The following is a 72,089-nucleotide window of genomic DNA, read 5'->3' as shown; positions in this document are numbered from 1 at the left end:
CCTTAACCCAGCCCAGACTCCCACTGCCCACCTTAACCCAGCCCACACTCCCACTGCCCACCTTAACCCAGCCCACACTCCCACTGCCCACCTTAACCCAGCCCACACTCCCACTGCCCACCTTAACCCAGCCCACACTCCCACTGCCCACCTTAACCCAGCCCACACTCCCACTGCCCACCTTAACCCAGCCCACACTCCCACTGCCCACCTTAACCCAGCCCACACTCCCACTGCCCGCCTTAACCCAGCCCGCACTCCCACTGCCCACCTTAACCCAGCCCACACTCCCACTGCCCACCTTAACCCAGCCCGCACTCCCACTGCCCACCTTAACCCAGCCCACACTCCCACTGCCCACCTTAACCCAGCCCGCACTCCCACTGCCCACCTTAACCCAGCCCACACTCCCACTGCCCACCTTAACCCAGCCCACACTCCCACTGCCCACCTTAACCCAGCCCACACTCCCACTGCCCACCTTAACCCAGCCCGCATTCCCACTGCCCACCTTAACCCAGCCCACGCTCCCACTGCCCACCTTAACCCAGCCCGCACTCCCACTGCCCACCTTAACCCAGCCCACGCTCCCACTGCCCACCTTAACCCAGCCCGCACTCCCACTGCCCACCTTAACCCAGCCCGCATTCCCACTGCCCACCTTAACCCAGCCTGCACTCCCACTGCCCACCTTAACCCAGCCCGCATTCCCACTGCCCACCTTAACCCAGCCCACACTCCCACTGCCCACCTTAACCCAGCCCGCATTCCCACTGCCCACCTTAACCCAGCCCACGCTCCCACTGCCCACCTTAACCCAGCCCGCACTCCCACTGCCCACCTTAACCCAGCCCACACTCCCACTGCCCACCTTAACCCAGCCCACACTCCCACTGCCCACCTTAACCCAGCCCACACTCCCACTGCCCACCTTAACCCAGCCCACACTCCCACTGCCCACCTTAACCCAGCCCGCACTCCCACTGCCCACCTTAACCCAGCCCACGCTCCCACTGCCCACCTTAACCCAGCCCACACTCCCACTGCCCACCTTAACCCAGCCCAGACTCCCACTGCCCACCTTAACCCAGCCCATGCTCCCACTGCCCACCTTAACCCAGCCCACGCTCCCACTGCCCACCTTAACCCAGCCCACGCTCCCACTGCCCACCTTAACCCAGCCCGCACTCCCTCTGCCCACCTTAGCCCAGCCCACACTCCCACTGCCCACCTTAACCCAGCCCGCACTCCCACTGCCCACCTTAACCCAGCCCGCGCTCCCACTGCCCACCTTAACCCAGCCCACACTCCCACTGCCCACCTTAACCCAGCCCGCACTCCCACTGCCCACCTTAACCCAGCCCACACTCCCACTGCCCACCTTAACCCAGCCCGCGCTCCCACTGCCCACCTTAACCCAGCCAACATTCCCTCTGCCATCCCATAAAACCTCTATTCTATCTGTCATCCCAGGCCAGCCCTATCTCTCTCAAATCCAGCCCATTCACCCAGGGCAATCCCAGACTAACCTCAGCTATCATTCCCAAGAGCCCTGACTGCTATCACTGATTCTCATCACCTGTGAACACTTGTGCCGTGTGTAACTCTGTGTAGCTTGAACCAACATTTTCCAGGGAAGTCCCTCATCATGAAGCTCTACTTAAATTTTACGTGTGTTGTATGGGTCTTGTGGGGAGGGGTTCTGGAAAGCCGGCAGAGAGAAGGAAGCAGGAATTGCCAAGTCCAGACGAGAAACAGAAGTGTGCAGCCAATCCCTTCCTTCTGTCCCTCCTGCTGCAATCAGTGGTCTCTTCCCTCACCCCCCCCCATCTGCATCCCCCCCAACTCCCCACCCCCCCACATTGCTCCCCTCACCCTTCCCAACAGCCTCACTTGCCCCCCTTCCATAGTCCAAGGATGTGCAGCTTAGGTGGATTGGTCGTGTTAAATTGCCCCTGTGCCCAAAGATGTGCAGGTTCAGTGGACTGGCCAGGTTAAATTGTCCCTTAATGTCCAAAGATGTGTGGGTTAGGTGGATCGGCCATGCTCAATAGCCCCTTAGTGCCCCAAGATGTGCAGGCTAGGTGGATTGGCCAGGCTAAATTGCCCCTTAGTGTCCAAAGATGTGCAGGTCAGAGGGATTGACCATGGCAAATGCACAGGGTTATGGGGCTTAGGTCAGGAGGGCAGTGCCTTTCACCAACTCTCAAAGATTTGGTGCAGACTCGATGGGCTGATTGGCCTCCTTCTGCAATGTAGGGAATCTATGATACCATCCTTGCTGTTTGTTGCTGCCCTCTTCGATATTTGAGATCAGTTTAAACATTTCATTTTCCTTGTCGTGTCAAAAGCTCACAATGTTACAGAGCATTTCGAGATTTGCATATGACAGCTCTTCTTCACTGTTGGATGGGGTTGAAAGCTCGATGTAAGCCATTCTTAAATAGATTGGCAGCTGTGGTGCCTTTTCCCTTTGTTTATTTTCCTATTAGATATCAGTGGGAACCACAGGGTGAGATGTTATCATCCTCTCAGGTATCGAACATGTTCTTTGTTACTGTTCCTGGCAGATCAAGAAAAGCTTCAAATTACACCAGGATGCATCGTCCTGGGACTGAATAGAACTGCTATCATCTGCCTTGTTTCTACACAGTTCCATCTGCCTCTAGCCAGCCATAATTATCCTATGCATCACAGAATCAAAGAATCCTATGGTGCAGATGGAGGCCATTTGGCCCATTGAGTCTGCACTGACCACAATCCCACCATGAACTTAGGCTAGCCAGTCCCCCTGGCACTAAGGGACAATTTGGCGTGGCGAATCCACCTAACCCCCATGACTTTGGACCGCAGGGGGAAACCGGAGCTCCCGGAGGAAACCGGGGAGAACATGCAGACTCCACACAGACAGTGACCCGAGTTTGGGATTGAACCCAGCTCCGTGTTGCTGTGAGGCAGCAGTTCGGACTACCGTTCCACCCCGAAGTCCACCTCCTGGGGGTCAGGCTTTCCCATTCCGCCCGCCACGGGAATCGTAGCAGACGAGTGGTGGACTATGGAAAAGTGCATGGACCTCTGGTGGGATTTTCCGGTTTCGGGACACAGCTGAAAAACCCCGCCCCACATCGCTGTTTAAAAGCGAGGGATCACTCATTTAAGACAGAGACGAGTTTGAAAGTTTTAAAGCTTATTATAAGTCGGCTTACGCTGCAATGAAGTCACTGTGAAAATCCCCTAATCGCCACACTCCGGCTCCTGTTCGGGGACACTGAGGGAGAATTTAGCACAGCCAATGCACCTAACCATGGCTTCAACATTTCCCTCAGATCCGAGCAAAGGGGACAAGTGTGTGAAGCTTAAAGGGTTGATTCTAACCGAATTCGACCACCTGATGGAAGGGCTTACATCGGATGAGAGGTGGGGGGGGGGGGGTTGAGTCTTGTTGAGACTGGTTAGGCAATAGTTGGAACGTTTGTCGAAACCTTGTGCTAGTGCCGATCGTGTGGCATTGAGCTAATGCAAGTTGGCAGGTCAAACTTTATGGCAAAGTTGGAGTGAGCCTGAGTATGAGAGTTGTTAACAACATGTGGCTGTGTACCCTGCTCTGGGAACTAAGAGTGATAAATTGTAGCTGTCAAAGGCAGAAGAAAAGCATGCTTACAGTGCTACGCTAAGAAAAGAAAATCAAGTTTTGGTGTTTTATTTTCCCCTTGTGCTTTGCAGGAATTATAAAGAGGATTTATTACAACTCAATGTATTTTCCAATATCCCAATAAGCGTTGTTCCCCACCTCGGGGAGAAACTTCTCTCAATTCGAAGTATATTTATATTGCACCTTGTCATGTCTCAGAAACATCCCTCTGGTGACCTTGGGATGCAGAGCCTGTTGTACAGCCGTATTTTCACTGTCATTTTGTGTACTTGACCCCAGAAATTGTAGTGCGATGATTGGTCAGATAACCTGCTTTTGTTGGGATTGGATCAGTGGATCCAACCTCTCTCGGCCTCCAACCGCAGGCAGGCATTCAGTTCCCAGCCCCTGGAACTCCTTCCTTAGAAATCCCTACCCCTTCACTTGCATTAGAATCCCAATAGAACACCCACCACCCTTGTTGCATGGATGAGATCATTGACTATTTTGCAGCACTGTTTCACGACAACTTCCTCCCAGGCTGCCTTTTTAGTAGCCCGCCCCGGGTCTGCATCCTCCTGGAGGGAAGAGGGTGTCCCGCCTGGCCTCTGCTGCGTCCAGCAGTCTCAACAGGTCATCCTCATTAAAACATGCCGTTAGTGTGCACTTAAACTGGACCAACTGACGGGCAACACGGCAGCTCAGTGACTATCACTGTTTGCTGTGCAGTTACAGGGACCTGGGTCGGATCTCCGGCTTGGGTCGGTGCCTGTGGGAGTTTGCACATTCTCCCCGTGTCTGCGTGGGTTTTCTCCGGGTGCTCTGGTTTCCTCCCACACCCCAAAAATGTGCTTTTAGGCAGATTGGTGTTAACAAATTGTCCCTAAGTTAGACCTTCCTCAATCTGGCACACGCATGTAATTCTCTAAATTTGCGCCCCGTTATTGTGGAGTCCAAGAGGCATAGACAAAAGTCGTAGGTAGAAGGAGGATTGGAATGAGGCACTCACTGAGTGTTAAAATGGCGGCGTGGGTTTGGAGGGCTGAAGGGCCTGTTTCCTGCGCTGTGTTGTTCTTTGTTCTAAATCGGGGGGGCTGGTCGTGGCCACATTTTGTCCAAACTTGTCTCCTTAATGGAGCTGCCCCTCATCAGGGCAGATCACCTATAGACAGTTTGGCAGAACATTCCAGCAAGTTCCATGCAATTTGCTTGTTAGCATTGAGGGGAAGGCAAGTGAGAAGTTGCAGTTGTGCTGATGCCTGTATGATTGGGGACAGGGAAGAGAAAGGGAGGTGTCACACAGCCATGGGAGTCCGGAGGAGATGGGAGCCTTGTGCAGGAGGGTCCGGGGTGGGGCTGAGGGGGATCACCATGCCTGATTGATATCTGTAGGGTGGAGGGGCAGGCGGGGTAAGTGGATCACTCTGCCTGAGATTGGTGTGGGGGGAAGGGAGGGTCCGCTGCCACTCTGCCTGAGATCAGTGGGGGGAAAGTGGGGAGCGTCCCAAGATCGATCTGGGTGACGTGTGGGTGGGGGGATAACGGGGTCAGTAATGTTGTGGGGGACAGGCAATGTGTGTGGAGGCCAAGGGAGAGGCATTATCCGGCCCAGGAGTGAAGTGGTAGGGGAAACCATTCTATCGTTGTTTTTCTGCACATGCGCAGTTGGAGGTGTCGATCGGAGCTTCAGGGTTCTGGGCGTGTTAAGCCCAGCCCGCAGGCTTGTGCAGCGCGATGTGGGCTCACTGATTTTTTTTGGGCAGAGTGCGTATGGGGGTGCCTCAGAACAGGTCCAAAAGTCGGATCTGAAACACTCCCAATTTCAAGTCTGTCCAGCATTTTGAATCAAAATGGTAGGATAGGGCCTGATGACTCTACGAGAAGTGACAAATAGCCTTCACGTCATGCGTGTACCAAGCAATGACCATCTCCAACAAAAGGGAATCTAACCATCTCCCCTTGACATTCAATGGCAAATGTAAATCTAAATTGTGTCGATACTGTGCCTTTAACACATATATTTTGATAATGTTTCTCTGCATAATTTTCTAGCAATCCCTGGCATTTTATTTGTTTCTATAACCAGTACCCTCTATTGCGACTAAAGCAGTTTAATTGCTCCCATATAAAAACAGAAAATGCTGGAAAATCTCAGCAGGCCTGACAGTATCTGTGGAGAGAGAATAGAGCCAACGTTTTGAGTCCAAATGACCCTTAGTCAGAGCTGATGAAATCAAATTGTTGGCTCTGTTCTCTCTCCACAGATGATGTCAGACCCACTGAGATTTTCCAGCATTTTCTGTTTTTGTTTCTGATTCCAGCATCCAAATTTTGCTTTTATCTAAACTGATGCCATGCTTGTTTTCAACTGGACTAAGTAAGAAGTCTCACAACACCAGATTAAAGTCCAACAAGTTTATTTTGTAGCAAAAGCCACTAGCTTTCAGGCCTCTGACCCTTTGTCAGGTGAGTGGAGAGTTCTAATCACAAACAGGGGATGTAAATACACACACTCAGTTTATAGAATACTGATTAGATCAAAATTACTAATCAAATCTTAAAGGTGCAGACACTCAGGTGAGTGCAGAACTCTCCATTCACCTGACGAAGGGTCAGAGACCTGAAAGCTAGTGGCTTTTGCTACCAAATAAACCTGTTGGAATTTAACCTGGTGTTTTGAGACTTTTTACTGTGTTTACCCCAGTTCAACGTGGGCATCTCCAAATTAATCTGAACTAATGCAGTGTTTTTCTGCGTTGGTGGTCCCCTGGGATTGCAGAGTAGAGCTTTATTGGGAAGACTGACAGGTCAGCTCATATGACTGGGGACAGCTAGGCTTTCACAGAGGCTACCAGTTTAGTTACTGTTTTCAGATGCTGTTTGGAGTTGAGAGAAAGAGAGAGAGTAGTATCTCTCTTGTTCCCCTCCTGGCATTGGAGATTCTGTTATCTGAGTGTTGCTGTTTTGGTATCCTGTCTCTGAAGTCTAAAGACTGGAAGCTGTGAGAGAATAGATTCACTTCTCTGTTTTGCTGTCTTGGGGATATATCCTTCTATGAAAACTGCTATTTTTGTTTATGTCCTTTGGTGTTAAAAGTTGGAAATCACGCGCACAAACTTGTTTTACTGCTAACTAATTCTGAAGAAGAGTGTATGCCTGTGGGATATTACTTTAAATTGGAACAACAGAGGTAGCTAGCTGTTAAGAATTATACAGTGTCATGTCTAAGTCTTGTAATTGGTAAAACTTATGCTAATGTTTTTTATTACATTTCCACTCTGTTTTTAAATAAACTTTGTTTGATGAAAGCTTCCTAGTGAATCACTTGAATCATAACTCGAGTGAAACATCTTATATTCACCCTAAAATCATACCAGGGTAGCTCTAGGGTAACCTCACAAAACACCTTGGCATTTCTGACCTGGGTGTTAACAAAATGAATGTAAATGTGTTGAATTCCATGCTATCAATATCTTGGGGGTTCCCATTGACCAGAAACTGAATTGGGCTCGCTATATAATTACTGTGGCTACAAAAATGGATCAGAGGCTGGGAGTTCCGTGACAAATAACTCGCTCCCTGACTCCCCAAAGATGCCCATCAACTACAATGCGCAAGTCAGGAGTGTGAAGGAATGCATTCCAATTGCTTGGATGAGTGTGGTTCCAATACTCAAGAAGCTCAACACCATCCAGGACTATAAGACCATAAAACATAGGAGCAGAATTAGGCCACTCGGCCCATCGGGTCTGCTCCGCCATCCAATCATGGCTGATTAAGTCAAAGGAACTTGCTTGATTGATACACCACCTTAAACATTCATTCCCTCCACCATTGATGTACAATAGCAGCCATGCACACCATGTACAAAATTCACTGCAGAAACTCATCAAGCCTCCTTTGACAGCACCTTCCAAACCCGTGACTTGTACCAACCAGAATGTCAAGGGCAGCTGGCACATGGCAACACCACTTCCTATCCCTCCTCCAAGTCATTCACCATCCTGACTTGGACATATGTTACAGTCCCTTCACTATCGTTGGGTCAAAATCTTGGAACTCCCTCCCTAACAGCGCTGTGGGTGGACCTACACTATGCGGGCTGCAATGATTCACCATCACCTTCTCAAGGGCAATTAGGGATGGGCAAACGACCGATGCAACTTGTTGTTAAGGTTATTTATTTATCACAAGTCAGCTTACTGCAATGAAGTTACTGTGAAAATCCCCCAGTCTCCACACTCCAGCGCCTGTTCAGATACACTGAGGAAGAATTTACCACGGCCAATCCACCTAACCTGCATATTTTTTGCACTGTGGGAGGAAACCGGAGCACACGCGTGCAGATACAGGGAGAACGTGCAGACTCCACAAAGACAGTGGCCCATGCTGGGAATTGAACCCGGATCCCTGGCATTGTGAGGCAGCGGTGCTACCCACTGTGCTACCATGCCATCATTGTAGATCCTGGGTATGCTTTGCTTCATTTAAGCATTGACATCATTTTAAGATATCCCTGCCTATGAAGTTACATTTAAATGATAAGCTTTTGAAGTTAACTTGACCACATATTAAACTCAGCAAGCATGTTGGGATTATCTTGAGAAATTGACTGCAATTTTTTGAAATTACAATGCGGTCGGAACAAGCTTTCTCATAAGATTTTCATGACAATAGCTGCAAATTGTTTGTGAGAGTTAGAGACAGCTTGTATCAAACAATTTCAATGCAAGGAGCTTTATAGCTCTGTATTCAGCCATATCTTCTCAGTTTGGGCCAAGACTGTTCCAATACTCATTTTTCACCAGTACCTCTCTCTCTGCCAGTTCTTTTCGCACTCTGTAATAAGTTAATTTGCTCAATTAAAGAAACTCAACCTTTCAGTGCTGTCTCCTTCAATTCTGAGGAACGAATGGACCCTTAACAGTTTAATACTTTAAGGAAAGGTGTTGGATTTTCTGTGTCTCTTTCTTGTAATTGAACAGAATATTACATTGAGTTAAATTGAACTGTTGGCTCAGAAATACGACATTCAGCCCACTGTGCCAGTTTAGGTTCAACACAAACCTTCTCCTCCTTTATTTTACTAGCATCCTTTCCCCTCTATCGTCTACCTCGCTTCCACTTAAGTGAATTTATGTTACTTAATTATTCCTTGCACTTTCTGAGTTTTTGACAGGAGCCACTTCTGCAAGCCAATAAAAGTCCTTGTGAATAGAGCACTTGTCATCACACATACAGCAGCGAGATATGGGGTGAGATTCTCCGGCCTCCCAGCCGTGTGTTTCCTGCCGCCAGTAGGTGGCGCTTTGTTTGCGGCGGGATTGTCTAGTCCCGCCACTCTCAATGGGAATTCCCATTAATCTCCCCCCAGGCCAGCGGGAAACCCGCGGGCGGGGGGAGGGCGCGCTGCCGGCAGGACTGGAAAATCCCATCGGCGTGAATGGACGGAGAGGTCCAGTCATGGACGGTGATTTTTTAAACATTGGTTCATGGGGTGGATGCCGGTAGCTCCGGCTAGACCAACATTTATTCCGATTCCGATTCTCTTCCCGCGCTTAGTGGTTGCACCAAGGCAGACTTTCGTCCGTAGATAGTAATTCCCGGAACAGCTCGCTAGTCTGTTGCCAGGCGGGTGTAGCTTGAGGGGCGCCATTCCACATCAAACATGGCTGACCAGGAGTCTCTCCCGCTCTTACCACCAGCCATTGGGGTGGTTGGAAGGATTTTGCAAGTTGACACTCAACCTGTTTGGCCGCTTCATGGACGCACCTTCCTTGGCTGTCAAGTCCTGGAATGGGACTCGAACCCAGATCTTCTGGTTCAGAGGCTGGGACACTAACCCCACTGTGCCTCCCCAGCATTTATTACCCCCCCCCCCTTAATAACTCCTTGAGGAGATGAGCCACTTCTTGAACCGCTGCAGTGACCATGTTGTAGGAACACCCACAGTGCTGTTAGGGAGGAAGATACAGGATTGTGACCAAGCAACAGTAAAGGAACGGTGATTGAGTTCCAATTCAGGATGGTGAGCGCGTTGGGGAGGGAATGAGCAGATGATGGGACGCCCATGTATCTAATGCCCTAGGTGGTTGAAGTCGTGTGTTGGGAAAGTATAGTTGAAGAAGCCTTGAGGAGGAAAATGGGGATTATTTTAAGGCAGAGTTTTGGCAGTGCCATCGAGAGTTGGTTCCTTTCATTGAAAAATGAAACCGTCCATGATAAAGGGGTTGGCATGGCTACAACTGTTGACCTCCTCATTGCTGGATAGCCCAACAGGCCAAGGGACGAATTTTCCCTCTGCCACAATGTGGGCTTTGCCCCGCTGTACTATTGTTCCCCTCAGGCACCTATCACCCTGGGAATAACAGAGGTGGGATCGGGGTGAATTCCAAAGGATGGCATCATTTCTGCCCTACTTCCTGACATTGTAAGCAATGGGCACTAGATGGCACTGTCTGAGGAAAGCACAACACCCATCAAATAGGGCAGGGGAACCAGAATCTTCCTCATAATCCCTCCCAAAGTTATGCCTTGCGCAGAGTAAAAGGAGATTTTTATTCCTTGAATTCTTACCTCAGCTTTGAAATGGGGTTGCAATTGGCAGGGAACTCACATTATTCAGTAAATAGCAGAACCTTTAAGAGTATTGATTGGCAGAGGGATCTGGGTGTGCAGGTACAAAGGTCACTGAAAGTGGCAGCCTAGGTGGAGAAGGTAGTCAAGAAGGCATACGGCATGCTTGCCTTCATCGACCAGGGCATTGAGTTTAAAAATTGGCAAGTCATGTTACAATTTTATAGATCCTTAGTTCAACCGCATTTGGAATATAGTGTTCAATTCTGGTCGCCACACTACTCGAGGGATGTGGAGGCTTTGGACAGGGTACAGAAAAGATCTACCAGGATGCTGCCTGGGATGGAGGACGTCAGCTATGAGGAGAGGTTGGAGAAACTTGGTTTGTTCTCATTGGAGAGATGGAGGGGCGACCTGTTAGGAGTTTACAAGATTACGAGGGACATGGACAGAATGGATAGTCAGTAGCTTTTTCCCAGGGTGGAAGAGTCAATTACTAGGGGGAATAGGTTTAAAGTATGAGGGGCAATGTTTAAAGGAGATGTACGAGGCAAGTTTTTTTACGCAGAGGGTGGTGGGTGCCTGGAACTCGCTGCCGGGGGAGATAGTGGAAGCAGATACGACGGTGACTTTTAAGGGGTGTCTGAACAAATGTACGAATAGGATGGGAATAGAGGGATATGGTCCCCGGAAGGGTAGAGGGCTTTAGTTCAGTCAGGCAGCGTGGCCGGTGTGGGCTGGAGGGCCTGTTCCTGTGCTGTAATCTTCTTTTTTCTTTGATCTATTATGAAGTGGGCAGTAAGAGTATCAGTAACTGGAAAAGGTGCCTGGTTTTCAGAGTGTGGATGTCCAGTGTTGAGACACTATTGGACAAGTGACAGTGGATTGTCTGTACTGTGCTACGCTGAAGCTTGAGCATGAGATGAGAGACACTTCAGAGCAGTTTGTTTGCATTTACACTGGAAAAAAACATTGACAGGAACTGTAACGCATTGAATATATCAAACCTTCCTTTCCTTTGTCACTCATTTTCTGTTGACTTGATCCGTTAACGTGTGGGTATTTTTTTCTCATTACGCATCTCGTGTTCGCTACTCAATGATACATTTTAATGCCTCAATCCCAGCTAGAAGTAAGAGATCCTCCCCCCCACCCCCCATGGTGTCATTTAGAGGGAGAGCAAAGGAGTTCTCCCCAGTCTCTTGGCTAATATTGAACCAAAAGCAGATAATCCACCATCGTCGCATTTATGGGGTCTTACTGTGCGCAAGTTGGCTGTTGCGTGTCCAACATTACAACACATCTGGCATTTTCTGGCCATTCTCGCTGGCGGGACCTTCCAGCCCCCTGTCCCTGTTGGCAAACCACCACCATGGAGTTCCTGGCAATGTTTAAAAGTCTATTTATAAGTGTCACAAGTAGGTTTACATTAACACCGCAATGAAGTTGCTGTGAAAGCCCCCACTCCAGCGCCTGTTTGGGTACACTGAGGGAGAATTTAGCACCTAACCAACACACCTTTCAGACTGTGGGAGGAAACCAGAGCAAACACACGCAGACACGGGGAGAACGTTCAAACATCATAGAGACAATGACCCAAGTGGGAATCGAACCCAGGTCTCTGGCGCTGTGAGGCAGCAATGCTAACCACTGTGCCACCATGCTGCACAGTTTTGTAAAAATGTAAAAGTCTGCAAAGGTTTAGCAAGTCAGACAGCATCTGTGGAGGGAGAAAACAGAATTATCGTTGCAGATCTATCTTCCGAACTGGTCACCAAACTGAAAGTATGGGCGGCACGGCGGTTAACGCTGCTGTCTCACAGCGCCAGGGACGCAGGTTCGATTCCCGGCTTGGGTCACTGTCTGTGTGGGGTCTACAGTGGTGGCATAGTGGCACAGTTGGTAGCGCTGCTGCCTCACAGCGCCAGGGACCCGGGTTCGATTCCTGGCTTGGGTCATTGCCTGCGTGGAGTTCACACATTCTCCCCGTGTCTGCATGGGTTTCCTCCGGGTGCACCGGTTTCATCCCACAACCTGAAAGGTGTGCTGGTTAGGGTGCGTTGGCCCGAACAGGGGCTGGGCTGTGGTGACTAGGGGAACTTCACAGCAATTTCATTGTAGTGAAAATGTAAGACTTACATGTGACTGACAAACTTTAAAACTTTACTTTCCAATGGGGCAGGCACCGTGGCACAGTGGTTAGCGCAGCGGTCTCGCAACACCAGGGACCCGGGTTCAATTCCTGGCTCAGGTCACTGGCTGTGTGGAGTTTGCACATTCTCCCCATGTCTGCATGGATTTCCTCCAGGTGTTCCAGTCAAAGTTTATTAGTCACAAGTAAGGTTTGCATTAACACTGCAATGAAGTTACTGTGAAATTGCCACAGTCCACCCTTTGTTTGGGTCAACGCACCTAACCAGCACGTCTTTCAGAATGTGAGAGGAAATCGGAGCACCCGGAGGGAACCCACGCAGACACAAGGAGAATGTGCAGATTCCACACAGACAGTGACCCAAGGCTGGGAATCGAACCCGGGTCCCTGTTGTTGTGAAGTAGCACTGCTAACCACTGTGCTACTGTGCCCTTGCCTCCCACACTCCAAAGATGCGCAGGTTAGGTTGATTGGCCATGCTAAATCGACCCTTAGTGTCAGAGGATTAGCAGGGTAAACAAGTACAATTATGGGGATAGGGTCTGGCTGGGATTGCGGTCAGTGCAGGCTCAATGGGCCGAATGGCCTCCTTCTGCGCTACGATTTTCCAGTCCTATCTGTTGACGGGATCTTCTAGCCCTGGCAAGGAAGGTCCGCTGTGACGGGTTCCCCGACAGAGTGACAGACAAGTGACCCCAAATGCCATCGACACCGGCGGGACTGGAAGATCCCGCTGGCAGTCAATGCTGCAGGGGGGTAGAAAGACTCGCCCGTTAACTCTCCGCAGATGCGGCAGGATTGCTTCTGGAACTTTCTGTTTTTATCTCCAGCAGTCACGTTGCCCCTGTGTACATCATTTGCTTGCACACTGCATGATCTGCATAAACGCATGGGTTCCCTCCTGGCAACATAACTTCAAACAAAGAAAGGAAAAAGACATGATTCAGAAAGATTTTTAATCATTTTCTGATATCAAGCTGTCAAGTAAAATGTTGAGTCGGAAATTGGTTCCAGCGCCATGGCCTACAGAAATGTCAAACCTCTGTTTAGGATTTGTCTTGCTTCTTTTTAATGCTCTCCCCCTCCCCCAAAATCTAATCGAATATCTGTGCTGTTAAACAAACTTATTGTATACCTTCCAGGAGACGCCTGTTCCTCAGCCAACACTAAAGATGAAGTATTTATGGTCTCTGAAACAGAGACGTCAGTTCACCAGCCCGGATACAAGATAGCGACAAATTCTTCTCTGTGTATGTGATTCCAAACTCAATGGCGAGAATTTTACCCCCCTAACCGCCATGGGAATCGGAGCAGGCAAGGACCATGGGAAGGTCCGTCGATCTTGGGCGGGGTTTTACGGTTTTGGGCTGAGCGAGGCCATAAATTCCTATCCATAGTGTGCGATTCTTAAAGTTTAAGGTTTATTTATTTGCATCGCATGTAGACTTACATTAACACCGCAATGAAAATCCCCGAGTCGCCACCTTGTTCGGGTACACTGAGGGAGAATTTAGCATCTAACCGGCATGTCTTTCGGGAGGTGGGAGGAAACCAAAGAACTCAGAGGAAACCCACACAGACACGGGGAGAATGTGCAGACTCTGCACAGACAATGACCCAAGCCAGGACTCAAACCTGAGCCCCTGGTGCTGTGAGGCAGCAGTGCTAACCACTGTGCCACCCACTCCAGGACGTGAGCACAAGGATCAGTGCTGACACTCTAGTGCAGTTGAGGAAATATTCACTGTCAAGGGAGTCACCTTTTGGATGGAATCCTAAATTGGTCCTATCAGCTGGATGTTAAATATCTAATGGTACTACTTCAGTGAAGACAGGAGATTTATCCTTGATGCCCCTTTATCCCTTAATAAACACCAGGAATAAAAAAGGTTTTTGCCCCATTGTATGGTATTGGGAGTTTGCTGCGTGCAAATTGGCTGCCACATTTCTTACACTACAATAATGACTACTTTTCATTGGCTGAAAAGTGCTTTGGGACTTCCTGAAGTTGGCAAATTTGCCTCTAAGTGTAAGGTTTTCTCATATTTTAACATTCAAGATCTTCAATCCCATCTCACAGAAAGTGAATTTCACCCATTGCCTGTTTCATTGTACCACTCTGGGGAGGCGATGGCCGAGTGGTATTATCGCTAGACTATTAATCTAGAAACTCAGCTCATGTTCTGGGGGACCTGGGTTCGAATCCCGCCACTGCAGCTGGTGGAATTTGAATTCAATAAAAAAAAATCTGAAATTAAGAATCTGTTGATGACCATGAAACCATTGTCAACTGTCGGAAAAACCCATCTGTTTCACTAATGTCTTTTAGGGAAGGAAATCTGCTGTCCTTACCCTGTCTGGCCTATGTGTGACTCCAGAGCCACAGCAATGTGGGTGACTCTCAACTGGCCTTGGGTAACTAGGAATGGGCAATAAATGCTGGCCAGCCAGCGACTCCCATGTCCCACAAATAAATAAAAAATATAATAATATAGGAAATGTGGCAGCCAATGGATAACACAGTAGCACAACAGTTAGCACTGCTGCCTCACAGCAGTAGAGACCCAGGTTCGATTCTGGCCTAAGTCACTGTTTGTGTGAAGTTTGTACATTCTCCCCGTGCCTGGGTGGGTTTCCTCCAGGTGCTCTGGTTTCCAAATGATGTGCAGCTTAGGGGGATTGGCCATGCTAAATTGCTCCTTAGTGTCAAAGGGATCAGCGGGTAAATACGTAGGGCTAGGGTCTGTTTGGGATTGTTGTTGGCGCAGGCTCGATGGACCAAATGGCCTCATTCTGTATTGTAGGGATTCTATGATGCAAGCTCCCAGAACAATGCAATGGGATAACAACCAAAAAAAACCCTGTTTTCCTGATGTTTACTTGACTCAGTAAAGAAAATAAATACCCATCGAATGTTACACAGATACGTTCTCTGAGAATGCACAATGCAAAATGTCGGTCAGTGACTGCCCTTTTGTGATATGAGCTTGGACAAGGAGCAAATGTTGGCAGATGATTGAATCGTTGAGACAGAGACACAATAAATCAACATGCTTTCAAAAATAAAATGCATTAACTTCTTAGTCACTTGACTGACAGCACCTATATGTCCTTACCTTACCAAGGTGTTGTGATGAATGGAATGCTGGCTTTTTGTGATAAATGTCCAGGAATTACACTAAAATTCAAAAGGCGGCATGTCGGAACAGACATCCTACAGCCCATCAATCAACCTGTTGATAATACAGGATAGATCAATCAATAGGTTGGGGAAGGCCTATATTTAACACTGGTTATTTAACCCACCAGAAAATATGGGCAGCACAGTGGCACAGTGGTTAGCACTGCTGCCTCACAGCGCCAGGGATCCGGGCTCGATTCCCGGCTTAGGTCACTGTCTGCGCAGAGTCCGCACATTCTCCCCCTGTCTGCGTGGGTTTCCTCCGGGTGTTCCAGTTTCCTCCCACACTCCAAAGGTGTATGTGGGGTAGGTTGATTGGCCATGATGAACTGACGCCTCCAATGAAATCACCACAGTGGATAGCATTGTTGCCTCACAGCGCCAGGGACCCCAGTTCGATTCCCAGCGTGGGTCACTGTCTACACGTTCTCCCCTTTGTCTGCGTTGGTTTCCTCCGGGTGCTCCGGTTTCCTCCCACAGGCCGAGAGACGTGTGGGTCGGGGGACGTTGGCCATGTGTGCAAGCTCCACACAGACAGTGACCCGAGGCCGGAACCGAACCCGGGTCCCTGGCACTGTGAGGCAGCAGTGCTAACCACTGTGCCACCGTGCTGCCCTGTGACGGTTTCACTGGAAACCGTGAAAACGTGAAGCTACTGGAAAAGCATCCATTGCTCTTGGATATATCGCAGCCATGAAAAGAACAAGCAAAGAAAGTCAGGACAATTTTGGCCAATTTGCTTTGAGGGCCATTGTCCGTGCAGCTCATGTGCTCGGCAGCGACGCTGCTGGCCAAGAGAGGAACTGCAGTGGGAACTCCAGTTGTAATTCTATATGTGACCAGGAATGTTGCTATAGATTGGCCATTGAAACATGGATGGGCTTTGACAATAAGAGATGAATCAAAACAAGCAAGGAGGAAATCATAAGAGAAGTAAAAATAGGGCTGTGGGGAGACTTACTTAAAACTGAAAAAATAAGTGACCAGGGTTTTACCAGCTGTGGAGACAGCTTGTGGAATCTTCCAGTCCCGCTGGAGTCAATGGCCCTTTGCGTTGCCAGGGGCCCATCATGGCGGTGGGGGGGGGTCACTTCAGCAGGACTGGCATATCCGCCAGCAGGAAGGCTGTAAAATTCCACCCAGCCAGTTAAAATAGGAGCCATTCAACAGGGCATTGAATTATTATACGAAGAGTAACTCTGGGTGGGATTCTTCAGCTGTTCCCGCCAGTGGGATTTTCCAGTCCCGTCGCAGTGAATGGAGATTTGGCTGAGCGCCGAATTCTCCGTCCTCTCTGGCAGCGAATTCCGGCCAATGTGTAAGGGTATAGGGGGGGTGGCGGGAAGGAATTGTGGGGAAAGCAGGAGAACAACGTGCGATCATTCGGAGAGCTGGTGCAAATGTAATGGGCCGAATGGCCTCCTTCTGCACAGTAACAATTCTGTGACTCGTCCACATGCCATCTCATTTCCACGATCACCACCCCCCTCCTTGCCCAAAAGCTCTATTTCAATCTTCCTGCTCTTTGAATCCAGTTACAAAATGCTTCCCATTTTCAGCAGTTTGTTTACTGATGTAGCATCATACATTTTACCTCATTTTCAGTCCTGTTCTTTTTAATCTCTTCGTCTACCATTCCTTCCAGCACCAATCCTGTATTCTCCCAATTGGATTGTGGGATTTTCACAGTAGTTTCATTGCAGTGTTAATATAAACCCACTTGTGACACTAATAAATAAACATAAAAACTTAAGAAAATCTCAGTAGATTGGCCATGCTAAACTACTCTTTAGCATCCAAAGATGTGCAGATTAAGTGGATTGGCCATGCTAAATTGCCCCTTAGTGGTCAAAGATGTGCAGGTTAGGTGGATTGGCCATACTAAATTGCCCCTTATATTTAAGACACGGGTAGATAGGTTTTTGGTAGGCAAGGGAATTAAGGGTAATGGGGAGAAAGCGGGAAAGTGGAACTGAGCCACTTCAGATCAGCCATGATCTTATTGAATGGCGGGGCAGGCTCGAAGGGCTAGATGGCCTACTCCTGCTCCTATTTCTTATGTTCTTATGTTCTAACTGTCCAAAGATGTGCAGATTAAGAGGATTGGCCATGCTAAATTGCCCCTAAGTGTCCAAAGATGTGCAGGTTAGGTGGATTGGCCATGCTAAATTGCCCCTTTGTGTGGGAAAATGTGCAGCTTAAGTGGATTGCCCATGCTACATTGCCCCTTAGTGTCAAATATGTTCAGGTTAGATGGATTGGCCATGCTAAATTGTCCCAGCCTCAACTGCTTCACTGGGCAAGGAATTCTACAGATTCACAACCCTTTGTGTGAAGAAGTTCCTCCTCAACTCAGTCCTAAATCTGCTCTCCCTTATTTTGAGGCCATGTTCCCTAGTTCTAGTTTCACCTGCCAGTGGAAACAACTTCCCTGCTTCTATCTTATCTATTCCTTTCATAATCTTACATGCTTCTATAAGATCTCCCCTCATTCTTCTGAAATCCAATGAGTATAGCCCCAGTCTACTCAGTCTGTCCTCATAAGCCAACTCTCTCAATTTCAGAATCAACCTCATGAATCTCCTCAGCGCCCCCTCCAGTGCCAGTATATCCTCTCTCAAGTAAGGAGACCAAAACTGTACACAGTACTCCAGGTGTGGCCTCACCAGCACCTTATACAGCTGCAACATAACCTCGCTGTTTTTAAACTCCATCCCTCCAACAATGAAGGACAAAATTCCATTTGCCTTCTTAATTACCTGCTGCACCTGCAAACCAATTCCTTGAGATTCCTGCACAAGGACATCCAGGTCCCTTTACACAGCAAACAGCATGCTGCAATTTTTTACCATTTAACTTATAGCCCATTTTGCTGTTATTCCTACCAAAATGGATGACCTCACGTTTACCAACCTTGTTCTCCATCTGCCAGACTCTTGCCTACTCACTAAGACTATCTATATCCCTTTACAGACTTTCAGCATCCTCTGCACACTTTGCTCTTCCACCCATCTTAGTGTCATCTGTGAATTTTGACACACTGCACTTGGTCTCCAACTCCAAATCATCTATGTAAATCGTAAACGATTGCGGTCCCAACACTGATCCCTGAGGCACACCAGTCGTCACTGATCGCCAACCAGAAAAACACCCATTTACCCCCCACTCTTTGCTTTCTGTTAGTTAACCAATCCTCTATCCATGCTAATACATTACCCATAACACAGTGCACCTTTATCTTATGTAGCAATCTTTGGTGCGGCACCTTGTCAAATGCCTTCTGGAAATCCAGATACACCACATCCACAGGTTCCCCATCGTCCACTGCACATGTAATGTTTTCAAAGAATTCCACCAAATTAGTCAACATGACCTGCCCTTCATGAACCCAGTAAATGGAAGGAGAAGTTAGCATAGCCAAAACACGTCACCAACATGTCTTTCCTATTACATGCCGCACTCTCTCCTTTCTTTCTCTATGAACAGTATGCTTCGTCTATGTAGCGTGCAAGAAACAATACTTTTCACTGTATATCGGTACATGTGACAATAATAAATCAAATCAAATCATCACTTTGCCAGCAAGATCTGGGCCAATATTTCCCTTTAATTTTCCCAATGCTACACATCACTGCAGAGCACTGTGCGCAAAACTGGTCAGGGTTAAAGTATCGGTGCTAACTTGACATTGCATCAATGTCACTGTTCTTGCCTTCACAGTACTCTGCATGTGGATAGGGGAAGGAGCGGAGAGTAGTCTGGAAGCATTTAACTGCACCTCAAGCTGAACCGGGTGAATTACGTCTCGCCTCACATCTCTATATACGCGAATATCCAGCTGTCCAGTAAAGAAATGCAAAATGTAACGTGAAGCCTCAGATTTGCTGCTTGGTATTTTCTACGCAATCAGCGGCAGCAGTTGGAGAATAAAAGGCAAATTATTGGCTACGCATTTAGTAATCTAGAAAAACTAAATTCAAATCCCACCACGGCAGTTTGAGAACTTCAATCAATTTATAAAATTCCCGGTAATAAATGGTCAGTATCAGTCATAGGATCCCTACAGAGCAGGAGGCCACTTGGCCCATTGAGTCTGCATCAATAAAATATCTGACCCAGGCCCTAACTCCATTATTCCACACATTTATCATAGTTAATCCCTCACACACGGTGATTAGCATTGCTGCCTCGCAGCGCCAGGGACCCGTGTTCGATTCCTGGCTTGGGTCACTGACGGTGTGGAGTCTGTACATCCTCCCCATGTCTGTGTGGGTATCCTCTGGGTGCTCCGTTTCCTCCCCACACTCCGAAAGATGTGCTGGTTAGATGCATTGGCCGTGCTAAATTCTCCCTCAGTGTCCCCAGACAAGTGAAGGGGATGTGCAGGCCAGGTTGATTGGCCATGCTAAATTGCCCCTTTGTGTCAAGGGGTAAATATGTGGTGCTATGGGGTTAGGGGCTGAGCGAGATCGTGGTCGGTATGATGGGCCGAATAGCCTCCTTCTGCACTGCAGGGATTTGATAATCTCTACATGGCCAGTCCCCCGAACCTACACATGTTTGGACACTAGGGGGCAATTTAGCATGGCTAATCCACCTAACCTAAAGTTTTTAAAGTCTACTTATTAGCATTACAAGTCGGCTTACATTAACGCTGCAATGCAGTCACTGGGAAAATCCCCTAGCTGCCAAACCCAGGTGCCTGTTCGGGTACACTGAGGGAGAATTTAGCACGGCCAATGCACCCTAACCAGCACATCTTTCGGACTGTGGAGGAGCACCCGGAGGAAACCCACGCAGACACGGGGAGAACGCACAGACTCCGCACAGACAGGGACCCAAGCCGGGAATCGAACCCGGGTCCCTGGCGCTGTGAGGCAGCAGTGCTAACCCACTGTGCAGGAATGTCATTGAATGTGTGCCGAGATTATCACACGTACCACAACCTGGAGCGACTCAAGAGTGCAATGTGTTAGACGTGGAGAACTTAAATACCAATGCACCTTTATGATGACCATTACGAAATGTTTGTAACATTTCTTTGCCTGTATTGAAGCATCTCAGAGTGTAATATGCATGCAGAGAATATTAGTGCACCTCGCCTGAAATGTTTGTAACTTTCTTTCCGATATCTTTTGAATAAAGTATAGTTTTGCAAAGAAAATATATTTGGCCAATAAAAGCTGGCCTTATCAGTGATGCCTACATTCCGAGAATGAATAAGAAGTGGCTGTCAGCGTGCACTGGCATCTAATGCCAAGAGCTGTGGACTTATTTACACTCAGTGGGTCACTTTGGCTCCCATCACTTCATACATTAATTTACAACCAGTATCCTTGAGTCAATATTCATTTATCAAATATGTATAAACATACTTCAACCTTAGAAAACTGCAAACTGGATAACAAGAGTGAACAGGAATTGGAGTCCAACGGACTGTAGATTCACCGCCTCCTGACTCAGAAGCATTAATCATTGGTAGGGACGCACTCCAAGACTGAAGTGCACTAATTCTCATGGTCTGACAGCTCACCCTTGATGCCTGACACCACGCCATGCTAGGTAATTCTACCTTCGCACAGGCTGCATTGTGATGCCAGGGGTGGCACAGTGGTTAGCACCGCTGTCTCACAGTGCCAGCGACCCGGGTTCAATTGGGGTCGCTGTCTGTGTGGAGTCTGCATGTTCTTCCCACGTCTGTGTGGATTTCCTCCTGGAGCTCCGGTTTCATGGAAACAGTATAGCACAGTGCAGGCCCTTCGATGGTGTGCCGAGCTATGTCCAAACCCCAGATCAAGCCATCCCACTCCCTAACATTCTGGTTTCCTCCCACAGTCCGGAAGATGTGCAGGTTAGGATGATTGGCCATGCTAAATTGCCCCTTAGTGTTCCAGGGTGTGTAGGTTATGGGGTTTAGCAGGGTAAATATAGGGATAGGACTTCAGTAAGATGCTCTGTTGGAGAGATGATGCAGACTGGGTAGTCAATATCTTTTCCCAAAGGTAGGGGAGTCTAAAACTAGAGGGCATAGGTTTAAGGTGAGAGGGGAGAGATACAAAAGGGCCCAGAGAAGCAATTTTTTCACACAGAGGGTGGTGAGTGTCTGGAACAAGCTACCAGAAGTAGTAGTAGGGGTGGATACAATTTTATCTTTTAAAAAGCATTTAGACTATTACATGGGTAAGATGGGTCTAGAGGGATATGAGCCAAATGCAGGCAATTGGGACAAGTTTAGGAGCTTAAAAAATAGGCAGCATGGGCAAGTTGGGCCGAAGGGCCTGTTTCCATGCTGTAAACCTCTATGACTCAAAGACTCGAAAGGCTTCCTTTTCTTTTAGTCATTCGTGGGACCTGGGCATCACCGGCTAACCAGTCTTTATTGCCTATCCTTGAGGACAATTGAGAATCAATCACATTGCTGTGGCTCTGGAGTCACATGTAGGCCAGACCAGGTAAGGACGGCAGATTCCCTTCCCTAAAGGACATGAGTGAATCAAATGGGTTTTTCCGACAATCGACAATGGTTTTATGGTCACCACGGCTAAATGGTGGTTCCTTGTGTTCCTGCCCCATTTCAGTAGCCCATGCTGCTTTTTTAAGTGCTTCCTGACATGGATGGTATGGTGGCACAGTGCCTCACAGCATGGCCAATCCATCTGACCTGCACATCTTTGGACACTAAGGGGAAATTTAAAATGGCTAATGCACCTAAACTACACATCTTTGGACACTAGGGGACACTTTAACTTGGTTAATCCACCGAACATCACAATGCCGGATCTGGGTTCAATGCCAGCCTTAGGTGACTTTCTGTGTGGAGTTTGCACATTCTCACCATGTCTGCCTGGGTTTCACCCGGGTGCTCCAGTTTCCTTCCACAGTCCAAAGACATGTAGGTTATGTGGATTGGCCATGCTAAATTGCCCCTTAGTGTCCAAAAATGAGCAGGTCAGGTGGATTGGCCATGCTAAATTGCCCCTAATTGTCCAAAGATGTGTAAGTTAGGTGGATTGGTTATGCTAAATTGCCCCTCAGTGTCCAAAGATGTGCAGGTTACGTGGATTGGCCAAGCTAAATTGCCTCTAAATGTCCAAAGATGCGCAGATTAGGGGGATTAGCCATGTTACACCCACACACCTACACACACACATAAATGTACATACACATATATACACAGCCACAACTATAGAACACACCGATAATATTCATTTGTACAAATGTACTCAAAAATGACACATGCATGCATAAACAAACACAGACAAAACAGCTACACTCACACACACACCACCTCTAAGTGGAGAAATAAGGCTGGATTCAGAAGGACTCACTGGGGTTCCTTTGTGTCCTGCAAGCACTTAGGAAGCTGTGTTAACAGGGCTTTTATTAAATATTCCATTTCTGAGGAAATAAAGGGCTGTTGTCACATTTATGAATGGAAATGTATTGAAAAAGCATCATTAAAAATCAACAGTTAATATGCTTGCAAAATGGAAGGGTTGAGAGATGCAGAATGAGAGGGATGTGGGGTGGTGGGAAGGGGGGGGTTTGTGAGTATGAATGTGATAGCCAGACAAGGAAGTATCGTGGCAATGTTCTGAAGCCGTCAATTATGAAGTGATTGTGAATGGTAAGTGATGTGCTAATGGCACTGTTGGTAAGTGTATTACAGCTCTGTCGTCTTCTCTTAACCTTTTCTGATTCTGAGTATGGGATTCTGCGCATGACACGGACAGTACAACAAAGCAGGTTAGCCCACGTTGGGTATTCAGAAGGGTAAGCAGCGGTGAGGTGATTGACACTTTATGATTTGTGACCTGGGCCTGACTTCCCCCCGATATTAATTCCACCTGCAATGAAAAATGTTGCAGGGTTATCTCTATTCATGGCCAGTGACAGATCCTGCTGCAGAGGGAACAGATGTGCTTCCCTTGGGGTATGGATCCACACTATGGCTGGACAGGAAATGGGCACAATAAGCAGGAAAAATCCAACATCTGTTTCTTTCAGTGTCTCATTGTGGGTGAATCAAAGTTGCCTGTGACCATTGCATGGCTGGATGGGGCAGGTCGGGTTTTGGGGTGGCACAGTGGTTAGCACTGCTGCCTCACAGTGTCAGGGACACGGGTTCGAGTCCAGTCTCTGAGTAGTATTTGCACATCCTCCGCATGTCTGCATGGGCTTCCTTCGGGTGCTCCAGTTTCCTCCTACAGTCTGAAAGACGTGCAAGGTTAGGTGCATTGGCCAAGCAAACAGTGCAGAAGGAGACCATTCAGCCCATTGAGTCTGCACCAACAACAATCCCATCCAATCCTAGCCCGCTAACTCCACCTATTTACCCTGCTAATCCCCCAATACTAAAGGGTAATTTGGCATGGCCAATCCACCTAACCTGCACATCTTAGGACACTAAAGAGCAATTTAGCATGGCCAATCCAACTACGTCACACATCTTAGAACAATAAGGGGCAATTTAACACAGCCAATCCACCTAACTTACACATCTTTGGGCACTAAGGGGCAATTTAGCATGGCCAATCCAACTACCTCACACATGTTAGGACACTAAGAGGCAATTTAGCATGGCAAATCCACTTACCCTACACATCTCTGGAATGTGTTTTTTAAAGATTATGTATTAGAGTCACTAGTAGGCTTATATTAACACTGCAATTAAATTACTTTGAAAATCCTCTAGTCGCCACACTCTGGCGCCTGTTCGGGTACACTGAGGGAGAATTTTGCTTGGCCAATGAACCTAACCCTGCAAGTCTTTCAGACTGTAGGAGGAAACCGGAGCACCCAAAAGAAACCCTTGCAGACGTGGGGAGGACGTGCAAATACTACTCAGAGGCTGGATTCGTATCCATGTCCCTGACACTGTGAGGCAGCAGTGCTAACCACTATGCCACCTTGCTGCTCAAAACCCGAACTGCCCCATCCAGCCATGCAATGGCCACAGGCAACTTTGATTCACCCACAATGAGACACTGAAAGAAACAGATGTTGGAAATTGGCTGGATTTTTCCTGCTTATTGTGCTCTTTTCCTGGGCAGACGTAGCATGGATCCATACTCCGAGGGAAGCACATGTCCTGCCCTGCTGCTCAACTCCAACCCTCCATTTGGAGTGTTGTCAGCAGTTTTGGGCCCTGTATTTAAGGAAGGATGTGCCGGTCTTGGAAATGGTCCAGAGGAGCTTCATAAGAACGATCCCTGGAATGAAGAGCTTGTTGTATAAGGAATGGTTGAAGTTTAGAAGGATGAGGGAGGATCTTATTGAAACTTACAGGATACTGCGAGGCCTGGATAGAGTGGACATGGAGAGGATGTTCCCAGTAGTAGGAAAAACTAGAGCCAGAGGGCACAACCTCAGGATGAAAGGACGATCCTTTAAAACAGAAATGAGGAGGAATTTCTTCAGCCAGAGGGTGGGGAATCTATGGAACTCTTTGCCACAGAAGGCTGTGGAGGCCAGGTCATTGAGTGTCCTTAAGACAGAAATAGTTAGGTTCTTGATTAATAAGGGGATCAGGGGTTATGGGGAAAAGGCAGGAGAATGGGGATGAGAAAAATATCAGCCATGACTGAATGGTGGAGCAGACTCGATGGGCCGAGTGGCCTAATTCTGCTCCTATGTCTTATGGTCTTATAGAGGATCTTCCCTTTCAACACCTGACCGTGTGTCGATGTTAGTCTCATCACTGATGATATTCACCGCCCTGTTAATGATTGCGTTTTCAGCTCCCTCTCTCCCCACCTCCCTTCCTTTAAGGTGCTCCTTCCGCTAGGGGCTGGGTTAGCGAGTTAGGCGGATGGGATTCTCCAGCCGCCAGGGATGCCCGGCTGAAGGCAGCCCCCTACAGCAGGTCCCCCCGGAGCAGAACGGGCTAGCTGCACATAACAGGGGTCCTATCAATGACTAAGAGCAACTCAAATCCAGTGGCAGAAAGTACACCATGAGGGAGAGGCAGAAGGGGCATGGTGCATAAAGTCCCACTGTAAATGTTAGGCCACATAGACCTAATATCTCCCATTGATTCATAGTCAAATGTCCTATACAATGCTTTGCAACGCTTAACTGTATTAAAGTCAGTATATAAATAACAAGCCATTGTTGCTTCTCTCTATTCATCTGTGGAACATGGGCATTCTTGCCTGGCCAGCATTTATTGCCCATTCCTGTTTGCCCTTGAGAAGGTGGTGGTGAGCTGCCTTCTTGAATCACGGCAGTATTAATTTCAGTAGTGGCTTGCTAGGACATTTCAGAGGGCAGTTGAGAGTCAACCACATTGCTGTGGGTCTGGAGTCACACGTAAGCCAGGCTGGGTAAGGATGGCAGAATTCCTTCCCTGAAGGATATCAGTGAATCAGACGGGTTTTTCCAACAATCAACACTGGCTTTCACCGTCATCAGTAGATTCGTAATTCCAGATTTTTTTTATTGAATTCAAGTCCCACCATCTGTCCTGGTGGGATTCGAACCCAGGTCCCAGGAACATTAGCTGAGTTTCTGAATTAATTGTCTAGTGATAATACCACTCAGCCATCGCCAATCCACCTTGTAGCCTCTTGTAGCGCTTACCCAACTCATTAACATTAACTTTCAACATGCTGTATTAATTGATTTGCAACCAGTAGATTATAATTGCGTTCAAAAGCAAAGAATAGTGTTAGCTGAGTGTTTTTACTTGATGCTCCCTATTGATATAGATCTTAATAAATGCATTGCCTATCCTTCCTGTGGAAGATCGTACTTGGCCTTGGAAAGAGGCAACCATAACTAAAAATGGGTTCACATATCATCGAATCATTGGATACTAAGAGGCAATTTACATGACCAATCCATCTAACCATCCTTGGACATGAAGGGGCAATTTAGCATGGCCAATCTACCTAGCCTGCACATCATTGGACACTAAGGGGAATTTAGCATATCCAATCCACCTAACCTGCACCTCTTTGGACACTAAGGGGCAGTTTAACATGGCCAATCCCCCTAAGCCTGCTAGTCCCCCTGTAAAGTAAAGTACAGTTTATTTACTAATCGCAAATAAGGCTTATATTAACACTGCAATGAAGTTCCTGTAAGATTCCCCTAGTTGCCACAGTCTGGCGCCTATTCAAGTCAATGCACCTAACCAGCACGTCTTTCAGACTGTGGGAAGAAACCAGAGCACCCGGAGGAATCCCATGCAGACACGGGGAGAATGTGCAAACTCCACACATTCAGTGACCCAAGCCAGGAATCAAACCCAGGTCCCTGGCGCTACGAAGCAGCAGTGCTAACCACTGGACTACCATGCCACCCCTAACACACAGGGGCAAATTAGCATGGCCAATCCACCTAAGCTGTACACCTTTGGACACTAAGGGGCAATTTAACATGGCCAATCCACCTGATCTGCATATTTTGGACACTAAAGACTGTGGGAGGAAACCAGAGCACCCGGAGATACGCAAACCCAGCAGAAACACTGACCCAAGGGTGGAATTGAACCTGGGCCCCTGGTGCTGTGAGGCAGCGGTGCTAACCATTGTGCCACCGTGCTGTTGAGATTACACTTAGGGTCGTAAAGTGACAAATCTAAACTACATCAAGCCTAATTTTGGAAAGACCATTGTTAGATCGAGAGTCCCTAATAATCATGTCCCTCAAGATCAAACAGCATAAAATACTGTAAACAAAAATATATTTGTATGCAAGATGCTGAGAGCTGCCAACCACAGATAAGGGAGAAGCAGAATACGGAATATTGCACGTCATGGGAGTTGCATTTGAAAGTATCCAAACCACAAGCTTTGACAGATTAATATTATAAGTGGCTGCATTTGTACCCACACTCACACAATGCACTGGATCAATATTCTTAAAAACAGAAAGAACATTTTGAACAAATGTGTTTATTATCAGCCATGCAAAAGTGTTCTTGGTCTCCCGAGATATACAACAAAAAAACAGGTGGTGACCACTGAGGTCCTCACAGTTGTCACTGTAATCGTGTACAGTTGGGTCTCCAGGGTGTTCTGAGACTAAAGAGGTATCTTTCCCGGAAGCCAAGCTTTAAAGGGTTGCACTCTGAACATTTATTTCATGACTGGTGATATTTCTTGAATCTAACTCTCAAGGGCATTAAACCTCAGTCTTAACAGCAGCCTAGATCAGGTGGCACGGTGGCACAGTGGTTAGCACTGCTGCCTCACAGTGCCAGGGACCCTGGTTCAATTCCAGTCTTAGGTCACTGTCTATATGGGGCTTCCAGCTTCTCCCCGTATCTGTGTGGGTTTCCAGGGTGCTCCAGTTTCCTCCCACAATCCAATGATGCGCATGTTACATGGATTGGCCATGCTAAATTGGCCCTTAGTGTCCAAAGCTATGCGGTCTAGGCAGATTGGCCATGCTAAATTGCCCCTTAGAGTCCCAAAATGTGCAGATTAGGTGGTTTGGATCTGGTAAATTGCCCCTTGGTGTCCAAAATAAGCAGATCAGGTGGATTGGCCATGTTAAATTGCTCCTTAGTATCCAAAGATATACAGATTAGGTGGATTGGCCATGTTAAATTTCTCCTGTATGTCAGGGGTGGCACGATAGTTCAGTGGTTAGCACTGTTGCTTCATAGCGCCAGGGACCTGGGTTCGATTCCCCGCTTGGGTCACTGCCTGCGGGGAGTTTGTACGTTCTCCCCGTGTCCAGAATGTGGTTTCCTCCCACATTCTGAAAGATGTGCTGGTTAGGTGCAACGACCCGAACAAGCACCAGACTGTGGGGAATAGGGGAATTTCACAGTAACTTCATTGCAGTGTTAATGTAAGCCTTATTTGCAATTGATAAGTAAACTGTACTTTACTTTACAGGGGGACTAGCAGGGTAAATTCATGGGGTTGCGGGGATAGGGCATGGATTGGATTGCTGTCAGTGCAGACTCAATGGATCAAATGGCCTCTTCTGCACCCTCGGGATTGTATGATTCTATGATCTCATATCGGACACAGACCGTGGGTGATATTCACAACTGTTTCACAATATCTCTCCAAATTTATCTTCTCCCAATATATTTAATATCAGCCTCCGTTTATTCAATTAAAAGCCATCAAATATTTCTCATCCAGTCTCTTTTTTGACATTCCTGGAAGGTATGTAATGTTGACCCATATTTATATGGTGCTGATTGAGTTTGGAGAACTTTATGAGGTTAGCATGGTATAGTTCAACACTATTATTTTACATTATTACTCGTAGACTGATTCACAGTGAACTAGAGGAGGATGTCACTATATCCTTAGTGGAGCCATTGAAATTGTCTTAGAATCCCAACAGTGCAGAAGGAAGCCATTCAGCCCGTCGAGTGTACATCGGCCACAATCCCTCCCAGCCCTATCCCCATAACCCCACACATTTTCCCTGCTAATCCCCCTGATACTAAGGAGCAATTTAGCATGACCAATCTACCTAACCTGAACATCTTGGGACACTAAGGGACAATTTGGCATGGTCAATCCACTTAACCTGCACATTTTGGGTCACTAAGGGGCAATTTGCCGTGGCCAATCCACTTAATCTGTGCATCTTTGGACACTAAGGGGCAATTTAGCATGGCCAATCCACTTAACCCGCACATCTTTAGATACTAAGGGACAATTTGGCGTGGCCAATCCACCTAACCTACACATCTTGGGACACTAAGGGGCAATTTAGCGTGACCAATCTGTCTGGCCCGCATATCTTTGGAGTGTGGGAGGAAACCGGAGAACCTGGAGGGAACCCATGCAGATACGGGAAGAACATGCAGAGGCCGCATGGACAGTGACCTGAGGCCAGAATTGAACAATAGGTCCCTGGCTCTGTGAGGCAGCAGTGCTAACCATTGTGCCACCATACCATGCTTCTGGCTTTCTTCAAACCTCGACCCACATCTCCAAATTTATCCACCCATCAGATTTTTCTTCCTCTTCTTTTGTTTTTGCCCTCAATTTTTCCTTCACTCATCACCACCACAAGATTGCTTTGTCTGCAGTTCAACGTCAGTTCTTGGCTAACATTTCCTCTCTAACTGTACTTAGCAACAATTTGATTCCTGAAATTCTACTTATAATGTCATTGAATCCCCGCAGTGCAGAAAAGGCCACTCAGCCCATCGAGCCTCCACCAACTCTCTAACAGAGCATCTTCCCAGGCTCTCTCCTGCACTATATTTCTGTAGCCCCACACATTTCATATGGTTAATTCCCCCTAACCTGTTCATCTTGGGACACTAAGAGGCAATTTAGCGAGGCCAACTCACCTAAACTACACATCTTAGGACACTAAGGGGCAATTCAGCATGGCCAACCCCCCCCCAATCTATACATCTTGGGACACTAAGGGGCAACTCAGCATGGCCAATCCCCCTAATGTGTACATCTTGGGACACTAAGGGGCGATTTAGCATGGCCAATCCACCTAATCTACACATCTTTGGAGTGTGGGAGAAAACCAGAGTACCCGGAGGAAACCCTCACAGACATGGGGAGAGCGTGCAAAATCTACACAGTCATCCTAAGCTGGAATCAAACCCATGTCCCAGGTCCCTGTGAGATAGCAATGCTAATCACTGTGCTGCCCTGATCCCTATCTCCCACTGATCTAAACTTCCTGATTCATCTTCCTGCCCATGCAGCTGATTCTGAGCATGCTCTGTCCATACCAACGTTCCAATAGCCCCTGGTGACACAGTAGCACCGCCAGTTCTAATCAGAACTCTTTCACTCTCTCCCTGAAACGTACACGATGGCCGGAATATTCCAGCTGTTCACACGAGCTGGATCTTCTGGTCCCACCGATGGTACTCCCACACAGCCCTCCCCCAATAACTGAGCTTTCACTCCCTGAAGGGGAGGAAGGGAATTCCAAAAAAATCACAACCCTCTGCATCAATGCATTTCTTCTCATCTTGGTCCTAAGCGTGGCATGGAGGCACAGTGGTTAGCACTGTTGCCTCACAGTGCCAGGGATCTAGGTTCAATTCTTGCCTTGCGTGACTGTCTGTGTGAAGTTTGCATATTCTTCCCGTGTCTGTGTGGGTTTCCTCCAGACGCTCCGGTTTTCACTCATAATCCAAAGACCTGCCGGTTAGGTGAATTGGCCATGCTAAAACTGCCCCTTGGTGTCCAAAGATGTGCAGGTTAGGTGGATTAGCCAAGCTAAATTGCCCCTTCGTATCTGAAGATGTGTAGATTAGATGGATTGGCCATGCTAAATTGCCTCTTAGTGTCCCAAGATGTGTAGGTTCGGTGGATTGGCCATGCTAAATTGCCTCTGACTGTCCAAAGATCTACAGGTTAGGTGGATTGGCCATGCTAAATTAACTCTTAGTGTCAGGGGGATTAATGGGGTAAATGCATGGGGTTACATGGATAGGGTCTGGATGGAGTTATGGCTAGTTCAGGCACAATGGGCCAAATGGCCTCCTTGTTTTGATTTGATTTGATTTATTATTGTCACCTGTATTGGAATACAGTAAAAAGTATTGTTTCTTGTGCGCTATAAAGACAAAGCATACCATTCATAGTGTAAAGGGGAGAAAGGAAAGGAGAAGGTGTGGAATGTAGTGTATCAGTCATATCTAGAGTGTAGAGAAAGATCAACTTAACATATGGTAGGTAGGTCCATTCAAAAGTCTGACGGCAGCAGGGAAGAAGCTGTTGTTGAGTCTGTTGGTATGTGACCTCAGGCTTCTGTATCTTATTCCCGACAGAAGAAGATGGAAGAGAGAATGTCTGGGGCATGTGGGGTCCTTGATTATGATGGCTGCTTTTCCAGAGTCAATGAATGCGATGCTGGATGAATTGGGCTTCGTTCATGACCCTTTGTAGTTTCTCGTAGTCTTGGACAGAGCAGGAGCCATACCAAGGTGTGATACAATCAAAAGAATGCTTTCTATGGTGCATCTGTAAAGTTTAGTGAGAGTCATTGCTGACATGCCAAACTTCCTTAGCCTCCTGAGAAAGTAGAGGCTTTGGTGGGCTTTCAGCGTGGAGGGACCAGGCCAGGTTGTTGACGATCTGGCCAGAATTGATTCATGCCATGAATTACCTGTTGAAGCATTTCATAATGGTGGATGTCAGAACCACGAGATGATAGTCCGAGGTGGCTCTGACATCAGAGGTGTATAAGATCATGAAAGGCGCGGATCGGGTGAACGCACTCAGCCTTTTTCCCAGGGTTGGGGAATCAAGGACGAGAGGGCATCAGTGTAAGGTATTAGGGAATTCACTACAACAGGAAGGCAGTTCATAGAATCATAGAATCCTACAGTGCAGGAAGAGGCCCTTCGGCCCATCGAATCTGCACTGACCACAATCCCACTCCCATATCCCTACATATTTTACCTGCTAATCCCTCCAACCTAAGCATCCTGGTACACTAAGGGGCAATTTTAACATGGCCAATCAACCTAACCCACACATCTTTGGACTGTGGGAGGAAACCGGAGCACCTGGAGGAAGCCCACGCAGACACGGGGAGAATGTGCAAACTCCACACAGTGACCCGAGCTGGGAATCGATTCCAGGAGCTGTGAAGCAGCAGTGCTAACCACTGTGCTACTGTGCCGCCCAGGTGATGTCAAAATATTGAATGTATTCAAGAGGCGACTGGATAGAGCACTTGGGGTGAATGGGGCCAAAGGTTATGGGGAGAAAGCAGGATTAGGCTATTGAGTTGGACAATCAGCCATGATCGTGATGAATGGCAGAGCAGGCTTGAAGGGCCGAATGGCCTCTTCCTGCTCTTCTATGCTTCTATGTTTCTATGTAAGAGGTGAAAGAATAAATGGGAACCTGAGGGGCAACTTCTTCACACACATACGGGGTGGTACACATATAGAATGGACTGCCAGCAGAAGTGGTTGAGACGGGTACATTAACAATATTCAAAAGGCATTTGGGCAAATACATGGATTGGAAAGGATGTGGGCCAAGTGCAGAGAAAGGGGGTGAGGGTGGATGGCCATTTTGGCTGGGCATAGGCTAGTTTAGGATGAAGAACCTGTTTCCATGCTTTAGGTCTTTATGACTCAATTAACTCACGTTGCCTGGCTTTTCTTTGGTACAGGGGTGTTGGTTGTCTTCTTGAAGCAGATAGGGACCCCAGAATGCTTTTAAGAGAGGTTAAAGATATCTGTAAATACTTCCCCACTGTTGGGATTCTATGATTCTAAGCAGCATCCATCTCCTTATTTTATGGGGGTGGGGCAAAAGCAGTTGGGTGGGGGATGAGAGTGGGTCTGGGTCAGTTGCCCATTTGGGCGAGTGGGGTTGCAGACAATGACGGGCCAAATGGCCCTCTGCGCGGCAACAATTTCCAAGTCAAGGACTTCAGTCCCTCTAGTGGTGACGGTGCGATTGCTGCCGTCTCCACCTCACCTGCAGACTCCTCACACTGCGGGGAGGATAAAAGGCAGATTTCCCGATGGGATTCCTCGGTACATCACACGGCGCAGGGTACGGGAAATACCCCAATAAAACACTCAACACTTTATCCTGACACATTCCCCCTCTCCAGCACCAGTGACCCCACAGAGCTGGTGTCTGACTCTGTCAACGGGGAAAGCGGGAGCTATTTTAGAAACTGGCTACATTACATTTCCCATTACAAGGGGGAGTCTAGAGTATGCAGTTATCCATCTAAACTCGTCTAAACAACTGCCCAGACCGCGGGTTTGCTATCTGTGTGTGATGGTGTGTGTGTGTGAATGTTTGGCTTCATTTGATGGAGATTTCTCCAGCGTTGAAATGGAAAACTGTAGCAGTCGTTTACAAATTTGTGCAAGGTTAGAAAAAGACAGAGAGAGAGACAAACAGACAGGGAGAGAGAGGAAGAGAGACACCGAGAGATAGAGAGCGAGCGGCAGTGACAGGAGTCGGAGACAGAAAGAGACAGAGAGAGACAGAGAGAGAGAGATAGAGACAGAAACAGACAGAGAGACACAGACACACAGAGAAAGAGAGACAGACAGAGAGACAGAGAGAGAAAGAGAGAGAGAGAGAGACAAAGAGAGACAGAGACAGAGAGAGAAAGAGAGACAGACAGACAGACAGAGAGAGAGAGACAGAGGAAGTGACAGAGAGAGAGAAACAGAGAGACAGAAAGAGAGAGAGAAAGTGACACAGAGAGACAGACAGAGAGAGAGACAGACAGAGAGACAGAGACAGAGAGAGAGACTATCCACACTACACGCTCTTGTTAGAGAGTTTCAGGCAGTGACCCTTGGGATGTAGCAGCAAAGAGAGAAATGATTGGATGTTGTGATTTTCTGTCTTGTTTTTGTAAGTGGAATCAGAAACGACAATCATTTAAAATATTAACCCTGTCTGTCTGGGCAGTCACTGCCAGGGCTGCTGAGTTATCCAGCATTTTCTGTTTTTATTAGAGAGAAGCCCTCTCTCTCTCTCCTTCCTTCCCTCTCTTTCTCTCCTCCTCTCTTTCCTTCTCTATCACTCTCCCTCTCTTTCTTCTCCTCTCTTCTCTCTCTTTCCCTCCTGCTCACCCGTCTTTCCTCCTCACCTTTCTTTCTCCTCCCTCTTTCCTTCCCCTCTCTTTCTCCTCTCCTCTTTTTCTTCCACTATCTTTCTCTCCCCTTTCCCTCTTCTTCCTCTTCCTCTCTCTCCTCACTCTTCTTCTCTCGCTTTCTCCCCTCCCTCCTCTCTTATCCTCCATCCTCCCTCCCTCTTCTTCTCTCCCTCTCTCTCATCTGGTCTCTTTCTCTTCCTCTCTTTCTCTCATTCTCCCACATTCTCTCTCCTCTCTTCCCCTCTCTTTCTCTCCATCTTCCTCTTTCTCCCTCCCTCTCCCTCTTTCTCCCCTCCTCCCTTTCCTCTCCCTTCTCTTTCTTCCCATCCTCCTCTTTCTCTCCCTCCTCCCTTTCCCCCCTCTTCACTTTCCCCTCCTCCCTTTATCCCTCCCCTCTCTTTCTCCCCTCCTGTCTTTCCTCCCTCCTCTTTCTCTCTCTCTCCTTTCTCCACTCCTCTCTTTCTTCCCCCTTCTCCCCCTCCCTCTTCCCCCTCCTCTCTTTCTACTGCTTTTTCTCCCTCCTCCCTTGCTCCCCTCCTCTCTTTCTCCCTTCTTTCTTGCCCCTCTCTTTATTCCCTCTCCTCTGCATCCCTCTCCTCTCTTTCTCCCCTTCCCCTCTCCCTTCCCTCTTTCTCCCCCTGCCTCTTTCTCCCTTCCTCTCTTTCTCCCCTCCTCTCTTTCCTCCTCCTCTCTTTCTCTCTTTATCCATCTCTTCTCTTTCTCTCCCTTCCTCTTTCTCCCCTCCTGTCTTTCTCCCTCTCCTTTATCCCCGCCTCCCTTTCTCCCCCTTTTTCGCCCTCCTTTCTTTCCTGTTCCCTTTCTTTCTTCCCCTCCTCCTCTGTCTTCCCTCCTCCTCTGCCTCCCCTCCTCTCTTTCCTCTCTCTTTGTCCTTCTCCTCTCTTTCTTCCCATCTCCCTTTCTCTCCCTCCCTCTTTCTCCCCTCCCTCTTTCTCCCCTCCCGTCTTTGTCCCTCTCCTTTATCCCCGCATCCCTTTTCCCTCCTCTCTTTCTCTCTCCTCTCTTTCCTCTCCCTTTTCTTTCTTCCCCTCCTCCTCTTTCTCCCCCCTTTCTCCCTCCTCTCTTTCTCCCTTTCCTTTTTCCCCACCTCCCTTTCTCCACCTCTCTTTCTCCCTCCTCCCTTTCCTCTCCCCTCTATTTCTTCCCCTTCTTCTTTCTCCCCCCTCTCTTTCTTCCCTCCTCTCTTTCTCCTTCTCCTTTCTCCCTTTCCTCTCTTTCTCCTCCCCCTCTCTTCCCCCCTCTCTTTCCCCCTTCTCTTTCTCACCCTCCTTTCTTTCTCCCCCCCTCTTTCTCCTCCCCCTCTCTTTCTCCCCCGCTCCCTTTCTCCTCCTCTCTTTTCCCCTTCTCTTTCTCCCTTTCTTCTCTTTCTCTCCCTCCTCTCTTTCTCCTTTCTCCCCTTCCTCTCTTTCTCCTCCTTCTCTCTTTCTCCTCCCCCTCTCTTTTCCCCCTCTCTTTCTCCCCCTGCTCCCTTTCTCCTCCTCTTTTCCCCCCTCTCTTTCTCCTCTATCCTCTTCTTCTCCCTCCCTTCCTCTTCTCTCTCTCCCCTCCTTCTCCCTCCTGTGAGTGTGTGTGCTTTGTGAGTGGATTGAATCAGAGAAACTGGCACTCTGCTGGCTGATCTGACGCAGGGGAGAGAGGAGGGAGCTGGCACCAAGACTGCAAAGCGAATCTGCAATGACCACCAAGTTCCTCCAGCACCTCCTCCGATTGCAAATCTCCTTTTGGGTGTGTGTGTGTGTGTGTGCTGATTAGTATGTGAGTGGGGGGGAAACCAGAGCAATAAGGAACAGAGGTAAGAATACTTAAAATAATTATACATTAAAAAAGAAATGTTATTATTAAAAAAAATGCAGGATGTGTGTTCAATGAAAATTCTATGAGCTGTCTCGGGAAAATGTGTCTTTTATTGGTTGGTAAATCAATTTCAATGATGTTCCTTGACAACTAATTTCACCTCCCCCTTTCTGAGTGGAGGGATGCATTGAGGGCTAATTATAAGGCGGTAGAGAGAGAGAGAGGAAGGGGCTTGGCTTTGCGAAGCTGAGCTCATCACAGTTTGCTGTGTGCATGGTTTTTGTGTCTGTATGTGCATTCGCCTCTCCTTCGACTATCGGAAGTTGGAAGGGATTTATTGATAAATTTCTTGCCTGGTGAGTGTGTGTGTTTCTTTTTAAATTGGTTTCCCCCCCTTTTACAGGGTCTGTGAAGATGATTCATCCCCTCCCGTTCTTCTTCTTTCTCATGTGCCTCCCTCTCGTTCTTTTGCAGGGGTTTGTGCCAGGATTCCACAGAGAGAGCCCCCACTTTGAGATGCCCCTGATCCCTCAATCCTCGGAAGCCACAAAGTTGCCCAGACCTTCTTGCTAAAAGGGGGGGCTGCCCACAACCTTTTCCTAAAAAAAAAATCAGCAGAACAAAGCGGAGATATATTTCACCTCCATTTTAGACACAGAGAGAGAGATTGATCGGTGCCTACGTGTGATCATCCAGAGAGGTGTCCCTAGCCGGGTCTCAGACACAGACCAACATTGGGCTATGTGAGAGAGGGAAAGAGAGAGAGAGAGGAGGGAGGATAAAATAGATTGATGCAAACTGATAATCCGGGGAGAATACACAGACACCAGCTATTGCTATTTAGGAGACAGAACGATAGAAGAAATAAAACAGATAGATTAGTGATTTAGACTGAATACAGCGACACACACCAGCATCTAGCTATTGCTATTTAGGGCAGAGGGAGAGGGGGCAGAATAAAATAGATTGGTGATTCTTAGAGACCGACATAGCCTCGCACCAGCATCTAGCTTTTGCTATCTAGGAAAGAGAGAGAGGCGACCGGAATAAAAGAGATTGGTGTAAACTGAGACAGTACGCAGGCACACACACTCGTACCTAGCTGTATAAGAGAGGGGGGAGAGAGAGAGAAAGGAAATTGAAGCAGATTGGCGCAAACTTGTGATTGTAGAGAGAATACACAGACACACACCAACATCCAGCCTTGTAAGAGAGAGAGGTTTTGGTGCAAACTGGCGTTATAGAGAGATTGCACAGACACCAATATCCACTAGGAGAAAGAGAATAAAATAGACTAATTAGAGCAAACTGGTGTTATAGGGAGAATAACAGACACACACACACACACACACCGATACCCAGTTATGTAAGATAGAGAGGGGAGGCGGGGGAGAGAGAATAAGATAGACTGGTGTTATAGAGAATACACAGACACAGCTTTGTAAGAGAGGGAGAGAGGGAAGGGAGAATGAAATAGATTGATGCAAATTAATGATTTATAGAGAACACACACAGACACAGGGACCAAAATCCACCTGGGTAAGAGAGAGGAGAAAAATAACTGGTGCAAAGTGGTGTTATAGAGAGATTACAGACACACACACACCAATATCTAGCTATGTAAGATAGAGAGAGGGAATAAACTAGACTGATGGTGCATCTATAGAAGACACCCCCTCCCCCTCACACACACACACACACACACATATCCAATCATCAACATCCAGCTACTGCCATGTAACAGAGACATACACACACATACATACACACACACATACAGAGAGGGGAGAGGAGAGGGAGAGGAGAGAGATCCCCAGGCAAGGTTGCTCCTGGCGTTTTGGCGTGAAGATGGTGAGTCCTTCCCTGTGTGAGCCCCGGCCAACTCCAGGGAGAATCAGCCAGTTGAGCGGCGAGGAGCATGGACAGCCTGGCCCTCCGCAGCCCGGCTCTCTGAATAATGTCAACGAGGGGCAGCCCTCCCCAGCAACCCAGTGAAATCGCAGCGCCGCGCACCCCGGCGAAGGAGGTGATCCGAAACCGCATGAAAATGGTCATCGACCAGCTGGAAGCTATCCTCCAGGAGCTGAAGGAAGTAGCCAAGGAACTGAAGGAGGTAAAGGCAGATTCCTTTCCTTATTTCCCTCCCTCCCTGCAAGAGACTCATTCAAAAAAAAATTGAGTAAATTAACCTTCATCGCAGTGCCCCCCAACCCCATGCATCTCAAAAAAAGGTTTGGGTTCCAGAATGTGCAGTTGTAACATTGTAATTGTATATACACACAGATAATGATGTTAATCTAGCTTTATATTAAAAAAAGAACTCTGTGTCCTAATATGCAGTTTAGCATTGCAATTTTACACATACACACAGATAATATTGATGTTAATCTAGCTTTATATAAAAAAAGAATTCTGTGTCCTAATGTGCAGTTCAGCATTGCAATCGTACACACACACACACAGTTAATATTGATGTTAATCTAGCTTTATATTAAAAAAGAATTCTGTGTCCTAATGTGCAATTTAGCATTGCAATCGTACCCCCCCCCCCACACACACACAGTTAATATTGATGTTAATCTAGCTATCTTTGAAAAAGAATTCTGTGTCCTAATGTGCAGTTCAGCATTGCAATCGTACACACACACAGAGTTAATATTGACGTTAATCTAGCTTTATATTAAAAAAGAATTCTGTGCCCTAATGAGCAATTTAGCATTGCAATCGTACATACACACACACACATACACACACACAATATTGCAGTTAATCTAGCTTTTTTTTAAAGAAGGGATTGTCTCTTATAATGTGCAATTTTAACACTGCAATCCTACACGCAATATTGATGTTGATCTGACTATCTTAAAAAAAGGATTGTCTGTTCGAATGTGCAGTTTTAGTATTGCAATCGTGCATATACACACACACACACATACAGATATTGAATTTACTCTGGTTATCTCAAAAAAGGTTTGTGTCCCAGAATGGGCACTTTCAACTTTGCACACGTACACACAATATCGAAGTCTATCTGATTCACTGCCCATAAGGAGCATAACATATTGATCGAGTGTACATGGGGGTGAGGTTGGTAAAGGAAGCAGAGAGAGAGAGAGAGGGGAGGGGGGAAGGCTGGGGGGGGGGGGGGGGTAATGATTTTGACTTATTCTTGTCACTTGTATTAGTATTCAGTGAGAAGTCTGGCTCCTTGTGCGCTATACAGATAAAATAGACGGTACGCTGGGCGAACTTTTGTCCACCTTATATTCATTAGTGTCACAAGTAGGCTTACATTAACACTGCAATGAAGTTGCTGTGAGAATCCCCCCCAGTCGCCACATACTCCGGCGCCTGTTCGGGTACACTGAGGGGGAATTTAACACGGCCAATGCACCTAACCAGACTGTGGGAGGAAGGTTGGGGGGGCGGCGGTGGGGGTGGTTTCCAACATGCCAAGGACAGGAGGAGTGTGTGTAGAGTGCGGGGGGGAGGGGGTCTTCAAGTATCAAATTTAAAAAAAAGCTCAGTTTCCCCCTCGAATGCAGGCTGTGTTCAGATGTTTGCTGGATTGTATACATGCAGCTGGAACAAGCAGCTGCCCCCAGCAGCCCTGGAAGCGATCACACACTCTGATGTTTGCAGCCCCTCTGCCGAAGCAATACTGACCAAACCTTCCGAACTGCAGCCTTCAAATGAGAAGCAACACCCCCCCCCCAAAAAAAACGCTGGAGAAATCTCAGCGGGTCTGGCAGCATCCGTGCAGAGAGAAATAGAGCTAATGTTTGGCTGACCCTTCTTCGCAGATCTGTCAGTATGATCACGCTAAGCCATCTTACTTGCTGCCCTGTGTAATAATTAATTTAACATCAAGCCGTCTTCTGCTAAATATTATGGTTCTGCTGCCTTTCCAGATTTGGCTCTGCTGGGACATGCTTTTCATAGAATCCCTACAGTGCAGGAGGAGGCCATTTGGTCCATCCCAACCTGTACCAACAACAATCCCACCCAGGCCCTATCCCCATAGTGTCAAGGGAATTAAGGGTTATGGGGATAGGGCTTGGGTGAGATTGGCCAATCCCCCTAACCTGCATCTTTGCACACTAAAGGGCAACTTAGCATGGCCAATCCCCCTAACCTGCATCTTTGGACACTAAGGGACAATTTAGCATGGCCAATCCACCTAACCTACACATCATTGGACACTAAGGGGCGACCTAGTATGGCCAATCCACCTAACTTACACATCATTGGACACTAAGGGGCAGTTTAGCATGGCCAATCCCCTTAACCTACACATCATTGGACACTAAGGGGCAGTTTAGCATGGCCAATCCACTTAACCTGCATCTTTGGAGTGTGGGAGGAAACTGGAGCACCCGGAGGAAACCCACACAGACACGTGGGGAGAACATGCAAACTCCACACAGTCAGTAACCCGAGGCTGGAATCGAACCTGGGTCTCTGGTGCTGTGAGGCAGCAGTGCTAACCACTGTGCCACCGTTTCATTTTGCAGTGAATCATTTTGTTTTAATCCATTGGTTGCTCTGTGCACAGTCAGTAGTCTCTCTCTCTCTCTCTCTCTGTGTCTCTCTCTCACACACACACACACACACACACATTAAACCCTGGAACTGGGAACAGGCAGGATAGCTGTATACTGGGTCTCTCTTGAATGAATGCTGCTTGATTTAAATTTGTGTATCAAAGCCCTGACTGTCGCCTTTGTGTTGTTAACTGTTTAGTTACAGAGAGCATTCGAGGGAAAATGTATGCATGGCTACAAATATTTAGTGACATGACATGATTGCCCCCCCCCCCAACTTTTGAGGTACATGTTTCACAATTGGCATTTCCAGGGCTTGATTGCGTGGGTATTTTCAAAGCCCCCCCCCCTTGTCTTCCCGTTGTAGGTAGTGAAACAGATCGACAGATTGACATCTGATTTTGATTTTGAGCTGGAGCCAGATGACTGGACGATTGCCACCATTAGTAGCACCTCCAGCAGTGACACTGCGAGGAACCATGACAAGTGTGGCACCCTGTCCGACTACGGGCAGCTGGGATTCCTGACCCCGGACATCCTGTCGGACAGCTGGGAGTTCTGCTCCTTCCTGGAGCTGCCGGCGGAGCCGAGCAAGGCGGGAGGGGACGGCAAGGAGGCCCCCTCCACCCCGTCGGAGCCGGACTACAGGATGATGAACGGTGGGTTAATCCCCAACGGACCGGAGGGCTGCGCCCCCGACTCGTCCAGCGAGGAGACCATCAGCAGCGCCCCCAGCCACAAGGCGCTCCCGCGGAGCTCGGGCACCAGGGAGAGGGTGCGTTTCAGCGACAAAGTGCTCTACCACGCGTTGTGCTGCGATGACGATGACAGCGGTGGTGGGGAGCAGGAGGAGCAGACCAACGCGGGCACGGCTAGTGCCGCCACCGCCACCAATGACACTCACGAGAGGGCGACCAGCGCGCCGCCCAAACCACCACCACCACCACCACCACCCTCCTCCTCCACCGTCCCCAGACAACATCACCACTGCCCACAGCCGGCCGCCAAAGGCCACCCCTCCGCCAGGAAAAAAGTCATGAGGAATAACAGCACACAGACAGTGTCCCACAAAAGCACTCAGACGCTCCTGTCCTATGGATCCTCCAAGAAAGAGGAGACAAAGTAGCCCCCACAACCCAACTTCCTCCCCCCCCCCCCCCCCCACCTTCCCCTCCAAAATGGGAAACTGCTTGACTACCTATTGGCATCAGAGGCTCAGGGATTTTCAATAAAATATATTTAAGAAAATGTTTTACAGAAACAAAAAGAGTAGATTCCAAAATTTTGCACCCATTGACTAATTGCATAAAGAAAGCACTTTAAGGATCTACTTTTTTTTTTCTTTTTAGCTTTATTTTACCTGGTACCTTCAAGATTGTAGGAGCCTTTTATTTTTGTCTTAACTCGCAGTATTTAACCTTGCCTGAGTACTGTGCCTGTAAATACAGCGTGCTTCCGAACAAGCCTTTATTATGTCTCCGTGCTCTGCTTCTTTTGACAATGCCCTACAGTTGACAATGACTTCCATTGCCATTTCTCTTCTCCCCACCCCCCTACTCTTTTGTTTTAATTTCCAAGACAATTAAATCCGTCCCGATTTAATTGGTGCATTTTTGCGAGAAAAATCAAGGATTCCCAGGCTAGAGTATTTGGGCTTTTGCCTCGACCCATTCCAGATGTTGTAACATCCACGCGAGGGGCGCTAGGTCAATGGAGAGGAAGATATAAAACTGGTGCACCATTCTTTCAATGAACGGACTGAAAACAAAATTAATCTTTTTTTTAAAAAAGAATTATGCATAAAATGCTTCCATAATAATCAGCGGAAGATTGAGTGCTACCTAACTCGAGATTGGAAGTGCATTTGCAGATCGCCCCAGTTGATAGAAATCTTATCCTTTTACTAATTAAATAACAGGACAGTGGTCTGGCGCAAGTCATTGGAGTATTTTGTTACCGGCAAGTTCTTTTTTGATGACACTGTGAAGCAGTCTGCTTGAGGAATTAAAAAAAAGTTTACATGTTTGATTTGTAAGTCATATTGTATTGTTTAATGCAGAACATTAATGCAATAAATTAGTGTCTACTTTATCTAATATATCTTGAGCTTCACGATTAATTTTAAGACAAAGTACAAAGAACTTATATATGTAACTCAGTCCAATAGTTGTCCGGTAACAAATGTCGATTGACATCAGAAGAATAAGGTATCTGAAAATAAATAGTCTCCCGACTTTGGTTCTTGGGGAGGGGAGGGCAAGGGTGGCACAGTGGTTAGCACTGCGGCCTCACAGTGCCAGGGACCCGGGTTCAATTCCGGCCTCGGGGTCTTTGTGCGCTGTCCTCCCCCGTGGGTTTCCTCTGGTTTCCCTCCCACACTCCAAAGATGTACAGGTTAGGGTGATTGGCCGTGCTAAATTGACCCTATTACCAGGGGGCGTGGATTAGCAGAGTAAAAATTTGTGGGGTTATGGGGGAGAGGGTGGGATTGTGGTCGGTGCAGATGGGCTGAATGGCCTCCTTCTGCGCTGCAGGGATTCTATGATTTGAAAGTTGGATCGGTTTCAGTAACGTTGACATGGCGTTACAGGAATCTTTCAAGGGGTTCTCAGAGTAAGTTGGCAATATATTCTTGTATAGAATGATGTACTTTGTAACCTACACCATCCTGCTGCTGAAACTGGGGTGGAATCTTCCTGCCCCGCCTGCCACGAGAATCGTAGTGGGTAGGACACAGACCATGCAAAGATCTGTTGACCTCAGGTGGGATTTTCCAGTCTTGGAGCAAGTGCAGCTGGAAAATCCTGTGTCCCACTTGACCTGTTTCTTGAAGGCCACAAGATCTGACCAATACAATTTGTTTATATATGCACATAAATATATAATTTTTTTGCAGCCAGGAAGAAATCTTTCTGTACTAAAAGTGTAGTAGAAAAAATATGCCTGTATTTCAAAAATATATACTTAAAGGTACAAAGCCAATGTTTTATATGTTCCAAAGGTGCTTTGTTGATTTTGATGTATGAGGATCATAATTATATGTGTGAGTCAATCAAAATTTCTCGCTGTGAAGGAATGCATTAGATTGTGCTTTCCAGAATTTGTTTAAAGGTTGGGTGAAGGATGTTGTGCCACTGGTGAATGGAATAGTTTTTCATGCATGCAAACGACCGTGACCCGGGTGTTCACAGGTTTTGTACACATGTGTTTGAAATCACAGGCATCGCCACTCTCTGACCTCTTTTTTTTAGAGAAAAGACCTGCCATGTGTCTATCACTAGAAAGATGGAGGATAAGGGGAGACCTGGCATGTTTGCCTTCATCGGCTGGGGCATTGAGTACGAGAGTTGGCTTTATCATGTTGCAGCTCTATAAAACCTTGACTAGGCCGCATTTGGAGGATTGTGTGCTGTTCTAGTTGCCACACTACCAAAAGGACATGGAAGTTTTGGAGAGAGGGCAAAGAAGGTTCACCAGGAGGTTGCCCTGGTCTCGAGGGTGTTGGCTATGAGGAGAGGTTGTATAAACTAGGATTGTTTTCACTGGAAAGAAGGAGGCTGAGGGGAGAACCTGATAGAGGTCTACAAAATGATGAGAGGCACAGACAGGGTGGATAGTCAGAGGCAGGGTGGAAGTGTCAATTACAAGGGGGAACAGGTTCAAGGTGAGAGGGGGAAAGTTGAAGGGAGATGTGCGGGGGAAGTTTTCACGCAGAGAGTGGTGGGTGCCTGGAATGCGCTGCCAGAGGAGGGGATGGAAGCAGGCACATTAGCAACATTGAAGAGGCACGTGGATGGGTACATGAATGGGGAGGGAATAAAGGGATATGGACAGATTAAGGGCAATGAATAGGAAGGGTGTAAGGGATGTGGTCAGAGGAAGGGCAGAAGGTCTTTTTTTAGTTTAGTTAGGGCTTCATGATCAGCACAAGATTGGAGGGCCGAAGGGCCTGTTCCTGTGCTGTACTTTTCTTTGTTCTTTGTGTTTTGTTATGGTGGGAGTTCACAGCTTCCTACAAATATAAATGAGACCATTTGCATTTTGGCTCCACCCCTTCCCAAAAAAGCCATTGGAAATAAAACATCAGGAAGGAATTCTCCTGTCCCGCCCACCACCGGAATTGTAGTAGGTGGGGCAGGGGCACCCCACGCAAAGGTCCTTTGACCTTGGGCAGAATTCATAAGAACATACAAACTAGGAGCAGGAGTGGGCCATCTGGCCCCTCGAGCCTGCTTCGCCATTCAATAAAATCATGGCTGATCTTTTTGTGGACTCAGCTCCACTCACCATAACCCTTAATTCCTTTACTGTTCAAAAAATTTATCTATCCTTGCCTTAAAAACATTCAATGAGGGAGCCTCAACTGCTTCAACGGGCAGGGAATTCCACAGATTCACAACCTTTTGTGTGAAGAAATTCCTCGTCAACTCAGTCTTAACTCTGCTTCCCCGTATTTTGAGGCCCTGCCCCCTAGTTCTAGTTTCACCCGCCAGTGGAAACAACTTCCCTGCTTCTATCTTATCTATTCCCTTCATAATCTTATATGTTTCTATAAGATCTCCCCTCATTTTTCTGAATTCCAATGAGTATAGCCCCAGTCGACTCAGCCTCTCCTCATAAGCCTCTTATGAGCAACTCCGGAATCAGCCTAGTGAATCTCCTCTGCACCCCCTCCAGTGCCAGTATATCCTTCCTCAAGTAAGGAGACCCATAGTACTCCAAGTTTGGCCTTACCAGCACCTTATGTAGCTGCAACATAACCGTGCAATAAAGGACAAAATTCCATTTGCCTTCTTAATTACCTGCTGCACCTGCCAACCAACTTTTTGTGATTCATGCACAAGGACACCCAGGTCCCTCTGCACAGCAGCATGCTGCAAATCTCCGGTTCTGGGGCAAACAGGGCCAGGGAACCCTGCTATTTGCTGTGATGCTAGGATCAGACAGCACTTGCTGAATAATCCTGAGTGTGCCAATAACTACATTAATAACTGATTTTAAAATAATCCATTCAGCTCCTAAATTAGCCCCTTTACACTTGCTGGAAGAGCCATATATTCATATTCAGGGACACCTCCCTGTAAACAAAAGAAATATGCACTTTTTTTAGAATTACTTGGGAGTTAAGGGAACCTATTCCTTTCTCCGTAGCAACACCTCGACCAATCAGAGTTGACTTTCCAATCAATTGGCACCCTTTTCTCCCATTGTATAATTTTTGGGTTGGTTTAAAAATTGGCATTCCTGCTTTTGTCCTGGTGCAAGAACAGAAGGTTTCGGTAACCTGTCTCTATTCCCATCAATATCAATAAAGAATAGAATTGCTGGTGTCAGTTATGAGCCCCTGGGAAGTTAATTATGGCCTAATGGTGAGACTTTTAATCCAGAAACTCACCCTGGGAAACCTGGGTTTGAATCCCGCCACAGCAGGTGGTGGAATTTGAATTTGATAAAAAATATCTGGAATTAAGAATCTACTGATGACCGTGAAACCATTGTCGGGAAAACCCATCTGGTTCCCTTTAGGGAAGGAAATCTGCTGTCCTCACCTGATCTGGCTACATGTGAATCCAGAGCCACAGCAATGTGGTTGACTTTCAACTGCCCTCTGGCAACTAGGGATGGACAATAAATGCTGGCCAGCCAGCAAACATCCATGTCCCGCAAGTGAATAAGAATTGTAGAAACTAATGGCTGATTGTAAATGAATTAGAACAGCAATGAACTGCTTTGTCCCTTATTATCCTCCATACCACTGAATGTGTACAAGAGGTGGCAGGATGTAGCACTTGGGGCGAATGGGATCAAAGGTTATGGGGAGAAAGCAGGATTAGGCTATTGAGTTGGATGATCAGCCATGATTGTAATGGATAGCAGGCCAGGCTCAAAGGACCGAATGGCCTCCTCCTGCTCCTATCTTCTATGTTTCGATTAAAATCCCCTGGTAGAGATGCCAGCGTTGGATTGGGATGGGCACAATAAGAAGTCTCGCAACCTGGTGTCACAACCTTTAACCTGGTGAAGTGAAACTAGAACGAGGGTGCAAGGCCTCAAAATAAAGGGGAGCAGATTTAGGACTGAGTTGAGGAGGGATTTCTTCACCTAAAGGGTTGTGAATCTGTGGAATTCCCTGCCCAGTGAAGCAGTTGAGGCTACCTCATTGAATGTTTTGAAGGCAATTTTTGAACGGTAAAGGAATTGAGGGTTATAGTGAGTGGGCGGGTAAGTGGAGCTGAAAAGATCATGAAAAGATCAGCCATGATCTTGTTGAATGGCGGAGCAGGCTCGAGGGGCCAGATGGCCTGATGGCAGTGCGGGGCCTAGATAGAGTGGACATGGAGAGGATGTTTCCACTCGGAAAAGCCTAGAATCGGAGGGAACAATCTCAAGCTAAAGGGCTTTAAAACAGAGATGAGGAGGAATTTCTTCAGCCAGAGAGTGGTGAATCTGTGGAACTCTTTGCCGCAGAAGGCTGTGGAGGTCAGGTCACTGAGTGTCTTTAAGACAGAGATAGATAGATTCTTGATTAATAAGGGGATGAGGGGTTAAGGGGAAAAGTTGTTGCCCCTGGAGACGGTGGTGGTGAAACCTTCTTGAAACACTGCAATCCACGTGCTATGGGTTGAACCACAACACCATTAGGAAGGGAATTCCAGGATTTTGACAGTGAAGGAACAGAGAATGGGGACGAGAAAAGTATCAGCAATGATTGAATGGCAGAGCAGACTTGAGTGGCCTAATTCTGTTCTTTTATCTTTTATGCCTTATGGCCTATTCCTGCTCCCAGCTCTTATGTATTCCTGCTTCTAGTTTGTCTGCTGTGAATGAAAACTGAATGAGCATTTCAAATGTGCTACCATGTCAGGATCCGCACAAAAAAAATTGCAAGTCATTCTTAAAGATGAAATGTTTCCATTTTGAGTTGTCATTCAGATCTGCTCTGACCACTGTGCACTTACTGCTAACTCTCAGTGCTGGCTTGATCTCTCTGCTATGACTCTAAAACGGTTGAGAAATGCTGTGGGGATTGGTGTGACTCTCCAGTAATGTGACTGGGCGAGAGGCAGTGTAGCAGCTGGCCCAGTTGATGTCACTGTGACGTTAGATAGGGTTTCTATATAAAATTCCTGCTGCGGGCTCCCTGGACTCAGCTGTCACGAAGCATAAAGCGGAGACAAAAGAAGACTGAGAGACACCAGCAAGTACATAGATATTAAAGGATTGTGTGGTAGCTGAAACTGATATATTTCCTGTTTAACAGGGGAAGGCGAGATGTGACAGCTTAGACAGTGGGAGGCAGACACCTTGCCCATTCTCTTTGTCCAACCTCCAGAGTTAACTCCGGAATTGCAATTCATTTGTCTGCTAACAGCTTATGGTTCTGTAACTATGTAGCTGCTTCCATTTTAACAGAAGGAAACTTGAGCTAATTAAATTAAGCTTAGGCATAAATGAAATCAGTAAAGTGGTGAGACTCTGCAAGAATGATAACTTGGTATGAAAAAGATAGAGGGGGCTTTAGGTTCTTTGTTATTCATGCATGGGACATGGGTGTCACTGGCTGGGCCAGCGTTTATTGTCCATCCCTAGTTGCCCCTTGAGAAGGTGGTGGTGAGCTGCCTTCTTGAATCGCTGCAGTCCACGTACTTGACCCACAATGCCGTTAGGGAGGGAATTCCAGGATTTTGACCCCCAATTTTAACCCAGCGACTGCGAAGGCACGGCCAATGTATTTCCAAGTCAGGATGGTGAGTGGCTTGGAGGGGAACTTGCAGGCGGCGGTGTTCCCATATATCTGCTGCCCTTGTCCTTCCAGATGGAAGTGGCGGTGGGTTTGGAAGGTGCTGTCTAAGGATCTTTGGTGAATTGCTGCAGTGCATCTTGTAGATGGTACACACTGCTGCTACTGAGCCTCGGTGTGGAGGGAACGGAGGTTTACTGCACTCACGGGGGCAAGTTTTCCTTCTCCGCCCGGCACGGGGATCGGAGCAGGCGAGGGAGGGGTGGAAAGGTCATTGACCTCGGGTGGGATTTTCCGGTTTCGGGACGAGCTCAGCCGGAAAGTCCCGCCCGCAGAATCATATTGTAGCTTGGAATGTGGCCATTCTGTCCATCAAGTCTTCACCATCTCCTTCAAGACAGTTAGTCCCACTCCCTCCACCTTTCCCCATATTCCTGCATTTTATTCTCCGTCACACTTTTATAAGGCTACTTCCTGAAGGTTATTATGGAATTGGTATCCAATATCCTGGCCGGATTGACATTCCAAATCCTAACCATTTGGTGCCTTTAAGTGTGACCCTGTCCACAATTGGAAACAGTTTGCCTTTATTTACTCTATCTAATTCCTTCATTGCGAACACATTTATCAAATCTCCTCTCGGCCTTTCTGCGCTAATGTACAGCTTCCCTAATCTATCCGCCTGATTTGTAATTCCTTATTATAGAATCATAGAACCCCAACAGTGCAGAAGGAGGCCATTCGGCCCCTCGAGTTTGCCCGACCGCAATCTCACCCAAGCCCCACTCCCACAATCCCATGCATTTACCCCAGCTTGCCCCCCCGACACTAACGGGCAATTTAGCACGGCCCATCCACCTCACCCCCGAATCTTTGGACCGTGGGAGGAAATCAGAGCACCCGGAGGAAACCCACACAGACACGAGAAGGATGTGCAAACTCCACACAGACAGTGACCTGGGGCCGGAATCTAACCCGGGTCCCTGGCGCTGTGAGGCAGCAGTGCCAACCACTGTGCCACCGTGCCACCCATATCCCTGAAACCATTTGAGTAAATCGCTTTTGTACCCTCTCCAAAGCCACGGTGGTTACCACTGCTGCCTCATGGCGCCAGGGACCCGGGTTCGATTCCTGGCTTGGGTCACTGTCTGTGTGGCGAATGCACATTCTCCCCGTGTCTGCATGGGTTTCCTCCGGGTGCTCCGGTTTGCTCCCACAGTCCAAAGACATGCTGGTTAGGTGCATTGGTCGTGCTAAATTCTCCCTCAATGCACCCAAACAGGCGCCCCCTCCACCCTAATCGCCAGCACCGATCGCTGTCCACCCTCCCTCTGCCACCAGTCCTGACTGCAGAGTGGCTGCAGGATCCACCCCACCACCCCTAACCCCACTGATCGCCCACAGAGGCCTCACCCACCCCATTAGGGCACCTTCTGGTCCTGCCCCCTTGGCACTGCCCTATGCCCAGTAGGCATTGCCAAGGTGGCCCCTGGGCATTGCCACTTGGCCTCTTGGGTCAGTATCGGGGTCCCAGGCTGGCAGTGCCAAGCTGGCAACACCCAGAAGGCAACCCTCCTCCTCCTCACCACCTGGGGGGCCTCCGTGGCCTCTCCTCACTCCAGTGGGGTCGGGTTGCCAGCTCCCCGTTAGTGGGGAGCTGTCGTAAACCCCACTGGAGTAAAATAGACCTGGTGAGGGGGGAGGGCGGGAGGGGGCAGGGGGAGAGGCCAGCAGGCCTAGAAACTTCAATCCAGGCCTCACTAATGTGATTGAAATTGGAATTATAATATTCAAATCAGCCCTGCACAGATTTCTGGCATTGTTAAAGCTGCACCAGAAATCATGGTGGCACAGAGGTTAGCACTACTGCCTCACAGCGCCAGGGACCCAGGTTCGATTCCAGCCTTGGGTCACTGTCTGTGTGGAGTTTGCACCTTCTCCCCATGTCTGCGTGGGTTTCCTCCGGGTGCTCCGGTTTCTTCCCACACTCCAAAGATGTGCGGATTGGGTGGATTGGCCATGCTAAATTGACCCTTAGTGTCAGGGGGATTAGTAGAATAAATAAGTGGGGTTACGGGGAAAGGGCCTAGGTGGGATTGTGGTCAGTACTGACTCAATGGGCTGAATGGCCTCCTTTTGCACTGTTGGGCTTCTATGATATTACTAGGCCGTGGGAAGTCCACTTCATGGCTTCTGCTCGTATCGCTCCCGTTGCGTCTCATTGGCAAGTTTCACTCTCCCCTCAAGTCCATGTCATTATTGTACATCAGTGACCCTTGCACTGAACTCCGTAATTAATGGCAATTACTTCTCCCAGTGCAGGAATGCTATATAATCATTAATAATTCTCAAGTTTAATTTGAAATCAGTGCCTGGATATAAAAGATCTCATATCGTTGTTTCTGCTGCTACAATTCACTGAGGCTGGATCTTTCAGAGGTACGTAACTTTAAAAAAAATAATACTTTTGGCATGTGTATTGGGAATTGAGTGCTGGGATTTATGCGATTCTTGATTAAGGTTTTATCAGCACTCAGGGCATCCCCTTCAGTTATCTCACAGCATGGGATAATGGGCCTGAATGGTCAAATAGATTGCATGGGGAATGAGTATGGGGGTTATAGTTACAGTGCAAGTCCATCATTACAGGGGGCCGATTTTTGGTGGGCTGGCATGGTGGCACAGTGGTTAGCACTGCTGCCTCCCAGCCACAGGGACCCAGGTTCAATTCCAGCCTCGGGTGACTGTCTGTGTGGAGTCTGCACATTCTCCACGTGTCTGTGTGGGTTTCCTCCAAGTGCTCCAGTTTCCTCCCACACTCCAAAAGATGCGCAGGTTAGGTGAATTGCCTGAGGCAAATTGCCCCTTAGTGTCCAAAGAAGTGGATGTTAGGTGGATTGGCCATGCTAAATTGCCCTTTAGTATCCAAAGATGTGCAGGTTCGGTGGATTGGCCATGCTAAATTGCCCCTTAGTGTCCAAAGATGTGCAGGTTAGATAGATTGACCAATCTAAATTGCCCCTTAGTGTCCAAAGATGTGCAGGTTCGGTGGATTGTCCATGCTAAATCGTCCCTTAGTATCCAAAGATGTGCAGGTTCGGTGGATTGGCCATGCTAAATTGCCTCTTAGTGTCCAAAGATGTGCAGGTTAGATAGATTGACCAATCTAAATTGCCCCTTAGTATCCAAAGATTTGCAGGTTAGGTGGATTGGCCATGCTAAATTGCCCCTTAGTGTCCAAAAGATGTGCAGGTTAGGCAGATTGTCCATGCTAAATTGTCCCTAGGAGGATTAGTGGGGGAAACACATGGCGTTATGGGGACAGGGCCCTAGGTGAGATGTTCTGTCACACTTGATGGGCTGAATGGCTGTCTCCTGTGCTGTGGGAATCCCGTGATCAGTCCTTATGCAGCTTCCTGGAAAAATAATGGAGCGTGAATGATGCGCACTGCTGCAAACTGTTCAGTAGGCCAGGGGTTTGGAAAAGACTTGGTGAATTGTAAATCCTGAGCACTTGCTCTTCCATTTATCCCCCTCCACACTTTGTCTCTCCGAATTGACATTGTGCCCTCAACCTTTCCATTAGTTTGAGCATGTTGCTGGATTTATACATTAATTGGCCATTAAATTTGCTGCAGAAAGTTAGGTCTAACACTGAACCGCTTAAGCACCCTTTTAGCACAGTGATAATTGTCACTGCAATGCTAATCAATCTCTGACGCCCAATTGGAAGCTCATCCCCGCATGCAATGAATTAGCTTATGAGATTTTAAATATGCAAAGTTTTAAATTGTTTGATTACTTCTCCTTCCTGCCTTTCGCTGCCTCTGGGTGGCACAGTGGTTAGCACTGCTGCCTCACCGCTCCAGGGACCTGGGTTTGATTCCCGGCTTGGGTTAGTGTTTGCACGTTCTCCCCGTGTCTGCATGGGTTTCCTCCGGGTGTTCTGGTTTCCTCCCACAGATGTGTAGGTTAGGTGCGTTGGCTATGCTAAATTGCCCCTTCGTGCCCTGTGATGTGTAGGTCAGAGGGATTAGCAGGGTAAATATGTGGGGTTATGGGGATAGGGCTTGGGTGGGATTGTGGTCGCTGCAGACTCGATGGGCTGAGTGGCCTCCTGCTGCACTGTAGGGATTCTATGGTTTCTAACAAAAGAGGGAGGAGCTGTGAGTCCAGAGAGTCTGTGCGGAGTTTGCACATTCTTCCCATGTCTGTGTGGGTTTTCTCCACGTGCTCCAGTTTCCTCCCACAATGTGCAGGTCAGGTGGATTGGACATGTTAAACTGCCCCCGAGTGATGGGTTAGAGGGATTAGTGGGGTGATTATGGAGATATGGCTTGGGTGGGATTGTTGCCTGTGCAGATTCGATGGGCCGAATGACCTCCTTCTGCACTGTAGGGATCCTGTTCTACGATTCTGTTTATCCAGTCTTTCTCTCCCTCTCTTTATGTCTCTCGCCGCACTTGAGTTGACTCAGGATTAGCCTCCATCTCAGGCGATCCTCTTCCTGTCTTCAATCTCATTGACTATATGGAGGTTGCATCCTGCCATTCACCGAGCTCTGCGATACCCTGTGGTCCACTCGCCAGTACGAGCTATGGAGCAAGATGTTTCCAATCCAGAAGGTGAGGGGAGAAGACTAGCACACTCAGATTTGGGTGAGTATAACTTACCCTGACCCTTATTTCAGCATCTGAACTGCTGCAGTGTGGAAGCCACTTGAACAACACAGGTAATGAGAGAAGTTATATTTTCACCCATGATTCAGATTAACGTGTTTTTAATCCCAGCAACTGTCCACATGAGCGCAAACGGTGGCGCAGTGGTTAGCACTGCCGCCTCACAGCGCCAGGGACCCGGGTTCGATTCCCGGCTTGGGTCACTGTCTGTGTGGAGTCTGCACATTCTCCCCGTGTCTGCATGGGTTTCCACCAGGTGCTCCGGTTTCCTCCCACAGTCTGAAAGATGTGCTGGTTAGGGTGCGTTGGCCATGTTAAATTCCCCCCCAGTGTACCCGAACTGAAACCGGAGCACCCGGAGGTAACCCACGCAGACATGGGGAGAATGTGCAAACTCCACACAGATGGTGACCCAAACCGGAAATGGAAGCAGAGTCCCTGGAGCTGTGTGGCAGCAGTGCTAACCACTGTGTCACCGTGCTACCTCTAACTGCCTCACAATTTCAGCCTACTTGTGACACTAACAAATAAACTTTAAAAAGTGTATGGGTTTATCTCAGTTGGCTGGGTGCCACTAGCACGGGTCCAATTCCCGTACCGTCTGAGATTACTCATGAAGGCTATGTCTTCTCAACCTTGCCTCTCGCTTGAGTTGTGGTGACCCTCTGGTTAAGTCACCACCAGTCAGCTTTCTCCTTTGATCATCTGAGACTATGGCAACTGTATCGAAGGTATTAAATTTTGTACCAAATTCTTCGATAGGCTAAAAAATGAATAAATAGAATCCATAGACTCCCTGCAGTGCAGAAAGAGGCCATTCGGCCTATCAAACCTGCACTGACAACAATCCCACCCAGGCCCTATCCCCGTAACCCCACTCATTTACCCCACCAATCCCCCCAACATCCCCCAAACACAAAGGGGCAATTTATCACCTAATTCGCACATCTTTAGACTGTGGGAGGAAACAGGAGCACCCGGAGGAAACCCACACAGACACGGGGAGAATGTGCAGACTCCACACAGACAGTGACCCAAGTCGGGAATCAAACCCAAGTCCCTGGTGCTATGAGGCAGATGTGCTAATCACTGTGACAATGTTTGAGAGACAGCATGTTTTTTATTCATTCGCAGGGATATGAGCATCTCTGGCCAGCATTTATTACCCATCCCTAATTGCCCCTTCAACTGAGTGCCTAGGTCAGCCATTTTCAGAGGGCTTCTAATTGTCGACCATTTTGCTGTGGCTCTGGAGTTAAGTGTAGACCAGACTGGCAGATTTCCTTCCCTAAAGGACATCAGTGAACCAGATTTTCTAACAATCGACAATGGTCATCATTCCAAACTTTTTTATTGATTTATCACCTGCAGTGGGATTTGAACCCTGATCCCTGGAGCATCGGTTCTCTGGATTCCTAACCTTAGTGACAATAACATTCTGCCACCATCCTCCCCCTGCCCCCGATGAGAATGACAGGGAGAATTCCCCTGTTCTTGTTTGCATCATGGCACGGGATCCTTTTATGTGCATCTGAGAGGGCAAAAGGCCTCCTCGATTAACATCTCATCCAACCATGGTGACGACACAGTGGTTAGCACTGCTGCTTCACAGCGCCAGGGACCTGGGTTCAATTCCCAGCTTGGGTCACTGTCTGTGTGGAGTTTGCACATTCTCCCCGTGTCTGCGTGGGTTTCCTCCGGGTGCTCCAGTTTCCACCCACAGTCCGAAAGACGTGCTGGTTAGGTGCATTGGCCGTGCTAAATTCTCCCTCAATGAACCCGAACAGGCGCCAGAGTGTGGCGACTAGGGGATTTTCACATTAACTTCATTGCTGTGTTAACGTAAGCTGACTTGTGACACTAATAAACGAACTTTAAAAAAAAACTTTAAACTTAAAAAAAAACTGCAGCATTGGGTTTCCTCCCACACTCCAAAGATGTGCGGGTTAGGTTGATTGGCCATGCTAAATTGCCCCTTAGTGTCGGCGGGGGGCTAGCAAGGTAAATACATGGAGTTACTGATTTTGGGCCTGGGTGGGATTGTGGTTGAAGTGGATAGATGGGCTGAATGGCCTCCTTGGGCACTGTAGGGGGTTCTACGATTCTCTATACATTGTTCATGTTAAATTCTCCCTCAGTGTACCCGAACAGGCGCTGGAGTGTGGCGACTAGAGGATTTTCACAGTAATTTCGTTGCTCGTGACTCTAATAAATAAATTTTCAAAAAAAATTTAAACTTTAATAAAAACGACAGCACTTCTGGGAGTGCAGACGCCCTCACTTGCTGCAGTGGGGAGCGTAAGCCCAGAACAGGGTGTGAATCCACAACCTTATTGAACAGATGCAAGATTTACTGAGCTACAGTGAACATGAGAAATCATCTTTTGAAATGTGTTCATCCTTTGTAATTGTGCCATGTGTTGTTATGCATTATAAAGTAATGGTGAATCCGCAATTCTTTCTCAAAGGCATTGCCTTGAAGTCAGGGATCTCCCTTTTAGGACAGAGGGGAGGAGAGTTCTTTTCTCTCAGAGGATTGTGTGGCTACTGCTTCCAGTAGAACAAAGAGCAAATTACAGAACAGGAACAGGCCCTTCGGCCCGCCAAGCCTGCACTGATCTTGATGCCCCAACTAAATTACAAATAATAATTTCTGCCCTTACTCAGTCCGTACCCCTCTATTCCCTCCCTATTCATGTGCCCATCCAGATGCCCCTTCAATGTTGCTAATGTACCTGCTTCCACCACCTCCTCTGGCAGCACGTTCCAGGCACCCACCACTCTCTGTGTGAAAATCTCCCCCCGCACATCTCCCTTAAACTCCCCCCCTCTCACCTTGAACCCTTGTCATTGATACTTCCACCCTGAGGAAAAAGCTTCCAATTATCCACCCTGTCTATCCCTGTCATAATACTGTAGACCTCTATCAGGTCTCGCCTCAGTCTCTGTCTTTCCAGAGAAAACAACCCCAGTTTATTCAGCATCTCCTCATAGTCAATGCTCTCGAGGCTGGGCAACGTTCTGGTGAACATTCTTTGCACTCTCTCCAAAGCTTCCACGTCCTTCTGATAGACCAGAACTGCACACAATACTCCAAATGCAGCCTAACCAAGGTTTTATAGAGCTGCAGCATGATTTTCCAATCCTTGTATTCAGTTCCCCAGTTGATGAAGGCAAGCCTGCCATATGTCTTCTTAATTACCTTGGCAACCTACATTGCCACTTCTAGGGAACTTTGGACCTGCACGCCCTGATCCCTCTGTATATTAATGTTCTTAAGGGTTCTGCCATTGGTAGACAGGACTAGGATCTGAGGGCACAGCTTTAGAGTAAAGGGGCCACCCTTTAGAACCAAAATGAGGAAGAAGTTCTCAAACTAGAGGGTGGTGAATCCGTGGAACTCATTGCCACAGAAGGCAGTGGAGGCCAGGTCATTGATTACATTTAAGACAGAAGGAGGTAGGTTCTTGATTGGCAAGGGGATCAAAGGATATGAGGAACAAATGGGAGAATGGGTTTGAGAAACTTATCAGCTATGAGTGAATGGTGGAGCAGGCTCGATGGGCTGAATTCTGTTCCTATATCATGATCTTATGGGCTTTGGAATTCGCTGTCTCTGAGAGCTGGTAACTGGTGAGGAAGTGGAGGGGGGGTGGGAACTGGGGCTGTGTCATTATAAAATTTTAAGGTGGAGGTAGATAAATTCTTGCTAAGGAAGGGAGTAAAAATATTATTGAGGGGTTGGGTAGATTGGAATGTGGAATTCGAAACACACAAGCTCGAAACCTCTGGCCTTCATTGCAAGAGGTTTCGAGTACAGGGATGTGTTGTTGCAATTATACAGGGCCTTGGTGAGGCCGCACCTAGAATATTGTGTGCAGTTTTGGTTCCCCTTTCTGAAGAAGGATGTTCTTGCTCTCAAGGGCTTGTAGCGAAGGTTTACCAGGCTGATTCCAGGGATGGTGGGACTGATGTACGATTAGAAACTGACTAGGTTAGAATTATTTTCATTGGAGTTCAGACGAATGAGGGGGGGAATCTCATAGAGACTTATACAATTCTAACAGGCCAAGACAGGGTAGATACAGGGAGGATTTTCCCTGATGGTGGGGAAGTCCAGAACCGGGTGGGGGGGGTCACAGACTGAGGTATCAGGGTAGACCATTTAGCACAGAGGTGAGGAGACATTTCTTCACACAAAGAGTGGTGAGCCTGTGGAATTCATTACCACAGGAAGTAGTTGATGCCAAAACATTGAATGTACTCAAGAGATGGCTGGATGTAGCACTTGGGGTGAACGGGATCAAAGGTTATGGGGAGAATTAGGCTATTGAGTTGAATGATCAGCCATGATCGTGGTGAATGGTGTAGCAGGCTCAAAGGGCTGAATGGCCTCCTCCTGCTCCTATCTCCTATGTTTCTATGTTTAAAGGGGTCAACCATGATCTTACTGAACGGCAAAGAAGGCTTAAAGGGCCTTGTCCTGCTCCCATTTCAAATGTTTGCATGCCCTTGTTGAATTTTGCTTTTGTTACTCACTCCAGGAGACTGCATGCTCAATGAATTCTGAACCATGTTGTCCTTCATAAGAGCTGGTTGACTTGTCATGGTGTGAAATATTTACCTTCCGTCATTAAAGTGGAGGGGTCACTAAGTGAATGCTTTTTAGTCTGGAAATTAAAATGGCACTTTGATCAACTTTTCAGTGGTTGAACGGTAACAAGAAATGATTTGCCGATCAAATATATTAGGAATCAAGTTGAACCCTTGGCAAACTGGCTATTCGAAACTGATAGAGGCATGAAAGTGCTTTTGCAGAGACCTTACCCTTCCAGCCATCAGTTCGTGTTAGCTGGCCTGTTAGTCATTTAGACAGCCTGGTACAACAGCTTATAAAGTCATCCCGCTAAGCGAGCATTATTGCATCAGCTACCTGTCGGACAACTTTTCCTAATATTGGGTCATATCCAAGTTAATCACTCTGATTGCCTGACTGGGCGCGGGAGGGATAGCTGAGAAGCCAGGACCCAAATGACGCAGCACTTGTCCCTTACGCGTTTGTGTCCGTGGTAGTATTTTCCCCAAGGAATTTAAGAATATTGCAACCTCGTAACTGCATCCCTCAAAGTGTTAGTGCCTTTGCACAGCAGTCACTCACATTAGTAACCCCTGGCAAACTACAGTACAACTTTTGTCCTTAAAATTAGGATCAAAGGTCCTCAAACTACAGGAACCAGATTAAAACATGGACACAAAACAGCTTCATCTGAAATGCCCGTCTATGATTTCAATAGAAATGCTAACCTGTTTCACAGAATCCCTACAGTGCAGAAGAGGCCATCTGAACCATTGAGTCTGTGCCAACTCTGTGACAGAGTATCTTACCTCTCCCCCGTCCTATCCTTGTAACCTCACACATTTAGCATGCCTAATCCACCTAACCTGCACATTTTTGGACACTAAGGGGCAATTTAGCATGGCTAATCTGCCTACCCTGCACATCTTTAGACACTAAGGGGAAATTTAGCATGGCCAATCCACCTAACCTGCACATCTTTGGATACTAAGGGGCAATTTAGCATGGCCAATTAACTTAACCTGCACATCTCAGGACACGAGGGGGCAATTTAGCATGACTAATCCACCTAACGTACACATCTTGGACACTAAGGGGCAATTTAGCACGGCCAATCCGCCTAACCTACACGTCTTGGTAAATTGCCCCTTAGTGTCAGGGGGATTAGCAGGGTAAATACGTGGAGTTACTAGGATAGGATTGAATGGGATTGTTGTCAGTGCAGACTCGATGGGCCGAATGGCCTCCTGTATGGATTCTATGACCTGTTCTTATCTGTTCCCTCTGCAGCAGGATCTGTCACTGTCCATGAATAGAGATAACCCTGCAACATATTTCATTGCAGGTGGAATTAATATTGGGGGGAAGTCAGGCCCATGTTACAAATCAGAAGCTGTCAATCACCTCACCGCTGCTTACCCTTCTGAATACCCAACGTGGGCTAATCTGCTTTGTTGTACTGTCCGTGTCATGCGCAGAATCCCATACTCAGAATCAGAAAAGGTTAAGAGAAGACGACAGAGCTGTAATACACTTACCAACCATGCCATTAGCACATCACTTACCAATCACAATCACTTCATAATTGACGGCTTCAGAACATTGCCACAATACTTCCTTGTCTGGCTATCACATTCATACTCACAAACACCCCCCTTCCCACCACCCCACATCCCTCTCATTCTGCATCTCTCAACCCTTCCATTTTGCAAGCATATTAACTGTTGATTTTTAATGATGCTTTTTCAATACATTTCCATTCATAAATGTGACAACAGCCCTTTATTTCCTCAGAAATGGAATATTTAATAAAAGCCCTGTTAACACAGCTTCCTAAGTGCTTGCAAGACACAAAGGAACCCCAGTGAGTCCTTCTGAATCCAGCCTTATTTCTCCACTTAGAGGTGGTGTGTGTGTGAGTGTAGCTGTTTTTCATAGAATCATAGAAATCCTACAGTGCAGAAAGAGGCCATTCGGCCCATCGATCTGCATTGACCACAATCCCACCCAGGCCCTATACCCACATCCCTACACATTTACCCGCTAATCCCTTTAATCTACACATCTCAGGACACTAAGGAGCAATTTCAGCATGGCCAAACAACCTGTTTTGTCTGTGTTTGTGCATACATGCGTCTGTCATTTTTGAGTGCATTTATACATGTGTATATTATCGGTGTGTTTCATAGTTGTGGCTGTGTGCACATGTATATTTGTGTGTATGTGCATGTATGTGTGTGTATGTAACATGGCTAATTCCTCAAACCTACACATCTTTGGACACTAAGGGGCAATTTAGCATGGCCAATCCATCTAACCTACACATCTTTGGACACTAAGGGGCAATTTAGCATGGCCAATCCATCTAACCTACACATCTTTGGACACTAAGGGGCAATTTAGCATGGCCAATCCATCTAACCTACACATCTTTGGACACTAAGGGGCAATTTAGCATGGCCAATCCGTCAAACCTACGCATCTTTGGACGCTAAGGGGCAAATTAGCATGGCCAATCCACCTAGCCTGCACATCTTTGGACACTAAGAGGCAATTTAGCATGGCCTAATCCACCCATTTGCCAGCATTTGGCCCATAGCCCTGAATATTGTGACATGCCAAGTAGTCATCTAGGTACCATTTAAAGGATATGATGGAACCTGCCTCCACCACTCTCCCAGACAGTGCATTCCGGACCCTCATCACCCTCTGGGTAAAAAAAGGTTTTCCTCAAACCACCACCACCCTCTCCTCCCCTCAAAACCTCATGCACTCCCAAGTTGCTTAAGACAAACAACAAGGGTGGCACAGTGGCACAGTGGTTAGCACTGCTGCCTCACAGCGCCAGGGACCCAGGTCCAATTCTGGCCTCAGGTCACTGTCTGCATGGAGTTTGCACGTTCTCCCCGTGTCTGCATGGGCTTCCTCTAGATGCTCCAGTTTCCTCCCATATTCAAAAGATGTGTGGGTTGGGTTTGATAGGCCATGATAAATTGTCCCTGAGGCCGGCACTTTACCATCTTGCCCGCCACAGGTGTTGGAGCACGAAAAGGGCAGTTCATGTAAAGGCCGGAATTTTACAGTTTCGGGATGAGTGGGTCGGGGGAGAGGGCCTGAGTAGGATTGTTGTCGGTGCAGGCTCAATGGGCCGAATGGCCTCCTTCTGCACTGTAGGGATTCTATGAATGCTCCCCCCTTTCTATCTCCACTTCCATTAGTATTTAAAAAGGTAGCTCATTCTAATGAATGCTCAGAGACATTAAACTGTCTGTTCTATTTTGAAGACAGGAGCTGCTGTGGCGCAGTGGGTTAGCATCTCTGCCTCTGAGCCAGGAGCTCCGGGTTCGAGTCCCACCCCAGGACTTGACGACCAAGGAAGGCGTGTTCATAACTCGGCCAAACAGGTCGAGTATCAACCTGCAAAATCCTTCCAAACACACCAATAGCTGGCGGTGAGAGCAGGAGAGACTCCTGATCAGCCAGGCTTGATGTGGAATGGGGCCCCATCAAGTTATAAACCCCCTGGCTACAGTCTAGCAACCTGTTGTGAGAATTACTAGCTATGGAAACAGATCAAGTGTGCCTCTGGATGCGGGGAAGGAAATTGGAATCTGTTTCGAGGGCTGGTTTTATGTTAACATTAAGTCATGCCAGAAGTTTGCACCCTTTATAAACCTGTAAGAATACAAGTTTGCCCTTGACATAAATGTTGAAATACTTGGCGCAGGAGCCGGTTACACTGCAAGCTTTCCCCTCTGCCTTTCCGTAATCATTTCCATTTCTCTTCGGGAGAATTGCGTAACATTTCATTTATCCATGTGCAACACAAATCGATTCCTGCACTTTTTTTGACTGTAGGTACATTAAGATGACGAGTGAATGGATGAAAAATACCCGATGCCATATTTCCTATCCATTGTACCATGTCCACACTGGTTCAACACGTTCAAATCCCAGTAAAAAATCAATAAGTCTGGCATCAGTAGTATTAGGCCCCAGTTTAAGGTATACCAGACAGTTCAGACAGGTTTTACTGATACATTTCATTTCCAAGGTTTTGCCTTCTGAGCTTGTAAAAGGGAACTTTGTTGCTAAGTGCTCCTAGCAGAATTGTCAGCAATAGGTTCAATTTTAACAGACTGTGTGTTGCATTTCACATCAGAATACCAAAGAAATTTTGATTTGATTTGATTTATTATTATCACACATGTCATGGTTCGGGTCAGAAACTCCAAAGTGTTTTATGGAACCTGTCTGGATCATACGTTTTGCATCTTGAATTTGGCTAGGAATAAGTGTGAGATATTTCACCTTGGGGATATGATTCAAATGACCCACGAGGGAGCTTTTATCAAACAAATGAATAGAAGCAAATTACTGTGGAAGCTGAAAGCTGAGACCAAAAGAGGAAATGCTGGAAAATCTCAGCAGATCTGGCAGGAATGTTGCCATTCCTGCAAAGATTTTCCAGCATTTTCTGCTCTGGTTTTAATCAAAGTTTATTTGAGGGAGAATTTAGCATGGCTACTGCACGTCTTTCCGACTGTGGGACAAAACCGGAGCACCCGGAGGAAACCCACACAGGTACTGGGAGAATGTGCAAACTCCATACATACAGTGACCCAAGCCGGGAATTGAACCTGGGTCCCCAGTTCTCTGAAGCAGTGTTGCTAACCACTGTGCTACGGTGCCGCCCCTAGTGAGCCAGATGGGTTTATCCAACAATCAACAATAGTTTCATGGTCGATATTTTTATTTGAATACAAATTCCGTCATCTACTGTGACGGGATTCAAATCCGGGTCCCCAGAACGTGAGGTGAGTTTCTGGATTAATAGTCTCATGTTAACAGCACTAGGCCATTGCCTCCCCTAGAGCAGATGAAAATAATAACACGTAGCAGTTAACATGCAGGAAAAGGCACCAAGACATAAAATGCAACAGGGTACAGTGCCTAATCTTGTCTCCTTTTTGGCAATTGCAGGTGTAACGTGTAAGTGTGAGGGAGAAGTGGAATTCTCCTAAACCACGAAGGGATGGATGAATGTGCATGCAACGGGGGAACGCAAAGGATTTAAATCTGCTTGGACGATGAGTATTTTATTACGCAGTGAGATTCCCCTTGCCAGCAGAGAGGCAGCGATGAACAGCGCTTCTGCCTAATCCCGAGATCCCCCGTGACCTTTCCGAATGCCTGTCGTTATTTCCGGAATACCAGATGCCAAGGCTGTTATTTTCCGCTTCTGTGCACGTGGGCAGCTGAGTCAGAAAGAACTAAGCACAGGTCAGTGAACAGGAAAGCCGAACCCGCGACAGAAGGGGACTTATTATCGAGAAGGGGGTTCATTAGCAAAGCTTTAATATTTCCTGATTTTCAGTGACTCTTTTAAGTGCCTCAGTGTCACCATGCACCTGTGAAGCACTTTGAGATTTTCAAATTGCTTTATCAATGCAAAATGTTGTTGCTGTATAAGGATATGTGCCTTTAATAAGCCCGTATGGATTTATATTAACTCAAACATTGTAATTACAGAATCCCTACTGCTCCGAAGGAGGCCATTCAGCCCATCATTGACAGAGTATTTTACCCAAGCCATCTGCCGAAGCCTAACCCTGTAACAATTATCATGAGTAATCCATTTAACATACATAACTTTGGACACTAAGGGGCAAATTAGTATGGCCAATCCACCTAACCTATACATCTTTGGACTCGAAGGGTCAACTTAGCATGGCCAATTCACATAACCTAAATATTTTGGGACACTAAGGGGCGATTTAGCATGGCCAATCCACCTAACCTTCACACCTTTGGACACTAAGGGGCAATTTAGCACGGCCAACCCATCTAACCTGTGCCCCTTTGGACACTAAGGGGCAATTTAGCATGGCCAATCCATCTAACCCACACATCTTTGGACACTAAGGAGCAATTTAACATGGCCAATCCACCTAACCCACACATCTTTTGGACACTCAGGGGCAATTTAACATGGCCAATCCACCTAACCTGCACATCTTTGGACTGTGGGAGGAAACCGGAACACCCAGAGGAAACCCACGCAGACACGGGGAGAATGTGCAAACTCCACACAGACAGTGACCCAAGTTGGGAATTGAACCTGGGTCCCTGGTGCCGCGAGGCAGCAGTGCTAACTACAGCGCCACCGTGCTGCATTGACCCATATGAACTTCTATATCTGGCCTCCCCTCAGTGTTTTTCTCAATCGCGAGAGGTGACCTGCAGTTCCCTGGTGGTGGGATCCTCTGATCCCACTGCTGTCAATGGGAATTCCCACTGAAGGCACTCCACACCTCTGGGAAACCTGGAGTTAGGGGGAGTGGGGGGTTGCGATGCCGGCAGGATCAGAGGATGCAACCGGCATAAACAGCTGGAGAATTCAAGCCAATATTTTTAATTTGGTTTGACTTATTATTGTCACATGTATTAGTATATAGTGAAAAGTATTGTTTCTTACGCTGTACGGCTCATAGAGAAGGAAAGGAGAGAGTGCAGAATGTAGTGCATAGCTAGGGTGTAGAGAAAGATCAACTTAATGCGAAGTAGGTCCATTCAAAAGTCTGACGACAGCAGGGGAGAAGCTGTTCTTAAGTCAGCTGGTGCAGGTCCTCAGACTTTTGTATCTTTTTCCCATTGGAAGAAGGTGGAAGAGAGAACTCCCTGGGTGCATGGGGTTCTTAATTATGTTGGCTGCTTTGCCGAGGCAGCGGGAAGTGTAGACAGAATCAATGGATGGGAGGCTGGTTTGCGTATTTTATATATGTGTGCTGGTATGTGTAGAGGTAGATGGACAGAATTGCTGGAATATCCCTTTAATTACAGTGGATGAGGTGGGAACAAGCCTCGGATCATTCGCAATCCAGCCGGCATTTATTTTTTCCAATAAATTAGCAGAGCAAACACAATTGATGAAAAATAACAGCAAAATGGCAAACTCCTGAGAACTGAAGCTGATATTTTATTTAAGGAATTTAATTCAATGGCTACAGTGTCATAAAATCTGATATTTACTTTTGTATGTCTGACTGATTGTCTTAAGAGAAATAACGCTCGGTTACTTAAGCTTAATAAATTATATTTGATCCTAGATTTGCACAACTGAGTAAATGCAGAAGGAACGCGTTTCATTTCCCAAGGAGCCACTCCTACAAAACAGCTAGCGTTTGACAGATTGTGAAGGTCATTTCATTTGCTCGAGGTTTCCTGCTGTCTATCCCAGTAAATTATTTTAGGCATGGTTACTCTGCACACCCCATCCAATCCCCACCAGACACACGCACGTGCACACACACGCACTCACACACACTCACACTCACACACACACTCACAGACAGACACTCACACACACACTCACACACTTACACACACTCATGCACACTCACACACTCATACACACACTCACACACACACACACACTCATACACACACCCACACACACTCACACACACTCATGCACACTCACACACATATACACACAGACACACACTCACACTCACACACATACATTCACACACACACACTCACACACAGACACACTCACACACGCTCACACTCACTCACACACACACTCACTCAAACACACACACACTCACACACACACTCATTCATTCACACTCACATTCATTCACACGCACACACACACATTCACACACACTCACACACACACATTCACACATACACTCACTCACACAGACACACACACACATATTCACTCATTCACACACGTACATACACATACACTCACACACACACTCACACATGCACACACACACTCACAAACACACACACACTCACAAACACACACACACACACACACACACACACACACGGCATGGTGACAGAGTGGTTAGCACTGCTGCCTCACAGCTTCAGGGACCTGGGTTCGATTCCCGGCTTGGGTCACTGTCTGTGCGGAATTTGCACATTCTCCCTGTGTCTGCATGGGTTTTCTGGGTGCTCCTGTTTCCTCCCACAATTCAAAGATGTGCAGGTTAGGTGGATTGGCCTTGTTAAATTGTCCTTAGTGTCCAAAGGTGTGGAAGTTAGATGGATTGGCCATGCTAAGTTGCCCTTTGGTATCCAAAGATGTGCAGATTAGGGTGATTGGCTATGCTAAATTGCTTCTCAGTGTCTAGAGATGTGCAGGTTAGGTTGATTGGCCATGTAGTGTCCAGGGATTAGTAGAGTACTTACGTGGGGTTACGGGATAATCCTGGGTGGGATTGTTGTCAGTGCAGGCTCGATGGGCTGAATGGTCTCCTTCTGCACTGTAGGGATTTTATGATTCTATGAAATATGCAGTCACTTTTTTGGGATTTTGTAATTCATTGTTAGATGGAAGGTGTTTGCGTGAATCATAATAGCTCCCTCTGTACTGATTTCTCAAATTTGAGGCAAGGACCACCTATTATCATGAAGATGTCCATATTTTAAATTGCTATTGGAAAGCCAGGTAGAAGTTATTATGGTCAATTAATTGCGTAGTCAAAAGCTAGGCGCCAGACAAGATTTTAACAAGACATTTTATTGAGATATCCCTTTCATTAATGGACATGGGCATCACTGACTGGCCAGCATTTATTGCCCATCCCTACTTGCCCTTGAGAAGGTGGTGGTGAGCTGTCTTCTTGAATCTGTGCAGTTATTTGTCGATTATATTAATGATTTGGATGCGAATATAGGGGGCATGGTTGGTAAGTTTGCAATGATAAGAAGTTTGGTGGCATAGTGGACAGTTATCTCCAATTGCAACGGGATCGTGATCAACTGGGCCAGTGGGCTGACGAACGGCAGATGGAGTTTAATTTAGACAAATGTGAGGTGATACATTTTGGTAGATTGAACCAGGGCAGGACTTACTCTGTTAATGGTAGGGAGTTGGGGAGAGCTACAGAACAAAAAGATCTAGGGATACAGGTTCATAGCTCCTAGAAAGTGGAGTCACAGGTGGAGAGAGTGGTGAAGAAGGCATTCGGCATGCTTGGTTTCATCGGTCAGAACATTGAATACAGGAGTTGGAATGTCTTGTTGAAGTTGTACAAGACATTGGTAAGGCCACACTTGGAATAGTGTGTACAGTAGTAGTCACCCTATTATAGAAAGAGTGCAGAAAAGATGTACTAGGATGCTACCGGGACTTGATGGTTTGAGTTATAAGGAGAGGCTGGATAGACTGGGACTTTTTTCTCTGGAGCGTAGAAAGCTGAGGGGTGATCTTATAGAGGTCTATAAAATAATGAGGGGCACAGATCAGCTAGATAGTCAATATCTTTTCCCAATGGTAGGGGAGCCTAAAACTAGAGAGCGTAGGTTTAAGATGAGAGGGGAGAGATACAAAAGTGCCTAGACGGGCAATTTTTTCATATGGAGAGTGGTGAGGGTCTAGAACAAACTGCCAGAGACAGTAGGAGAGATGGGTACAATTTTGTCTTTCAAAAAGCATTTAGATAGTTACATGGGTACGATGGGTATAGAGGGATATGGGCCAAATGCGGGCAACTGGGCTTAGCTTAGTGGTTTTAAAAAAAAGGGTGGCATGAACGAAGGACCTGTTTCCATGCTGTAAAACCCTACGACTCTATGACAGTTTGGGTGGCATAAGTACACCCACAGGGCTGTTTGATAGGGATTTCCAGAATTTTGACTCAGCTATCATGATGGAATGGCAACATAGTTCCAGGTCTGTGGTTTGCAGGTGGCGATGTTCCCCATGCACCTGCTGCTTTTGTCCCTTTAGGTGGTAGAGGTCGAGCATTTGGAAGGTGCTGTCGAAGGAACCTCAGTGAATTGCTGCAGTGCGTCCTGTGGATAGTGCACACTGGCACAGTGCGGCGGCGGTGGAGGGAGTTGATGTTTAAGTTGGTGAATGTGGTGCCAATGAAGTGGGCTGCTTTGTCCTGGAGGGTGTCGGGCTTCTTGAGTGTTGTTGGAGGTGCACCTATCCAGGCGAGTGGAGACTATTCCGTCACACTCCTGACTTGTGCCTTGTAGATGGTGGACAGGCTTTGGCGAGTGAGGAGGTGAGTTACTAAAGAACTTGGGGCCTATTATTCTTCTGGCTAATTGGGAGTTTTCAATGTCAAAGCTTGCATTCAATGTTTCTTTTGAGATTAAGGGAGAGAATGATGTAATAAAGTTTATCTATTAGTGTCACAGGTCGGCTTACATTAACACTGCAATGAAGTTCTTATGAAAATCCCCCAGTCGCCACACTCCGGTGCCTGTTCGGGTACACTGAGGGAGAATTTACCTTGGCCAATGCACCCTAACCAACATGTGTTTCGGATTGTGGGTGGCAACTGGAGCATCCGGAGGGAACCCATGCAGACACAGGGAGAACTTGGAGATTCCTAAGCCAGGAATAGAACTCTGGTCCCTGGCGCTGTGAGGCAGCAGTGCTATCCACGGTGCCTTGATAAAGCTTATTCCTTCATATTAGATTAGGTTAAAATTAACCCCAAGAGGGAAAAAGGTTGAGGCCTTCTAAGGTCTATTTTCATCTTCACATGCCTATGAAAAGTCCTGCAGACAGACTTGTCTCAGAGAAGTAGTTTTTGCACTGAAATTAATGAAATTGGAACTTATGTAGTACTTGACACACTGCATGCAATTACATCTATCAAATTGCTGATGAGTTTCTTGTAATGGGAGGGTCTGTTAACTAATCAGCTTAATTGTCTTGTTTAATTTGTTTGCTACATTTGAGCTGAGATTCTCTGAGATCTTACACCGTATCCGACACAGATCGATATTTCTTATCTCACATTTATTATTCTCCCAGTTTTTTGGAAAGAAAGAAGGATTTGCATTTCTATAGCACCTTTCACGACCTCAGGGTATCCCACAGAAATCTGACCTATAGTCTTGGTTGTAGGAAATGCGGTTGTCAATATTCACGTGGCAAGTTCCAACAAACGGGTGGTACGGTGGTTAGCACTGCTGCCTCACAGTGCCAGGGACCTGGGTTCGATTCCTTGCTTGGGTCACCGACTGTGCGGAGTCTACACGTTTGCCCCATGTCTGCATGGGTTTCCTCTGGGTGCTCTGGTTTCCTCCCGTTGTCCAAAGATGTGTAGAATAAGTAGATTGGCCATTCTGAATTACCCCTTAGTATCCAAAGATGTGCAGGTTATGTGGATTGGCCATGCTAAATTATCCCTTAATGTCCAAAGGTGTGTAGGTTAGGTGTTTTGGCCATGCTAAATTACCTCTTAATGTCTAAAGGTGTGTAGGTTAGGTGGATTGGCCATGCTAAATTACCTGTTAATGTCCAAAGCTATGTAGGTGATGTGGATTGGCCATGTGAAATTACCCCTTAATGTCCAAAGATGTGTAAGGTGGATTGGCCATGCTGAATACGTGGGGTTATGGGGATAAGGATGGAAGGATGGCCCTAGGAGAGATGCACTTTCGGAGAGACAATGTGAACCCAATGGGCCAAATGGCCTCCTTCTGCACTGTAGGGATTCTATGATTCAATGATTCCTGCTTCTATTTCTTGGAGGTATCTCATCTCATCTTCACCTACCTGAGACTCAGATCATTGGTCATCAGGAGGGAATTCACAACTCTTGTTGTGAATAATTCTGCCTTCAGCAGAATGAAAACCAAGAGAGATGTATAATGGACAGTTAAATTGGTATGGTGAGCTTTACATATTGCAAATATTAAAATGAAGGGTGCGGCTGCTGGGTTGCCCTCAGTTACTTTTTTACTACTAACGTAAGCTGGCGAAATAACTCCAATGTTGCCATTTTCTCCAGAATGGTGCTTCCTAATTAATTCTGTACAGTGAAAAGAATCCAGAGATGCATAGGAGGAGAATGTTTTAATTAACTTAATAGGTGGATTTCCTGACCCCCTGCGCCTCCCCCGTGATATGTTTGCTGGCAGCAGAGGCTGCTCGCCATTGGTCACTGGCAGAATCTTTCTGTTCCGCTTGATGCCTATGGGTGGCATGGCGGCACAGTGATTAGCACTGATGCCTCACAGCGCTGGAGACCGGGGTTCAATACCCGACTTGGGTCACTGATTGTGTGGAGTTTGCTCATTCTCCCCAAGTCTGCGTGGGTTTCCCCTGGGTCTTCCGGTTTCCTCCCACAGTTCAAAGATGTGCAGTTTAGGGTGGATTGGCCATGTTAAATTACCCCTTAGTGTCCAAAGATTTACAGATTAGATGCATTGGCCATGCTAAATTGACCCTTAGTATCCTAAAATGGTAGGTTAGGTAAATTCATGGGACTACATGGGGTCATGAGAAATGGATCTGAGTGGGAGAGTTAGTGCAGACGCGATGGGCTGAATGGCCTCCTTCTGCGCTGTAGGGATTCTACAGTTTTGCGTAAAGTTTTAATAATACACCTATGTAGGCAAGATCAGGATTTAAAAACAATGTTCTATGTACTGACTAACTGTATCTGTGACTTGGAGCTGAGGGTTGTATTAGAATGTGCTCCCTGTGATTTGAGTTGGATCAGAGGTGGGTGCACTTCCAGAGGTTTCTCTGGGGTAGTTCCCTCCATGCTTGAACTATGAATAAACTATTGTAACCTGTCCCTGAGTTTCCTGCGATGAATTGAAGAATTCCATGACCACAAATGAATTGGATACACACTGAAAGGTGATAGATTTGAAGGGGTTGTGGGTGGGGAATAGAGATACGGGACAAATTGGATTGCCCTTTCCAATAGCAAGCACAGGTACGATGGGCTGAATGGTCGCCAATGCTGTATGATTTTTTTGAATCTTATTTAACGTGTAGTGTTGATGTTAATCAGGCTTACTTCTAAGTGCATAGCAAGTAAGAAATGAATTGCTGTGCTTAATAAATCACTGTTATTTGAGAGACTGAGGCTGTTCACAAATACACATAAATTAATTTGGCGCTTTTGTGACTTGGGTATAATTTTTATGATGAATGACCATCAAGTGCCTGCTGCAAAGTTTAATTCTGGCTGCTAACACTGGAATCAGTGCATTGAATTTGCATAATGAACACAGGGTAGATGCTAAACTCAGTCCAGCAGCTGTTTAGGAACCTTGGAGAGGGTGAAACAAAGTTGGTTAAAATACAAATCAGAGATAAGCATAGGAGTAGGATCAGTCAGCCCTTTAACACAAGGCTGTGCAATGAAATGGGAATCCATATATTAATCCGGCATGGTGGCACAATGATTAGTATTGTTGCCTCACTGCGCCAAGGACACGGGTTCAATTATGGCCATGCTAAATTGCCCCTTAGTGTCCAAAGATATGCAGGTTAGGTGGATTGGCCATGGTAAATTGCTCCTTAGTGTCCAAAGATATGTGGGTTAGGTGGATTGGGCATGCTAAATCGCCCCTTAGTGTCGCAAGACATGTAGGTTAAGTGGACTGGCCATGCTAGATTACCCTTCAGAGTCACAAAATATGTAAGTTAGGTGGACTGGCCATGCTAAATTGCCCTTTAGAGTGCCAAGATTTGTAGGTTAGATGGATTGGCCATGCTAAGTTGTCTTAGTGTCCCTAGCTGGATTAGCAGGGTAAACACATGGGGTTACGGGAATAGGGCTTGGGCGAGATGCTCTGTTGGAGAGTCAGTGCAGACCCGTCGGGCCGAATGGCCATCTCCTGCACTGTGGGAATCCGATGATCAGTCATTACGCAATATATGCTGACCCAAAGCTTCCTGGAAAAATAATGGAGCGTGAATGATGCACACTGATGCAAGATGTTCAGGAAGACCAGGGGTTTGGAAAAGACTTAGTGAATTGTAAATCCTGAGCACTCGCTGCTCCATTTGTCCCCCTCCACACTTTGTCTCTCCGAAATGACATTGTGCCCTCAACCTTTCCATTAGTTTGAGCATGTTGCTGGATTTACACATTAATTGGCCATTAAACTTGCTGCAGAAAGTTAGGTCTAACACTGAACAGCTTAAGTACCCTTTTAACACAGTGACGTGCGGGGGTTAGGTGGATTGGCCATGGTAAATTGCCCCGTAGTGTGAGGATGACTCGCAGGGTAAACAGGGCCTGGCTGGGATTGTTGTCAGCATAGGCTCAGTGGGCTGAATGGCCTCCTGATGCACTGTGGTGATGCTATGAGCACCCTGATTAACATCTGACCTCAAAGATGGCATCAGTGAGAGTGCGGCATTCCCTCAGTACTTCACTGGAGTGTCAGCTTTGATAACATGTCAAGCAAGGCTCTGGAATGGGACTTGAACCTTCTGCGTTTGAACACAGATGTAAGAGTCACACCACTGAGCCAAGGCTTTATAGAGACAATACGTGTGATGGCTGGTTGACAGGACCTCAACGCTTCCTTTAAGAAGTGCCTGGATGAGCACTTGGCACGTTGTAACATTCAAGGCTATAGGCCAAGTGCTGGTCAATGGGATTAGGATGGCACAGTGGTTAGCACTGCTGCCTCACAGTGCCAGGGACACGGGTTCGATTCCTGGCTTGGGTCACTGTCTGCGCGGAATCTGCACGTTCTCCCTGTGTCTGCGTCCTCCGGGCGTTCCGGTTTCCTCCCACAGTCTGAAGGACGTGCTGGTTAGGGTGCATTGGCAGTGCTAAATTCTCCCTCAGTGTACCTGAACAGGCGCCGGAGTGTGGCAACGAGGGGATTTTCAGCGTAACTTCATT

General features: G+C 47.1%; 1 protein-coding gene across 2 annotated transcripts; it reads left to right on the top strand.

Moving 5' to 3' along the window:
* Nucleotides 1-35,819: 35,819 nt before the first annotated feature.
* Nucleotides 35,820-42,668, top strand: insyn1 (inhibitory synaptic factor 1). 2 transcript variants are annotated; one of them, XM_080216073.1, is made up of 3 exons: nucleotides 35,820-35,896; nucleotides 36,373-38,011; nucleotides 40,810-42,668. In XM_080216073.1, the coding sequence occupies exons 2-3, from the start codon at nucleotides 37,856-37,858 to the stop codon at nucleotides 41,566-41,568; spliced, it is 915 nt and encodes a 304-aa protein (XP_080072199.1). In that variant the 5' UTR covers nucleotides 35,820-35,896; nucleotides 36,373-37,855; the 3' UTR covers nucleotides 41,569-42,668. The 2 variants fall into 2 exon arrangements, with proteins under 2 accessions (XP_080072199.1, XP_080072198.1); XM_080216072.1 differs by lacking the exon at nucleotides 35,820-35,896 and adding an exon at nucleotides 36,171-36,254.
* The last annotated feature ends 29,421 nt before the right edge of the window (nucleotides 42,669-72,089 follow it).

Source organism: Carcharhinus amblyrhynchos, chromosome 32, assembly GCF_965287045.1.
Source record: "Carcharhinus amblyrhynchos chromosome 32, sCarAmb.v2.hapA, whole genome shotgun sequence".
In the NCBI taxonomy this organism is placed as follows: domain Eukaryota; kingdom Metazoa; phylum Chordata; class Chondrichthyes; order Carcharhiniformes; family Carcharhinidae; genus Carcharhinus; species Carcharhinus amblyrhynchos.
Note: the sequence above shows the minus strand (reverse complement) of the source record. Positions and strands in the feature narration are given on the sequence as shown.

What these genes read in the sequence shown, in the direction of transcription:
- insyn1 (XM_080216073.1), top strand. Translation starts at nt 37,856, where the DNA reads ATGTCAACGAGGGGCAGCCCTCCCCAGCAACCCAGTGAAATCGCAGCG. An exon ending in TAGCCAAGGAACTGAAGGAG is followed by an intron (nt 38,012 to 40,809) that starts GTAAAGGCAGAT and finishes TTCCCGTTGTAG; the next exon opens with GTAGTGAAACAGATCGACAG.